The sequence below is a fragment of the Olea europaea genome, chromosome 15 (assembly GCF_002742605.1).
Source record: "Olea europaea var. sylvestris chromosome 15, O_europaea_v1, whole genome shotgun sequence".
Lineage (NCBI taxonomy): Eukaryota > Viridiplantae > Streptophyta > Magnoliopsida > Lamiales > Oleaceae > Olea > Olea europaea.
In genome coordinates, this window is record NC_036251.1 from 25,766,111 (window position 1) to 25,836,775 (window position 70,665).

At 35.9% G+C, this 70,665-nt stretch overlaps 6 protein-coding genes and 1 pseudogene across 6 annotated transcripts in view; 4 read left to right on the forward strand and 3 right to left on the reverse strand.

Moving 5' to 3' along the window:
• Positions 1-7,908: 7,908 nt before the first annotated feature.
• LOC111410649 (leucine-rich repeat protein 2-like) lies at positions 7,909-9,625 on the forward strand. Its single transcript, XM_023041099.1, has 7 exons — positions 7,909-8,039; positions 8,134-8,266; positions 8,362-8,433; positions 8,522-8,665; positions 8,744-8,815; positions 8,904-8,975; positions 9,368-9,625. The coding sequence occupies exons 1-7, from the start codon at positions 7,961-7,963 to the stop codon at positions 9,432-9,434; spliced, it is 639 nt and encodes a 212-aa protein (XP_022896867.1). The 5' UTR covers positions 7,909-7,960; the 3' UTR covers positions 9,435-9,625.
• Positions 9,626-10,578: 953 nt separating this feature from the next.
• Positions 10,579-11,761, reverse strand: LOC111411452 (transcription initiation factor TFIID subunit 4b-like). Its single transcript, XM_023041984.1, has 5 exons — positions 11,669-11,761; positions 11,123-11,182; positions 10,960-11,041; positions 10,772-10,880; positions 10,579-10,682 (listed from the first exon to the last, which is right to left on the reverse strand). The coding sequence occupies exons 2-5, from the start codon at positions 11,167-11,169 to the stop codon at positions 10,579-10,581; spliced, it is 342 nt and encodes a 113-aa protein (XP_022897752.1). The 5' UTR covers positions 11,170-11,182; positions 11,669-11,761.
• A 17,267-nt stretch (positions 11,762-29,028) lies between these two features.
• On the forward strand, positions 29,029-37,867 carry LOC111411453 (QWRF motif-containing protein 2-like). The gene is made up of 7 exons (XM_023041985.1): positions 29,029-30,815; positions 34,375-34,494; positions 36,301-36,668; positions 37,102-37,197; positions 37,329-37,425; positions 37,563-37,644; positions 37,794-37,867. The coding sequence occupies exons 1-7, from the start codon at positions 29,376-29,378 to the stop codon at positions 37,865-37,867; spliced, it is 2,277 nt and encodes a 758-aa protein (XP_022897753.1). The 5' UTR covers positions 29,029-29,375.
• Positions 37,868-38,048: 181 nt separating this feature from the next.
• LOC111411454 (NADH dehydrogenase [ubiquinone] iron-sulfur protein 2-like) lies at positions 38,049-38,432 on the forward strand. The gene has a single exon (XM_023041986.1). It carries the CDS (start codon positions 38,049-38,051, stop codon positions 38,430-38,432), a length of 384 nt encoding a protein of 127 aa, XP_022897754.1.
• Positions 38,433-41,146: 2,714 nt separating this feature from the next.
• LOC111411456 lies at positions 41,147-46,249 on the reverse strand (annotated as a pseudogene).
• A 16,088-nt stretch (positions 46,250-62,337) lies between these two features.
• LOC111411457 lies at positions 62,338-63,610 on the reverse strand. The gene is made up of 3 exons (XM_023041987.1): positions 63,172-63,610; positions 62,958-63,122; positions 62,338-62,891 (listed from the first exon to the last, which is right to left on the reverse strand). Exons 1-3 carry the CDS (start codon positions 63,608-63,610, stop codon positions 62,338-62,340), a joined length of 1,158 nt encoding a protein of 385 aa, XP_022897755.1.
• A 5,970-nt stretch (positions 63,611-69,580) lies between these two features.
• LOC111411458 (vegetative cell wall protein gp1-like) overlaps positions 69,581-70,665 on the forward strand; it is a 9,262-nt gene continuing 8,177 nt past the window's right edge. The window contains exons 1-3 of the mRNA XM_023041988.1: positions 69,581-69,619; positions 69,738-69,746; positions 69,845-69,971. Of these exons, the coding sequence (XP_022897756.1) occupies positions 69,581-69,619; positions 69,738-69,746; positions 69,845-69,971 (175 nt within the window). The remainder of the gene's footprint in view (positions 69,620-69,737; positions 69,747-69,844; positions 69,972-70,665) is intronic.

Sequence of the window (70,665 nt, forward strand, 5' to 3'; positions counted from 1 at the left end):
AACTGATTTTTTAAAAGAACAAAAGAAAGAAGTCGATGAGCTTGCCTATACCTCAAATCATTTTATACTTGTTTGATGCATTTTTGAAAAAAAATGGAAAATCTGTATTTGCTCAAATTTACTTTGAATAAACTTCACCTGCGTGAACATTTTTTTAGCTTTAAAATGGATCCTTCAAAGGTTCTCGATGATAATTTAGATGTGTTTAACAAATTAGTGCAAGATATTGTTAATTGTGATGAGGATGTGTTTGAAACTTATAAAGCTATAATCTTGCTCAATTCTATTCTTGACTCTTACAAGGAAGTTAAAAACGTTATTTAAGTATGGTAGGGATACCTTGACACTTGAAATTGTCATAGATTCTTTTAGGAGTAAAGAGATGAAAATTATGGCAGAAAAACATGATAAGAGAAGCGGCGAGGTACATATGATGTAGGGTATAACTCAGTTTAGGCAAAACAGTCATGATGGATACCAAAGTAGTAGCGAGTCGAGTAGTAATAGATGGAAGAAGAAGGATAAGAGTAGGTCTAGATCAAAGTCTAGGACTAAGGCTATGGGAACACAAAGCATTTTATAAAGGATTGTCATAAGAAAAAAGGTAAGCTAAAGGTTAAAGAGAGAGATAAGGTCAACGTGTTATCCTTTACTTCTGGTATAGATGACGGTGATGCCTATATGATTACAAGTCCCATTGCATATACTGTGAATTGAATCTAGCTGTTAATTCTTGCATGCATGAGTGGATACTTGATTTCAGTGCATCTTTTCATATGACATCTGAAAAGAATTGGTTTAAAAATTTGCATGAATCTAATGCTGGGCATGTTGTGCTGAGTGATAACTTTGCCTATACGATTGCTGGAATTGGTGACATAAATATAAAATTTGACACTGGCTTTGTGTACACTTTAAAGGACGTTAGATATATTCCTGAATTGTTTAGAAATTTGATTTCAGTAGGAAGACTTGAAAAAGATAACTTCATTGATAAAATTGAAAATAGAATGTTAAAAATGATTAAGAATGTATTAGTTTCTATTAATGGAACTAAGAAAAACGACATTTACATCACTACTGAGGAAGTGATTAGAGGTTTAAACTCCTCTATCTCTTCTACCAAGGTTGATCACACACATACATGGCATAATAGACTTACATACGTAGTCATTAAGGGACTTAAACGTCTTAATGAAAAAGGTGCATTTGGTAATGATTGTGTGTTTGATTAATCATTCTGTGATCACTGTGTAATTGGTAAGCATCATAAAACACCGTTCTCCACCAGTGTTCAAAAAGCTAAAGGCATGCTTGAATATATGCATTCTGATCTGTGGGGGTCCTGCTAGTTATCCCACATCAAGTGGGAATAGGTATTTCTTGTCAATTATTGACGATTACACTAGGAAAGTGTGGGTCTATTTTCTGAAAGATAAATCTGAAACTTTTCACAAGTTTAATAACTAGAAGAGACAAGTGGAAAATCAAACTGGCAAAAGGATTAAATTTTTAAGAACAGATAATGGCCCATAGTTTTGTAACACTGACTTTGACAGTATGTGTAAAAAAAATGGAATAACAAGACATAAGATGATTCCTTACACTCCCAGCAAAACGGGGTAGCGGAGAGAATGAATAGAACCATACTTGATAAAGTGTGTTGCATGATGTTAAGTTCTAATGTCCCAAAGTCGTTTTAGGGTGAAGTTGTCATAACTATTTGTTATTTGATTCATTTGACTCCATCTATCGCTTTAAATGCTGATACTCTGCATGAGAGGTGGTCTGATAAATTGAGTGATTACTCCATACTTAGAACCTTTGATTATGCTACTTTATCTCATCAGAGTGAAGGAAAGCTTGAACTTAGAGCTAAAAAGTGTGTCTTTCGAGGATACCCTGAGAGTTTTAAGGATTATAGGTTATGAGATAGAAGTCATAAGGGGGTTAAGATCATCGTGAGTAGGGATGTCACATTTAACGAGGGTGAGATGCCTTGTCTTAAAGGCGAAATCGAGCCTCCGAGTGAAATTGATCCAGGTGAAGAGAGAGATCGGTTTAAGGTGGAGTTAGGAAACTTAGCACATCTGCCCATATCACTCCAAATGAGGTGGAGGCTCGGGTTCAAGAACTTGAGGTGGATAATAGAAACGAAGTAGTGATAGAAGAGCACCCTGAGGAAGAAAATTCTTTAGCTAATTACAACTTAGCTAGGGATTGAGAGAAGACAAACGAGATAACTTAGGAGGTTTGGATATGAATCTGAGTTAGTTTTCGTCCATGCTAGTTACGAAAAACTAGTTGATAGAAAGCCAAAAACTTTTGAAGAGGCGATGAATGATGATCAATCTAAAAAGTAGCTTAAGATGATAAAAGAAGAGATGAATTCTCTAAAGAAGATAAGACTTGGGAGCTAGTACCTAGACCTAAGATTAAATCGATCGTTTATTGCAAATGGGTCTTTAAGGTTAAGGAATGTACCAGTAGTTCAGACCCTTAAGATTTAAGGCTAGATTAGTGGCTACGGGCTACAAACAGGGGAGAGCGTTGATTATAATAAGATTTTCTCACCAGTTGTTAAGTATACTATTATTAGTGTCATGTTTGCATTGGATGCGCATTTTGACTAGGAACTTGAACAACTTGATGTAAAAACTATCTATTTACACGGTGAGCTAAACGAATAAATCTTTATGAATCAACGAAAGGTTTTAAAGACAAACTAAAACCTGATCACGTGTGTTTTCTCAAAAGGTCTTTGTATGATTTGAAACAGTTACCTATACAGTGGTACAAAAGATTTAACTCTTTTGTACTCACTATAGGGTTCCAAAGAAGCTAATTTGATCAATGTTTGTAATTTCAACACAACAAGATTGATAATAATTATCTGTTTTTGTTGCTCTATATGGATGACATACTTTTGATTGGTTCATCACCCAAATGGATAAACAATATAAAAGCAAAGTTAAAGTGGTAAATTTGACATGAAAGACCTAGGTAAGGTTAAGAGAATTTTTGACATGAAAATTGAAAGAGATGTGTCAAATTCTGCCTTGTTTTTGCATCAGTCTATATATATATATATATATAGACACACACACACACAAAAGGTGTTGAAGAAATTCGATATGAATGATTACAAACCCGTCACATTGCGTCTAGTTAATCACTATGTTTGCATTGAACGTGAATTAGAATACATGAATAGAATTCTGTATTCTAATGTGATTGGTACCATAATGCATTTTATGGTTTGCACTAGATCGAATTTAGATTTTGCTATTAGTACCGTCAGTAGGTACATGTCTAATTCGGGTCCTGGACATTGAGAAGCCTTAAAGTGGCTATTAAAATACTTGAAGGATATTGGTGACATTGGTCTAAAATTTAGTACTAGTAAAGAAGGTGTGAAATTGAAAGGTTTTGTGAATGCTGACTATGCGGGCTAGTAGGAAATCAACTTCCTCTTATGAGTTTACCTTATCTAATTCTTGTGTTAGTTAGAAATCATATTTACAACACATTATTGCACTATCCACAACAGAGTTATAATAAAGTGCTACCATTGAAGCAATTAAAGAGGCTCTATGTCTTAGAGGTCTACTTTATGAACTATGTGTCTTGAATGATTATGTGGTAGTGCATTCTGATAGTCAGTCATCTATACAATTATGCAAGAACCATATTTTTCACGAACGCACTAAACACATTGATATTAGACTATATTTTATTAGAGATATAAGATCTCAAGAGGTGGTAAGATTTGAAAAGGTCCACTCACAATACAACCCTTCAAATATGGGCACGAAAGTGCTACCACTGGTAAAGTTTAAAAGCTACGAGGATCCTCCAAACATAGGTACAAGTAAGTGATTTCCAATTTTATTGGTTTTTTGTTAGAAGTGTCACTAACAGGAGACTTTTTTTCTTTTTGGAGGTCCTTTGACACCAATGTGGAGGTTGTTAAGCAATTTGTTGTCAAACGATCTTCCCGGGCTATGATGTTATTTGGTTTTAATCTTCAGTCGACTTAGCCAAATGGCTGAATGAAATTATAACACCATAATTGAGACGACAAGATCCAAAAGTTAATTGGGCCATTTGAAACAATCTAAATATTTTAGTGTTGCTCATGGCCCAACCCACTTTCTTAGATGGCCAAAAATGAGAGACTTTACTTGGCAGCCAATTTGTCTACTTATTGGGCCTCTACTTGACCCAATTGTTAGCCTAATCCTACTTACCATACTTGGGCCACTTGATTTAATATAGTGGGCCTTTATCTCCCTTTGCAAGAACAATTCGTCCTCTCCTCTCTCTCCGTGACTCTCGGTCATTGCGTTTTCTTCTACACTTCTGCCTCCTTTCAATTTCTACCTCTTGTGGTGGTTATATATGAGATATTGTATACCTTTATGGTCTTCTAAGTGAACTATCTTTTTGGTAACCGAAAGTGGAAGTTTGGTTATTGCCTTGGGTCATTGTGGGGTTATGGTGTTTTGGTTGGAAGAAACTGAGTTTGGGCCAACCTTGGTGATCAATATACACTCTACAAACCACACATTTTTAAATAATATAATATTACACGTAAATTCAAAATTTTTCCTCATTTTTTAATTACACATTCTTCATCAATCTACCATTACAAAATACATTCTTTCAAGATAATATGACTCAAACTCAAACAAATTTCAATTTAATTAAAAGTGAGACACCCTATGACCTTCAAATGTAGATCCAATAGCAACAGATAACAAAAAATAAGAAATTAGTAATAGTTTAAAATCTTAGCAAAACATGCTCTACAAAAAACAATAGCAAGACACAAAAAGAGAAGAAAAAGGTATTAGTTTAAAATCTTTGCCAAACATGCTCTACAAAACAAAGTCAAAGATGTTATGTTAAAAAAGTAAAAATATGCAAACAACATTTTAATTAAAAATGAAAGTATATCACCTTCAATGAACAACCTCAATTCACATCCTAAAAAAAGGGGGGGGGGGGTAAGAACTGATAAATAATTTAAATTGTTCTTAAAAGCATATTGTAAAATTATAAAAGATATTCATTTAAAAATGTCAAACTACATAGTGTGTCGTATTTTAATTAAAAAGTGACACATCATATGACTTTCTAATGGAGAAACAAATATCTAGTAAAATAACACCTATGGCCTCTCGGGACATAATTCAGTGGTGTAAATAATATGAGTGGGGCAATCTCAACCTTGTTGGTAGCCGCAGTGTGACCAGTGTACGGACAAGCTCTTGTTCCTTGGTCTGCTGGAGCATATCCCGCGATTTATTTCTCTCACGATACTCCAAGGACAGGGTGATGAGGCCTTTAAAGTTGGGTTCAACCTTTTTTTAAAAAACATGCTCTATGACTATGTGATATTTTAAAAAGTCAAAACACACCTAACACAATAAAAATGAAAAGGACTTGCTAAAAATAATCCTAAGATATCAATGGCTCCCAATATCTTTTTTTTTTTTTTTTTAAATCACAGGTAGAAATACAAAAAGATCAGTATTAATGTTCTTAAATTAGAAAGTGACTGCATCACCAGTTAACCAAGGATCTCTGAAAAACATTAACCACACTCATAATTGCATACAATTATGTTATGTTGGAGATGAAAATACTCTAAATTAGCTGTCAAAATAATTCTACCCAATATGAACATATTAAAAACAAACGCCCTATACTTGGTTCATGTGTTATATTTCAATGGCTATAGTATTATTCACTTATCCATTACTTATTACTATTTAGTTATAATTAAAACCATTTATAAACACTTCTTAAATATGCAAAGGACTAAAAATCAACAAATTCATTTTACACTAAAAAAAGCCTTAAAATATTTTTTAATTACAAATTCTAAAAAATAATAACAACAATGGAAATTTAAGAACCGAGCTTAACTTGGATTTGTACCATTGCACAGCAAGATTTTTCGTATTTTAAGTTTGAAATTTGACATTTTTCTCACGATTCCTCTCGATCGCTTTAGGTTTACTAATATTACATTGACCTTTTTCAACAATCGATGAAATTATATAGGTAAAAACCAACAAACATTGATAAAAATCAAAAAATTTTAAAAAAATCAGAGCTTGGATAAAGGAGATTAAAATCGCGAAAAGAAATTTATGGTTTCATTTTCTTTGACAAGGACGAAATTTGCCCCGCCAAAGACTTTAATACTAGAGAACGTATTTTTCAAAAAATTAAAAATGAGGACGTATTTTTAAAAATTTTCTGATTGGACGTATAGGTCTAATTTTCCCCAGAAGTCCAGCTAGAACTAGTCAATTCATGGACCTCGTAATAATTGACTCTACTTTTCTTGTAAATGGAGTTAACCATCACAATGGTCAGTCAAGGTCATCGACGTACAAATTCTTCCGGATTGTAGAAACCGCATGAATTATTTTAATAGCAGGGCCCACTTGTGTTAGTGGGCAGTCAAAATGAGTGTGCTGTACTCTCAGCATTATTCAAACTGCATTTGGTTCACTATGCCAATATCGTTAAGGTTTTGAGTAATTATTTGTTTGAGTTTGAGCTAGAGCCCCATTTTTTTTCAGAAATTGTATTTTGAAATAATATTTTTTTAGAGAATGTGTGATTAAAAAATATAATTTTTTTTTCAATTTACATATAAAATTATTTTCTGGAATAATGTTAATTGAAAATAATTTTTGAGGAAATGGGAGGCCAAACATTAGTTAAATATGTCCAGGATTAATAATCACACCAATTTTTAAGATTACACAAGTGATCAGTTGTTTAAAAAAATCTGAAATAATATTAAACGTAAATCTATTTTTTTAATCACGCGTTCTCCAAAAAAGTATTATTCCTCTAATTGTAATGTAGAATAATGGGAGCTAAATGGATGCTAAATCATTCGTGGTGTTATTAAGAGGGTGTATTCAATTGAAACTTTTGAAAATTTTGACGGACTTTCATGAATCTTTTATAAATTTGTATAGAATTAGTGGAAATCTTCAGTAGACTTTTATAGACTTTCATTTTAAAATTTTTATAAACTTTTGTAAAATTTGAAAGACTATTGAAAACTTTTATTTAAAATAGAATTCACCTTGATATGATATAATGGTGTGAAATTTTCACATACGATGTGTTGGTTCCCACAATTCTCCATTTCTTTCTCTTTCCCATATAATAAAGTAAAAGACTTTTTGATATCAATATCCAGTGGTTTTGGAGGTCGAAAGGTGGTTGAAAATGGCTGGCAAGCGGCGAGTGGTGGGGGTGAGTTACGGGAAAAAGGTGAAGTTATTTTGGTGGGTTATTTGCACTTTTTAAAAAGTTTGGACTTATAGTTGCAATTTATTTTTTATTTTTCTTTTCTTTCTTTTTTTTATTTAAATAGGAGGAAAATTGGCCATTTTATGTTAAAAATTTGTGAAAATGACGTTCAACGCAAAGAAATAGAAACGTTTTCCACAATAAACTTAAAACGGTGGTGCTAATGATCTATAAGGGTGTACTTAAGCATGTACACCCCTCTAACATGGGGTGTGGGATCCACCCGAATAAAAAACACTTACTCGGGTGGATCCCACACTTCATATAAGGTGGGTGTACACCCTTAAATACACCTCATTATGTACCACTAGATTAATTCAACTTAAAATACATTGACGTTTTGTATAAATTACCGTGTCATAATTAACCCAATTGCATATGGATGGAACCGTAGAAGAAAATGCGGGACGGTCCCCTAATTCTGCTACAGTTGTGACCAACAATCTTAGCAGAAAGTACAAGAGAATCATGCACTCTGAACATCTCATACCATTCAAAGCACGGAACAGTAACTGGCTTACCAATGTTGACTTGACTGTGTGTCTCTTCCTCTATATGTATGTATTTCCACCTTAGACTTTACCATCAGTCTCTCTCTCTCTCTCTCTCTAAAATGGCTTTTCCTTCCTGCCTCTTCTACACCCTCCTTCTCCTCCTCTCCTTTTCTTTTTCAGTATCGACCAATATCGAAGGTAATTTTTATATATGTATTTTTTTTTCAAAAGGGTTTTATGAATTTCTGAGTGCCCATCTGACAGATTTCTTGTTTTTGAATTTGAATCTCAGGAAATGCTTTGCATAGTTTAAGAACAAGACTTTCTGATCCCAGCAATATTCTTCAGAGTTGGGATCCTACTCTTGTCAATCCTTGTACTTGGTTCCATGTAACATGCGATTCCAACAACAATGTTGTTCGTTTGTAAGATCTTAATCCTATGTTGTTTTTATGAAATCATTTTGCATTTTCCTGTCCATTATTTAATAATAGGACTGTTAATTTCAATTTGTATATAGGGACTTGGGCAATTCTAACATTTCTGGAAGTTTGGGTTCAGAGATTGGTGAACTCAAGCAGCTGCAGTATCTGTATTCTTCTTAACTCCGTTTTATATTTAATGTTTTACCTTTCGGTAATTCTTATGATAATAAGGTAGAAATTTTCCATGGAGTGCAGGGAACTTTACAGTAACAACCTAGGAGGAAAAATCCCCAAGGAGTTAGGGAACTTGAAAAATGTTATTAGCATGGATCTATATGGCAACAAATTTGAAGGAAATATTCCAAAATCTTTTGCCAAATTGAAGTCTCTTAGATTTTTGTGAGTATAAATACTAAATAGATAAAGTCAGCACTCATTGATTCTTGAATTTGGTATTCATTAGCTGTTTACTTGCAGACGATTAAACGATAACAAGCTAACAGGATCGATTCCGAGGGAACTAACCACTCTATCAAACCTTAAAGTTTTGTAAGTTTGAAAAGTGCAGTAGTTGCATACCTCAAAAGTTTTAGTTTCGATTTCTATAGCTTATGTTTGGAGAATTCTATGTTTGCAGTGATGTTTCCAACAATGATCTTTGTGGAACAATACCTGTCGATGGCCCTTTTGGTAGTTTTTCTATGGAAAGGTACTTTCACAGCGAGTTCTGTTGTCATTTGATTATGCTCAAGTTTAACTATTATTTGAGTTGAACTATGTTGTTTCCACCTCATTTATGCATCCTTACATTGATGTGTTTTAAGATTCTGATTTGAGTGGGGATTGAAGTAAAATTTTCATCTTGTACGTCAAAATTTGTGTATAGCACATCGATTTTTATGTTTTTGCCTCCGATGTTAATTTTGATAGTCTATGTAGTGAAGTAAAACATTCTTTTCCCTGAAATGACTAGAAAAAACACGATACCCTTACTGTTATGTTCGACTACACCAGTCTCCACAGTATCACAGATGGACCTAGTTGTCCTTCAAATGTAGAGGCATATTCGGTATTTGATCTTCTTTCTGGCATTCATTTCAGTTTCAAGCACAACAGACTTAATGGACCTGAGCTGAAAGGACTGGTGCCTTATGACTTCGGATGCTAAGTTGGTAAAGAATGGTCTTCCCTCGCTCTTCGCTAGCTTGGCATATGAAACAGAGTAGTAGAATTTTGAATAGTGACTTGATATGTATCTCAGTACTATAAATTGTAACAGGACGAAACTGGATAGCAGCTTGAATTGCTAGACAGGGATGATAATAATGAATTGAAAAACTCAAATCGGTTCTCCTCTAACCTTGAATTTTCACCTCTTCAAACTGATGCAAATTGAAATTTTACCGATTGCATAAGCAATAGTTGAGTGTCGAATTTGACATAAGAGGTTCCCTTTCCAGTAATGCAATAATGTTCTTGATTGAGATCTTGTGCTCTAAACCATTTATTATCTCTGCAATGAATAAAAGTCGAACTATTCATAGACCATCAAAAGAATCAAAAAACGCCTCTACACAATCTGTCAGCATTGTACCTTTTCTTGGTGATTCTTGTTGAATATTACTACTACTGCTACTAGCTTCTTGCTTCTTCCATTCTGATTTGTCCATAAATTTCCATTTCAATGTGATGTCGTCCCAACCTGCAGCTGCCCTGGCTGCTCTATTTGCAGAGCGAAGTGTATCATCCGCAGTTCTTTTCATTTTATTTTCCTAAAAATGCAGAACAAGAAAAAAACAATATATCGACTTATATCTAGCAAAAAGTATGAAATTTCTTTCCTGAGTCATATTCGAAAATACCAGGGAAGGTTCTGCACATTTTATGTCTTTGTTCATGTGAATGTTCGAAGCCTTTTCTCCTCTAGACTGCATTTATAAATATACTTGAAGTGAATTGCTTCCCTATTCTCAGAAAGAACTCAACTCTTCATTGAAATGAATCAAAAAACTGAACAAAAGTTCTTTAGGTTCTTGATTGTTACCTCTTTATCCCGAGTAATCATCTTCTTCCAAAGTTCCTGGTTAGAGATGACGACGCAATGCTGAACTTCTGCTGTGGACAACATTAGGCTTCTTTTCTGTCGAAGATTCAATAAGATTTGATACGAATCAAAGACAAAGAAGCCGATATGATAAAACATAAACAGGAAATTTTAAACACCAACCTTCTTTGACAGCTTAATCAAATTGCTTATTAGTCCATGCAGTCTTACCTTTACACACTGAAGATTTAACATGATAAGAACTCCATTAACAAATCTCTCCTAAAAATAGACTTATACTGAGTAATTTTCTCACCAGTGATAAGCATTGTTCCACATCTTCAGTTCTGCTCTTAATTCCACATCTTGACACTGTCGGAACGACTAAAAAAACAATGAATATTTACGAGAAAAAACTGGTATTTGAAAAAAATTCTCAAGAAGTATGTTTCTAACAGAACTGATGTTCTCCAATTTTCTCTGCAAGGCATTTTTCTGCAGAATTGTCGTTTCTTCTTGTGACAGAGCTCTACTTTGCTCGCCCGACGAAAACATCACCTTCTCTTCTACCTGATAAAGAGAAATCATAAAATTAAAATGTTCAAGCTTTCAAACGTGAAAAATTACGAAGAATATGAACACGCTGTACCTCTACACGGATTCTGGCTATGGCAATTTCGTCATTACTGTCGGTATTTTGTTGAGGTTCATGGCGTGACTTCTGCTTTTTCCTGAAAGAGAGATTGCTGAGTATCTAATAAAAAATTATTTGGTTATGAAGATTTGAGCAAAAAATGGAAGTGTATGAAAACCTAGTAACACATTTTTGATCAAGTTGCCTCTTGGCAGACCTCTCCATAGAATCGAAGAGCCTGCAGCATACATCTAAATGATATTAAATAAAGTGGCACAAAAGAAATTGAAGTACATTTACTCAATTACATATACAGAGGAAAATGTGTTTCTCCCATACAATGGGGAAATAAACAAAATTATAAATTATAAGTTTAAACCCAAGAATCATCACAGAAAGAAAAAGAAGAACTATAATGAAAAATTCTTTCAACCTGCAGTCAAACTTCAAAATGCATATTAAAAATGAGAAAATCGTACAAATCTTAAATAGAATATTGTTACTCCAATTTCCCGGAAAAATCATTTCATTCTGTTCTTGAATACAAGAAAAGGAAACTGCGAAGAAGCATTCAAGATTCAGGTAGTGAGACCACGACGAATATTCTAAAAAGGTGGTGAAAATTTCCGGGTTTTCCGAAAGATCATCATAGCCAAGAAAAAAACAGTGTAATTCATTCTGAAGATTTCGTAAATGCATAATGATGAGAACTGACCGAACCAACCTGATTTTCTTGGAAGAGAATATGGCAGAAACCAATTGTCGCAGTTTCTTTGTTGGCTAAGCTGGCTGTATGGTAGGTTAATTACTCTAGAAATGTTGTGGTTAAGTCGGCTCGTCTCAGTATTTAGTCGAGCAGCGAATTTTTTTGTACGAGTCTCTTTTAATTTAGGCACGTGCGGACTTGTTAAAAATTAAAAATAAAAAGTTGGTTAGTCAAGAGCTCGAGCCTCACCAAGTATGAGTAGAACCACACTTTGATTGAGGGAGCTGACTTACATTGAGCTCACCCCATTTGGCATACCTCATTTAATCTAACCTTTTGAATTCAAGTAGTGCTTAATTAATTTAATGATTTGTTATTTTGACTGTATTTAATAATTAATTATAAATCTCAATCAAACTTCCTTACAAGAAAAAAATAAAAATTAAAACATTCGCAAGTTACTATTAAAGCTTGGAATTAACTCTTCTAAGCATCCATTTATTACTCAAAAATTTCATTGCATTCCATACCATTCGTCCTAAAAATTAATAATTATCTTACATGAATACTCAATAATCTCGACTAGATGTTTTTAAGGTGGTTTAGATCCCCTAATTGAGCTTATCTTTGCTCCATTACCCAAACACACCCTTCTGCGACTAAATTTTGTAAATCGATCCCTGAATTTTGGACATGACAAGTTGATCCCTAAGTTTTCTAGATTCTGCAAATTTGCCTGTGGTAGTTTATCTGTTTTAAGGAAGCCATGTACACACAGGCCTTGAGTTGCATATCTACAATATTTTCAGCGTATAATATATCTTTGCAGTTTTCATTCTCTGTTTGTTTACATTCTTGTTGTATTAAATAAAACTTATATTATTCTATAATTTTAATTTTATAACAGTTTTTGTTGTTGACGGAAATTCGACTAACGCAATCAAAAGAACAAATAAAATAAGCAGAAAATAGAAAACAGTAAATGAAGCGAGGTATGCCAATAAAATAAGCAAATCTCCTTAAGACAGATTTCGCCCCCCAATGAAGTGCAAACGGGATTATGGACGTCTGTCTCCCAAGATACAACGCTCCTTCCAAAGTCGATACTGCACAATACCAACCTTGTCGGCCGAACCAATGAAAGATCGTACTCGAACGAAATAAACACGGAAATATAAGAGAATTTTTAGAGAAGAATATGGAGAGAGAAGAATTTAGAAATCAATTAAATTCGTAATTGATTTTGTGTGTCAAAAACGAATCTGGGGTTCTCTATTTATAGAGATTGAAGTGTCTCATGGAATAGGTGTGTGACATTTCAGGAATTGGTGCACCACTTGGTCTGATTCGTCTTAGCCATTAGATCGCACTATTTTCATGATCTGACGGCCCAAATTGAACAATGAAGTGAAGTGTCCATTCATCATGCCTATTCACCAATTTCTGAACAGTCACAGCCATGCGGATGCCACGCGTAGATCTAACCGCCACACAGGACGAAGGGACGCGACCTACCACTCGTGCGCCACCTAGAATGCCAACTCATCGAGCCTTGTGCTGCCACGTTATCGAACCACGAGTCCATTTCCAAAAACTATAAGGCTCCCCAGCTCCTCGCGACGATGCATACGTGCGAAGTGCCAAGTGCGCCTCTAAAGGGCCCAATGCGTACTTTGCGACGTACGCGTGCCAGGACCGGGACCGGATCCGGGGACCGGTGCTAGTGGTGACTAGCCTTTGGCTAGTTTGCTAGCCTTTGGCTAGCTAAAGTTAGCCAAGTGGTAGGTAACTTATTAAATTATATATTATTCACACAACCCACTATATAAACAAAACTATTTTCTTGTAAACTGTCGATGTGGGATTCCTTTCCATATAAAAAAAAAAAACACTTAAAATGGGCTTATCAACATATGGGCCTATATTGAAGACTTTTCCAATTCACCCAAATTAATTGTAATGGCCCACATCATTAAATATTACATTTAATATTTTAAACCCAAAACAAATTCAATTAATTCCAACAATCCCCCACATGAATGGAAGAAGTCGACTCAAATCAAGGAAGACGGAAGAAGAGTACTATCTGAAAGATAACGTATCAAGATAGGTAGCTTTCGCTTTGAACCTTCTTTAGTAAGAATCTATCGAACTCACTTGGCTAATCAGTGAACGCAACGTTTTGAACTGTCAGCCTTTATTGCAAGCTCAGATAATAGACCAAACACATTATCTCTCATATCAAACTTGGTTCTCTATTGTGTTCATTATTTCGGCCCTGAACTACTTGGGTTCTGCGAGTGCTTTAGAGAATTCGCCTAAGTAAATTCTCATAGAACCGGCCAAGTTCGCACTAACATAGGTGATGCACTATAAAGAGTACCCTATTGTAATTACTTGTACCATTTATAGTCATCATTAAAAGCAAAGCTTATCCTTAATACACTTCATAGTCAGCACTTTTTGCATCATAGAAATGGGAAGGAGTTAAACTCCTAAGTGCTTCTTATCGAGTCATTCATAATTAATTTTCCTATTGAACCTAGTCCATGGGATCTCCAGTTGCCAGGTTAGGTTTCCACTAAGATGACTCATTGAGTTTTAGGCTTTAAACCCATTTCCCTCGATGCGCAGTCTATATGCTCTCTAGATAACCCTTTAATGAACGGATCCGCTAGGTTTTCTTTTGACTTAACAAAATCAATTGATATTATTCCATTTGAGAGCAACTGCCGAACGATGTTATGCCTGCGACGTATATGTCTCGACTTACCGTTATACACAAAATTTTCAGCCCTAGCTATTGTGGCCTGGTTATCACAATGAATACAAATAGCCGGTACAGGCTTTGGCCATATAAGAATATCTTCTATGAAATGTCTTAACCATTCTGTTTCTTCTCCTGCTTTGTCTAAAGCAATAAACTCAGATTTCATAGTAGATCGAGCTATACACGTTTGCTTAGAAGATTTCTATGATATAGCGCCACCACCGAGAGTAAATACATAGCCACTGGTAGACTTTGACTCGTCTGTATCTGATATCCAATTGGCATCACTATATCCTTCAATTACTGGAGGATATTTTCCATAATGTAATGAATACTCTCTTGTCCGTTTCAAGTATCCCAAAACTCTAAGTAATGCATCCCAATGTTGATTACTTGGGTTACTTGTGTAATGACTCAGCTTACTTACCGCATAAGCTATATCAGGTCTAGTACAATTCATCAGGTACATTAAACTACCAATAATTGGGAATATTCTAACTGTTGTTTCCCATTTCCACTATTCTTGTGAAGAACTATACGTGGAAGAAATGGGTTACTAGTCTCTTTAATATTATGACTCTTAAACCTCTCAATTATTTTATCAACATAATAAGTTTGAGATAAGACTATTCCATTTGATGTTCTAGATATCTTTATTCCTAGAATCACGTCTGCTTCACCCATATCTTTCATGTCAAAGTTATTGGTAAGTATATTCTTTGTTCTATTGATGATTTCTATATTAGTCCCTAATATAAACATGTCATCAACATACAAACATACGAGTATGTATGCCTTTTCGAATTTTTTCGAATATACGCATTTGTCACATCCATTTATGATGAATCCATTCCTAATCATGACGCTGTCAAACTTTTCGTGCCATTGATTAGGAGCTTGTTTCAAACCGTATAAGGACTTAACTAGTTTGCAAACTTTGTTTTCTTGTCCTTTCACTATGAAACCTTCTGGCTGTTCTATATATACTTCTTCGTTTAAATCACCATTCAGGAATGCAGTCTTAACATCCATTTGATGTATTTGTAAGTTGTACAAGGCTGCGATAGCAATTAAAACTCGAATGGAAGTAATTCTTGTTACTGGAGAATATGTGTCAAAGAAATCAATTCCTTCTTTTTGACGATATCCTTTTGCAACCAATCGAGCCTTGTATTTGTCTATTGAACCATCAAATCTTAACTTTCTTTTAAAGGTCCATTTGCATCCTATTGGTTTAGTTCCCTTAGGAAGATCAACTAATTGCCAAGTATTATTATTCATAATAAATTCAATTTCACTATTTATAGCTTCCTTCCAGAATACGGATTCTGGACTAGTCACAACTTCTTTAAATGTTTGGGGCTCTTTCTCAATTACGAAAGAAATAAAATCTGGACCAAAGGATTTAGCGACCTTTGCTCTTTTACTCCTTCTTGATTCAGGTTCTATATTGTTTTCAATAGCATTATCTTGTGTTCTCTTTTGAGTATTCTCACGAATATCTCTTTTATTAGGGAACACATTTTCAAAGAATTCAGCATCTCGAGATTCAAAAATTGTATTGACATGAATGTCACTTATATCAGATTTATGTACAAGAAATCTGTACGCACTACTATTTATTGCATATCCGATAAAAATGCAATCAATAGTTTTAGGACCTAACTTAATCCTTTTGGGAGGTGGAATAGCCACTTTAGCTAGGCACCCCTACACTTTTAAGTATTTATAGGAAGGCATTCTACCTTTTCATAACTGATAAGGTATCGAACCAGTTTTCTTATGGGGAACTCTATTTAGAATAAAGTTAGCAGTTAGCACTGCTTCCCCCCACAAGTTTTGTGGTAATCCAGAACTTATAAGCATAGCATTAACCATATCTTTTAGAGTTCTATTTTTCCTCTCAGCAATCCCATGTTGCTGCAGAGTATACGGGGCTGTTGTTTGGTGAATAATACCAAACTTAGCACATAATTCATCAAACATAGACGAATCATATTCACCACCTCTATCGGATCTTAATACCTTAATTGTTTTTCCAAGTTGATTTTCAACTTCGTTTTTGTAAGTAACAAATGCATTCAATGCTTCGTTTTTGCTACTCAATAAATAAACTTGGCAATATCTACCGCGATCATCTATAAATGTGATAAAATATTTTTTACCACCTCGAGTTTGAACAAATTTTAGATCACAAATATCGCCGTGTATTAAACACAACGGTTCACTACTCCTTTCAATTGTGTTAAAAGGTTTTTTTAGCAAATTTTGCTTCAACACAAATTTCACATTTATGTTTATCTTCAGAGTCAAGTTTAGGTATAAGACCTAAACCTACAAGTTTTCTTAAAGAAGCACGATTTACATGTCATAATCTGTTATGCCATAAATTCGAAGATTCAAGCAAGTAAACAGAAGCATTAGTTTTATTGATAACTTGTGGATACAAATATGTGGATTTTTGGTCCACTACAACAGTATTGGCCTTAAATAGACCATCAAGTAAATAACTCTTCCCAACATATATGCCCCCCCTTAGTAAGTACAAATCTATCAGATTCAAACACCATTTTAAATCCTTTCTTACTAAGAATAGCTCTTGAAATCAAATTCTTTCTGATATCTGGGACATGTACAACTTCATTAAGCGTCATTTCCTTCCCCGATGTGAATTTCAAAATAACCTTTCCAATCCCTTCAATATTGGATGTTGTAGAATTTCCATGTAAAGACACTCATGATTCAAGGTCTTATATTCAGTGAATAGACCCTTATCTGCACAGATGTGACGAGTGGCTCCTGTGTCCAACCACCAATCCTTGGCATTAGATACCAAATTAACTTCAGAAACAACAGCAGATAGGTTGATATCTCCAACATCTGTAGAAAAATTATCCACTTCGGTTATATTGGCTTGGGGCGGTTTCTTTTTCTGTGTATCTTTCTTTTTGCTTCTACAGTCTTTAGCCCGATGTCCTGGCTTCCCGCAAGTATAACAGTTGCCCTTGAACCGTTTTGCATTGTTGACTTTTTCTTTGTCCATAGATGAGCCAGAACACTTCCTTTACTTGTTCTTAGACCCCTAGTCTTCCACCATGTTAGCATTTGCTTCCATGTTGCGGACATTATTGTTTTCTGCAGCCCGGTTGTCTTCTTCAATGCGAAGTCGAACAATTAGATCCTCCATCGTCATCTCTTTGCGTTTATGCTTGAGATAGTTTTCGAAATCTTTCCATAGTGGAGGTAGTTTCTCGATCATAGCAGCAATTTGGAAAGATTCACTCAAAGTCATACCTTCAGCTTCAATATCGTGAAGTAGAACTTGTATCTCTTGAACTTGACTCATAACTGTCTTTGAATCAGTTATCTTGAAATCTAGAAATTTGCCGACAATGAATTTCTTCGTTCCGGCATCTTCGGTTTTGTATTTTTTGTCAAGAGACTCCCACCGTTCTTTAGCCGTCTTGTAATTACAATACACACTATATAAAGTGTTATCTAATCCATTGAGAATGTAATTACGGCATAAGAAATCCGCATATTTCCATGCTTCAATAGTTAACCGAGTATTTTTACCAGTAGCATTCTCCGATATTTGTGTAGGACATTCTTCACGCAGAAATTTTACTAAGTTCAATGTTGTCAAATAGAATAGCATCTTCTGTTGCCAACGTTTGAAATTCGTGCCATTGAACTTTTTCGATTTCTCATATTGTGAAGCCGGTGGCATGACAAATTGATTGGAACCAGAATTTGGCGCAATCACAGCATTGGTATTGCTCTCAACGGTACCAATCGCAGCGCTAGTATTATTATCTGATATACTAGCCATTTTCTGTAAAACCACAATTGCAGAAAATAATCAATAATAGAAGTAATGAGAAAAATAAAATTCTGTCTTAAGATTGTTGACGGAAGTTCGACTAACGCAATCAAAAGAACAAATAAAATAAGCAGAAAATAGAAAACAGTAAATGAAGCGAGGTATGCCAATAAAATAAGCAAATCTCCTTAAGACAGATTTCGCCCCCCAATGAAGTGCAAACGGGATTATGGACGTCTATCTCTCAAGATACAACGCTCCTTCCAAAGTCGATACTGCACAATACCAACCTTGTCGGTCGAACCAATGAAAAATCGTACTCGAACGGAATAAACACAGAAATATAAGAGAATTTTTAGAGCAGAATATGGAGAGAGAAGAATTTAGAAATCAATTGAATTCGTAATTGATTTTGTGTGTCAAAAACGAATCTGGGGTTCTCTATTTATAGAGATTGAAGTGTCTCATAGAATAGGTGTGTGACATTTCAGGAACTGGTGCACCACTTGGTCTTATTCGTCTTAGCCATTGGATCGCACTATTTTCATGATCTGACGGTCCAGATTGAACCATGAAGTGAAGTGTCCATTCATCATGCCTATTCACCAATTTCTGAACAGTCATAGCCATTTGGATGCCACGCGTAGATCTAATCGCCACGCAGGACGAAGGGACGCGACCTACCACTCGTGTGCCACCTAGAATGCCAACTCATCGAGCTTTGTGCTGCCACGTCATCGAACCATGAGTCCATTTTCGAAAACTATAAGGCTCCCCAGCTTCTCGCGACGATGCGTACGTGCGAAGTGCCAAGTGCGCCTCTAAAGCGCCCAATGCGTACTTTGCGACGTACGCATGCCAAGACCGGGACCGGGTCGTGGGACCGGTGCTAGTGGTGCGAAGCACCACTCTAGTGGTGACTAGCCTTTGGCTAGTTTGCTAGCCTTTGGCTAGCTAAAGTTAACCAAGTGGTAGGTAACTTATTAAATTATATATTATTTACACAACCCACTATATAAAAAAAACTATTTTCTTGTAAACTTTCGATGTGGGACTCCTTTCCATATAAAAAAAAAATACTTAAAATGGGCTTATCAACATATGGGCCTATATTGGAGACTTTTCCAATTCACCCAAATTAATTGTAATGGCTCACATCATTAAATATTACATTTAATATTTTAAACCCAAAACAAATTTGATTAATTCCAACATTTGTGTCAGTAAATCAACCCTGAGTTTCACGGGGTGCCTTTCTTCTTGGCACAGAAAAGGGCACCGTGCGGCAGTAGTTTGCTCCGCTAGACTACCTTCCGACTTTTTTCGGTCGCGTTGGGACGAAAGAAAATTTGATTGTAATTTTGTAAAAAACTTACAATAGAGAATTTGAATACATTGAAAGTAAATTGAACATTGATTGATGAAAACTGAACATTACAATTGATAAAAGTAGAAAATTACAAATGCTGGTGCAGGGGGCGGACACCAGTGAGTTTGAAAGATTTTTAAATGACTAATACCCCCTATAATAGCATTCTGAACAAAAACCCAAGTGACGGGAGTAGACGTTTAAAAGACGAGGAATCATACTAAACGTTTACCAATATCAGAGCTATTTTACAACTGAAATAACTATTACAATGAAAAAAAAATTACAACTCAAACTTGAAGTAATATTTACAATGTGCGGCCGAAGTTGGGCAAACTGCAGCTGCGATAGTGTCAAAGGGGCTAAGTAAAGATGCGGTCCTTGACATTCTCTCCCATTTGTTTTGACAACGTTCTCGGTGCTATTAATGCATGATATGCTTCAATTAATGATTTGAAGGCTCCGAGATCTTTTCCTCTTTCCCAAGTATTCTCCTCGCTGCTGTATCCCATCCATTTAACCAAATACTCCTGATGATCTTTTCTAGAAGCTCGAGTGATTCGATAGTCAAGAATAGTTTCAGCAACCTTCTTTCCAGCTTTCTTCAGTTCAAATACAGGTTGCTTTGGCTCATTTCTAGATGCGTCATCTTTATCCGCAAAGTATGGCTTCAACACACTAACATAAAGGACCTTCTGGATTTTACACCATGAAGAGAGTTCAACTCTGTATGCAACTCTTCCAATCCTTTTCAAGATGGGTAATGTTCCGATGTATTTTGGCGACAATCTTGAGTCTTTCCCTCTTGTTGGTTTGTAAACATTTCTGTCGGGAAGGTTAACCATTACCAGATTTCTAACATTGAATTCAATGAAACGGCGCTTTAGGTTTGCAGCTTTTTTATACCATTTTTGAGTTTTCTCAAGATAACTCCGAGTAATTTCAATATTTCGTTTCCACTCTTGAGAAAAGTTCTTTGCTTGAGGGGACTTGGTACTTCATTCAATATCCACTGTATGGGGAGTAGCGGTTGCTGGCCAGTAACAATCTCAAAAGGACTCTTATTGGTAGAAGAGCTATTTTGGGAATTGAAGCAAATTTGGGCCGCATCCAAAAGTTTTACCCAGTTTTTTTGCGAAGTAGAGATAAAGTGCCGAAGATATTCTTCTAGCATAGAATTGAAGCGCTCCGTCTGTCCGTCAGATTGTGGGTGAAAACTAGAACTCATGCTCAAAGTTGAACCAAAAAGTTTGAACAACTTAGTCCAAAATATGCCAGTGAAACGAGGATCTCGATCACTGACGATGTCCTTAGGCAGCCCCCAGTATTTGACAATATACTTGAAGAAGAATTGAGCTGTCTCTTCCGCAGATACATACTTAGGTGCTACAATGAAAGTTGCATATTTTGATAAACGGTCCACCACGACAATGATAGTGTCAAAATCCTCAACTTTTGGCAGCCCAATAATGTAGTCCATCGATACACTTTCGAATGGTCGGGTTGGGACGGAAAGGGGCTCTAGCAAGCCCGCCTTTTTCTGATGATCTGCCTTATCTTGCTGACAAATAAGACAAGTTTTTACATATGTTGCAATGTCGTCCCACATTTGAGGCCAGTAGTATGCACGTTGTAGTAGTGCACAAGTGCGTTCCTCTCCGAGATGCCCTGCCCAAATTGTGTCGTGGCATTCCGTAATTAGTGATTTCCTCAGATCTCCGCCCTTAGGAACATATAGGCGGTCTCCCTTTGTCTTCACTAGTTCCCCATCGAGCCAGAACTGTCGAGTATTACCCTGCTTGATAAGGTCGACCAAATATTGGGTAGTCGGGTCCTTCTCCATAAGTTCCCGAATTTGGTCTCTAATGTTCGTGGAGATTGCGCTCCCTGAAAGAGCAGCTACAGAGCAGATGGCAGCTAAATCGGCCCGTCAACTAAGAGCATCAGCAATATGATTACTAGATCCGGGACGAGACTCTAACATAAAATTGAACTCTGAAAGGAATTCCTGCCAACGAGCCTGTTTGCTCGATAGTTTTGGTTGGGACATGAAATGACTAACTGCAGTGTTATCTGTCTTCACAATAAATGGAGACCCAAGCAGATAGTGACGCCATCCTCTGAGACAATGGACAACTGCTAACAATTCCTTTTCATGTGCCGAGTAACGACGTTCTGTCTGGTTTAACTTCCGGCTCCCATATGCTACCGGATGTCCTTCTTGCATTAGGACTCCACCAAGGGCGAAATCTGAAGCATATGTATGAACTTCGAATGGTTTAGCCATATCCGGTAAGGCTAAAACCGGGTTCGTCCACATGGACTTCTTCAACCTTTCAAAAGCAGCTTGGCATTGGGATGACCAATCCCAATCCTTATCCTTCTTTGTCAATTCAGTAAGTGGCAGTGCAATTTCTGAGTAGCCTTTCACAAATCTTCGATAGTAATTGCATAACCCAAGAAATGAACGTACATCATGTACGGTTTTTGGTGGTTGCCAATCTTTAATGGCTGTAACCTTCTTCGAATCCATGTGGATTTTACCTTGTTCAATGATGTGACCCAAGAAACCGATAGATGTCTGAGCAAATGAGCATTTAGACGGCTTAGCATAAAGTTCATTCTCTCGTAGCCGATTAAAAACTTGCCTCACATGTTGGACATGTTCCTCCAATGTCTCGCTGTAGATTACTATGTCATCCAAGTACACCACGACAAAATCATCTAAGAACTCGTGAAGTACCTGATTCATCATAGTACAAAATATTGCTGGAGCGTTTGTCAAACCAAAAGGCATCACTTTAAATTCAAAGGTTCCATATCTGGTTACCACTGTAGTTTTTGCTTCGTCTCCCTCCTTGATCCGAACTTGCTAGTATCCGGACCTAAGATCAATTTTTGTGTAATACTTCGCCTGACTCAGTCGATCGAAGCAATCCACAACCAGTGGGATATGATAGCTATTCTTTACAGTGATCTTATTCAAGGCTCGATAGTCGCAGCACATTCTAAGAAAACCATCGGCTTTTTTCTGAAACAATACAGGAGCTTCGTATGGCGACTTCGCCGGCACAATGATTCCACTCTCCAGCATTTTCCCCAATTGCTTCCTAAGCTCTTTAAGCTCGGGCTGAAACATACGGTGTGGTGCCCTGGCGGGAGGTTTGGCGCCTGGAATGAGTTCAATCTCATGATCAATCGTCCTTCTTGGTGGTAATTTCTTTGGTAATTCTTCTGGCATGATATCCTCAAATTCCCGAATAAGCCTTTTAATGGGTTTTGGGATAGGACCATTTGCTTCTTCGATCTCCTCTAATCGAAGAGTGCACAAAAAAGAGGGTTCATTTCTCTTGAAACCTTTACTAAATTGCATTGCTGAGATACTCTTCTCGCCCATCCTCCCAACCGGTGTAGGGATGACACACGACTTTTTACCCATCATCATTAACGAATCGGAATATGGCAACACTGTTGTCTTAGTATCCCGAAGAAATTCTAATCCTAGAATAAGCTTGAAATCATCCATCTGAACTACAGATAAATTTGTCCTTCCCTCGAAAGGACCAACTTTGATCAACACCGATTTCGCCACTCTAGATATTGGTTGAGCAGCGGAGTTGATTGCTTTGACTTTTCCACTACCCTTTTCTAGAACAAGTCCGAGCCGCTCTACTTCGTTACATGGAAGGTAGTTGTTGGTAGCACCTGTATCCACCATAGCCCTGATTGGGTTCCCATTGATTTTTACATCAATGTACATTAAGCCTTTGGCCCTACAAATTCGAGCCTTCGCTTCTTCCATCTTTGCGTCTTTCAATGGGACATCATCATTTTCGGCAACCCGATGCGACAGTGTGTTGCACCGATGTGAAAATGCCCCAACTATTTCCTCATCCTCTTCAGAGTCAGTCTCATTATGACAATTAGCTTGTGGGGCCTCTTGTTTTGAACTTGGCCTGCCACTTGCTAACTAACAATATGCATTCACCATCCACTTTTGAGGACAATCCGACACCGGATGAAGTCCGTCACATAAAAAGCACTTCAATTTGGGAGTGGCATCAGTTCGGCCCTCTGTTGCTTTTCTTTTGTTCCAGTTGTTACTGTTGCTGCCGTTAAAATTTCCTTGACGGCTATTATGATAGTTTCCCTGAGAGCCACGGGTGCTTTAATAGGCTCCTTCTCTATTCTGAGAGTAACGCTCTTCCCCATTTGGGTTCGAGCTGGGCCTGTAAGATCTGTTACCACCTCCAATTGCTTGATTATTCTCCGAAGGTCGATCTTTTCTAAATTCTGTTTGGTAGTCGCTCAAGCATTCAGCGGCTCCCATGGCCGTGCTCAAATCAGTAACCTTCTGTCTTTGAAGTTCCGTGCGTGTCCACAGTTTCAACCCTTCCATAAGGTGAAGAGTTTATCCTTTTCCGACATATCTCGAATATTCAGCATATGCCCTGAGAAGGATTTTACATACTCCCTGAGAGAGCTCGTGTGTTTCAGGTCTCGAAGTGCCCGTCGAGCCTGATACTCGACATTTTCCGGGAAAAACTGCGATCTGATCGCTTCCTTGAGGAGATCCCAAGAATCAATTCGAATCTTGTGGGCCTGAATGTCAGCATATTTGGTTCGCCACAATAATTTTGCATCTCCACCCAGATACATGGTAGCTGTGGTTACCTTTCTAGCTTTGTCTTCGATCGAAGCTGCTAGAAAGTACTGTTCCATATCAAACAAGAAGCTTTCGACTTCTTTTGCATCACGTGCCCCTCCGTAGGTATATGGTTCAGGAATTCTAAACCTAGGAGCATACTCGGGTACGGGAGCTTGCCCATTGCCCACCGCACGTTGGAGTACCCGCAATTGAGCTCTCAATGCTTCCATTTCATCCTGCAGATCAGGAATGATTGCAGCAGCTTCAGCCATTGCTGCGGAAGCTCTTTGGCTTTCATCCAATTGGATATGTAATCCACGAATCTCAGATTCGGCCATCTCGACTTTTTCCTCAAAACCTTCCATAGCATAGCACAACCTAGTAGTTGTCTCATCAAGCGCATCCACATGCTGTTTCATAGTACCCTTCTTTTGAGGCTCTACCACTTCAGTGGTGTTGGATGTAATTGGATCCATAGCTTTCTTATCGAGGATCGTGAGCCACAGCTCTGATACCAACTTTCACGGGGTGCCTTTCTTCTTGGAACAGAAAGGGACACCGTGCGGCAGTAGTCTGCTCCGCTAGACTACTTTCCGCCTTTTCTCGGTCGCGTCGGGACGAAAGAAAATTTGATTGTAATTTTGTAGAAAGCTTACAATAAAGAATTTGAATACATTGAAAGTAAATTAAACATTGATTGATGAAAACTGAACATTACAATTGATGAAAGTAGAAAATTACAAATGCTAGTGTAGGGGGCGGACACTAGTGAGCTTGAAAGATTTTTAAATGACTAATACCCCCTATAATAGCATTCTGAACAAAAACCCAAGTGACGGGAGTAGACGTTTAAAAGACGAGGAATCATACTAGACTTTTACCAATATCAGAGCTATTTTACAACTGAAATAACTATTACAATGAAAAGAAAATTACAACTCAAACTTGAAGTAATATTTACAATGTGCGGTCGAAGTTGGGCAAACTGCGACTGCGATAGTGTTAAGGGGCTAAGTAAAGTTGCGGTCCTTGACACTGAGTTTTGTTGTTATTTTGAATCAGTCCCTCGATTTCCTGTCCATTACGAATCAGCAATGGGAGTTTCTAGTTGCTGCAAATCGGTCCCTGGGATCTATGTTTGGTTTGATTTAGTCCCTGAATTTTCTGTTTGATAAAAACTAGCCTCTGAATTTTCTTTTTGCTGCAAATCAACCCCTGGGACGTGTACCTTCTGCTGCCCAATAATTAAACTCCTAAGCTCGTGGGAACAGGGTGAGTAACAAGGCTGGAACCATTCCATAAAATCATGGCCCAACGTGGCACTCCCTTCGTAGCTCCATTTTAACTGTGAAATTTGCCCATTTAGTCATAGTGAAGAATGCCCCCATCAATCAAACCCAAGTTATTGGCAGTTGGTGGAGCCAGGACGACGTCGCTACAGCAATCGACTATGCCAACACAGTCGGTGACTAAAATAGTGCTAGACGGATAGGGCCGACGTCTTCACCCCATCAATCAGACCCAAGTTACTGGTAGTTGGTGGAAGCCAGGGCAACGTCGCTACAGCAATCAGCTATGCCACTACAGTCGGTGACTAAAATAGTGCTAGACGGATAGGGTCACGTTGGCCCTGTCCGTCCAAGGGGCTAATGTTGTGCCCAGGCACCCTGACTATAGGGGGCGCTACATCGCCCTATTCGAACAGTTTTATTCCAGCAAATGTTTTCCTTTTTAACGTTGAATCAATCTTCAAAGTTGACATTTAGCACGAGTCATGTTACTTTTCTTTACCTATGCATTTCTCGGTCAAAACTATTTCAAAATTTGGAATTTTTACCTCACACGACTTCTAAGTGATAAAAGAAAGAAAAACCTTCAAAGTTGGAAACCTCAAACCTAAGTGGTCGGTCCATCCGTTGGACACAATGATTAAATTGAAACAGTTTATCACTTTGAGATTGGACTAACTAATTACTTAATTAACAAACCATCACTCATTGATGGATGTGTTACTTTTGAACTAATTACATATTAGAGTGTGCTTTAAGTCACATACATGCTTTCAAATATTCTAACTACCATTAATATTCATTAAATCATCAAAACAAGGTTCCACATTCTACTTGTTCGTTTTTCAACCTTTGAAATGTGACGATTAAGGAGTGATTAATAAATAAATTCAAGTCAATGGAATTGATTTTTATACTAAACCTTTAATTAAGTTATAAATGTTTATAATTAGAGGTGATACTGAGTGATTTCGATGGGTAAGATCTATTTTATGTAGATACAAGGTCATAAATCTTATGTTGACTAATATAGTGTTCAATTTGACCTTTTATCATTGTTGTGTAGCTAATTATTTAAATCTTCCAGCAAAACTAGTAATGAATTGAAAAAAAGGAAAAATAACACCTAGCAGACACAAATTTATTGGAAAGTGACGCTTTTGTAAATTTTATTGTTTAATCGAGTTGTATAATAGATTGGTCGAATTGGAGATGATTGTAGAACACGAAAAAGGAAATTCTTCATTTGCTACGGTGGAGGTGAGGTGAATTCGTCATACATATAATGGGTACAGGGATAGGATTGGCTTGGATAGAGTCCAAGCTCTCAAGCCAGTGTTGTGAAATATTTAAGGGTGTTTGTGGTTTGTATTTCAATTTTGAGTTTTGAATTCATTTTCAATTTTTTATTTTGAGGGTCTTTTTAATATGTTTAAAAATGCATTTATTTTGTTATTTTGAAATTTTATTTCTCAAAACAAAAAATTAGAAAATACGTTTGGTCTGAAAATTCTGAAAACTTATTTTATGATATTTTATTATATGAAATTTGATTATTCACCTTATATTTTTTAGATCTTTTATTTTTTTTTGAGAATTTTTATTTTAATGTTCTAAATTGTATTTGCTAGAAATTTATATCTTTATTTTTTTAAAATTTTTAACTTTTAAAATTTTATCTAAAAAAAAATTTATTTTGACATTACCTAAACTTTAGATAAGATCACACATGTTTTTCGTATAAATTTTATGATCAAAATGTCACATAAAATACACAAGTGATCTAACTTTTTCATTAAAACCTTACATGTGCTCAATTTTTTAATAAATAATCAGTGACGATGGTTGAATTCAATATCTTTTTTGCTATGTTATCATGTTGATTTACTTAGGGTGTGTTTGTCACTCATTATTTGAGAAGAATGTATTATGGAATAGTAATTGATGTAGAAATGCGTGGTTAAAAAAAAGGAATTTTTTTGATTTATGTGTAATGTTATTTTAATGAAGAATGTGTGGTTGAAAATGAGTACTGTAGAAAAAATAATGGGAAAGAATGAAAGAAAATGGATGACAAACAGGGGCTTAATATAAAAATTTGAACCATTAGATAAAACTATTTATATATCATGTAAAAATTAAAATTTTGTCTTCAATATGTCATTATTTTTAACCGTTTATCATAAACTCGAAAAATAAAGAATTGTTTTTCAAATACCAAAAATTGACGATGGCACTTAGGAGTAAAGATAGGAATATTCATACATAAATGCGTTAAAAGCAAGGGTGATTGAGATAGAATGCGACGGTGCATCCTATAATCCGACTAAAAAAACAAAGAAAAAGGGCTAGCTGGGTCATTCCTTGCAAATGTTACAAGGCAAATTGCCCTCTTTTTCAAGCCACAACACTTTCCTCTAAATTCTCCTACACAAATTTGGTACATGCTCTTAATCTGAGGGAATATAGATCACTCCTCCTTTCCTCATATTCTAAAATTGCATTTGAGGTAACCATTGTCATATTCCCACGCGTGTTTATATCAGTACACATTACATGTCGTTTATTCTTTTTATTCACAATCTAACATTTTATTTACGTTTCTATATTTTCATGTTCGTAGATTAAATACAGACGGAGTAAAAGAAATTTGACACTCGCCTTGAAAGGTTGGTTGGTGTAGGGTTATACTTTATCCTCTATGTTGATATTTTTGGTTGAGAAAGAAAGATGTTGTTACTTAAATTAGCAAGTGTGCATACAATGAATAATAGAGGGGAAAGAATTTTAACCCCACTCTGTTACGAGTTCATGGAATCAAAGTTGCTATTTATGTTATTATTCTAGACTCAAATTTGTAACTCACATAGTCAAAAGTTTTTACACAATTTACTATAGATCTCGTTAAAGTTACTTATAATCAATTGTATAGAACTTCATAAATGTGTGAATTGCTTATATAATTAAGAATTAAGGATTTTATAAACATAAATTGGAGTGACAACTGAAATATTCATCAATCGAATCATGTTTGACGTCCAAGATTGGGCAAACAAAAATGAAAAATTTAAGAGGATTTCTTTACATGTGGGGACTCAAAAATGGAGTTTAGGGAGTTGAGATAGTCCCATCAATCCCCACAAAATACCTATTAAAATACTTCATCACCACCAAAAAAAGAAAAAAAAAATACAAAAATACAACCTATTTATAATTGTTCTTTAGTTCTTGTTTGAATCTCATTCTTTTCCAAAAAATACATTCTTAAAAAGTATTTTGACATAATTTCAATCACAAATTTTTCAATAAAATAATATTACACGTAAATTCAAAATTTTTACTTATTTTTTAATCACACATTTTTCATTAATACACTATTTAAAAATTCATTTTCTTCCCAAAAATAAGACTCAACCGCCTTAATCTACTTAAATAAGCGAAAACATATTATCAATTAATTAAATTTAAATTTTCTTGATTATGGTTAGCGTAACGTCTCTTCAATGTCCAACTAAACCCCCAAATTCACCCCCGTCCCTAAACGAATGCACCTAAAACTCTGTGACCCCTTCTCCCTAATTCTCAATCTCTCTCGCATTCGCAAATTTTCCTGGGCTTTTTCTCTTTGAGTTAGCAGCATTGTCATTTTTTAAGAAATCTTGGAAGAATGTGGAATCTTTCAATGACCCATTATGGTTTCTTGAGCTACAGCGGGATTTCTTGATGTTTTTTGCTGATTAATGGTGATATCAAAAGGACTTCTGGGGGAATTTGTGAGCGGTGAATTCTCACTGTAACTCTGTGTGTATATGTGTTCTTGGCCTTGATGATGGTGGTTGCTGCTTCTGGAGCAGCTTCGACGACTGACCCACAGAACCGCAAAACCAGCGCCTCTCAAGATGAGCATTCAAGAAGGCCCCCATTATTGGCTTCTGAAAAAGATAATAGTAATGGGGTTTCAGGCAATACATCCAAAAGGCCCAAATCGAGAATTGTCTCTTCAAGATACATGTCCCCTACAACCTCAAATGCTTCTTCAGTTTCCTCATCTTCCGTCTCTTCTAGAAGGTACCCGTCTCCTTTGGTTTCGAGAAACTCGACCCCGGTTTTGAATACGCCTTCGTCGGGCCCAAAGAGGTCTGTCTCTGTGGACCGCCCGCGGTCCGTGTCTGCAAGGCCTTTAGCACTTGATCTTGATTCCAAGCATAGCAATTGCAGTAATGAGGTTTCAGCTGCCACAAAGCTTTTGGTCACTTCTACTCGAAGATTATCTGTTTCCTTTCAAGGTGAAGCGTTTTCGCTTCCCGTTAGTAAGACTAAGGTGGCCCCACCTTCGTCTAATTCGAGTAGTTTGAGGAAGGGCACTCCTGAGAGGAGGAGGAGCAGTACACCATCGAGAGGGAAGGGCGATGGAGGAGGAGATCAAGAAGAGAATACTAAGCCGGCCGATCAGCATCGATGGCCAGCGCGGAACCGGCGAGTTAATCCATTGTCAAGGAGTTTGGATTGTAGTGGTAGTGGTGATGAGAAGAGTAAGCTCGCCGGATCTGGAAATGTGATTCGAGCATTGCAACAGTCAAAGATTGATGAAAGTAGGGAATCCTTGGATGGTAGGTTAAGTCTTGATTTGGGCTGTTCCCAGCTTCTTAAGGCCGCGCCGGATGGAAATTTGGTAAATAACGAGTCTTCTGTGCAATCTGATCTCACCGCATCTGATACGGATAGTGTCTCTTCTGGTAGTACTTCAGGAGCTCAAGAATGTGGTGGGACCTCCCATGGCCGTAATGGGCCTCGGGGAATTGTTGTTTCGGCTAGATTTTGGCAAGAAACAAATAGCCGATTGAGGAGGTTGCAGGATCCAGGTTCACTCTTATCGACAAGTCCTGGGTCCAAGCTGATTGTGCCGTCAAAATTGAAAAAGTTCCAGAATGATGGTCCGCTGACTTCCCCGCGAATGATGTCTTCTCCTATTCGTGGAGGTAACAGAGCTGCATCTCCCAGCAAACTTTATACACCTGTCGGATCATCTCCATCTCGGGGAATCAGTCCATCTCGGGTCAGAAATGCTGTTAGTACAATTAGCAATAATTTTAGTGAGGCACCCTCAGTTCTTAGTTTTTCCGTTGATGTTAGGAGGGGGAAGGTTGGAGAGAACCGCATTTTTGATGCACACTTGTTGAGGCTTCTGTATAATCGACAACTGCAGTGGCGCTTTGTAAATGCTAGAACTGAAGCTGTCCTGCTGGTGCAGAAACACAATGCAGAGGTGAGATGCTTTATAGTACCTGTGGTTTTGAGTATACTTTCAATTTAGCTAGTAACAGTCTATGCATGCTTCTTTCTTGACAATGATAGTACCAACATTTTTGTGTAACAAATGCTATGCTCTTAACACTTGATAAGTATGGTGAAACCAAGTGGGATAAATGAATTGTTACGATTACATAAGAATATAGCTACCATTCTCTTTATTATGTACTGTGAGATGACAATACAAATGTGCAAACCTGTAACTAAGTTTTGTGCCAGTTTGTTACATTTGTTATTGTGGTGAAACATTTGGATTCTGATTGCGACAGCCATGTGAATTATTGCCTTGTTTTTGTTGAAATCTTTAACTGTGCTACACTTGCTTTTGATAGATGCAACTGGTCATAATATAATTTCACTACTTTTCTCTTGCATCATGTGATCTTCGAATATATGGAACCAGTTGGACACCGCTAATATTTAAGTTATGGTTTTATTGGACATATAAGATGCTTGGTGGAGGAAATACTGGAAGATGAATGTATTGGGAGTACAGCTTAGTTGTTGAGAGGATATAATTGTCTCAAACTAATAATAATAATGGAGGATTACAAGCATGTTTGGTATGTGTATTCTTTTTTACTTTTTCCTGGTAAATGGTTCATTCAAAAATTTTGCACTAGTGCAAGAATCTGGACATGTTTATTCTTTTATTTCTGATGCTAACTTCATGATTTGATTTGTGGTGAGAAACACTTCCAGGTTACATGTTCAAACCATTATATTGGAAAATTAGGAATTAACTATTTCCACTGAGCATGCGAAGATCTATGTGTGATATCTAAGATTCTAACTGACAATTCCTGTACTGAGATAAAGATGAATGATACAAATATAGATGCTGTTGGCAAAATCACAAGTTAACTCAGTTCGCAACAGGAAAACAAACATAGAGAATTGTGATGCAGGCTATAGGGCAACGTGTTTCATATTCGTTGGTATGGTTTGCTAAAATACTAGGCTCTTCATATGTCGAAGTAAGCTAGCTATAGTGAGTTAATGTTTCACGTCTTAGCCCTAATATAGCTGAGACAGTTCTCTTGTCTGTGGAAATGTCAAAGGGTTCTTTCCTTTGATCTCTATGGTCACTGGTTCAATGCATATATTATTGTAATGTAAATAACAAAGGAAGCACATAAATCCAAAACAGAAGAAAGAGGAATTATGCTGTTTCATGCGTAGTTCTTGATAAATGACAGGTGCAGTTCAGTTTAGTTCACTTGTTTAATTTTATCATAGGAAATTTGATGGCATATTTCTTGTTTGCTTTTCATTTGCATTTTTGTGCTTTAGACTTTGTATTGTCTTCATTTCTCACTGTTGTGAGATTGAGCTGACTCATCTGCAATGAAAAAGTTAGGATGTAGTTTATCTGTTTCCTGTCATTTTGATGAGATTTATAATAATGAATATCACTTTTCTTACTCATGAATTTTAAGTTCGTTCTCACTTGGTTAATATCTGCTCCAGTAGCAACTGATATTTGTAAAGAAGCTAAATTATAGAGAATTGCTGACAAACTTGATCATCAAAACACATTGATGAAGTAGTTGTGTAAATCATAGTTCACAATCTGTCTAAAACAATCTGTAAAAATGTGTTGGAATCACCAAAAATAACCTGAGTTACCTTGACTTGTGCAACTATGCCTCTTAGCAGTAGACTTGGTTACTTTTCAAATGTAGAAATGTGGCAACACAAACGTATATCCAATATTTGTCATGAGCCAATTTGATGCTCCTAACACTGCACGGATATTATTCTAAAAGTGCACAAGGATTGTTAACATAGTACAATTTCTATAATTCAAAAAATCTTAAAATTATCTATCTCTAATAATTCTTTTGGCGAATGCAGTAAAGTATCTACAGGAGCATACAGTAAAACCTCTATAAAATAATAATGTTGGGACCGAGAAAAACTATTATTTTAGAGAGTTTATTAATTTGTTGATAAATGAATAGTTTATTAATTTATCGATAAATTATATTTTTAGTGTATTTTATATTTTTACAACTTGTATTTTATATAACCATAATACATGTAGGATTTTTATTTTTATTTATTTTTTTACATATTGAATGTGATGAAATTCAAAATTTAATCTGTAAGCGCGCACGCGCACACACACACAAAAAAAAAGACACACACATACATTAAAGAGGAAATATTAATGTATATCCTAAGAAAAGCAAAAGACTTTAGATGCAAATTAAAAATTTGTTAATTTGTATTAGCATGAAATTTTATGAATTTAAACAGTTATTATTTAATATATCCATTGGGCCTTAAAGGATTTCAAAAAAAATTAATATCTTATGCATTTAGCGGGTTATTAATTTGGTACACTAGCCTAAGTTGGGACCGAAGAATTTTATTACTTAAGCAAGATTATTAATTTATCCAACATTCATTTATCGAGATTTTACCGTATATTGCAGGATGATGCGTGTTTGTGATGAACCCTTGTAAGTAAGAACTAAAGTTAATTGAGATAATTACTCATATGGACCAATTTTGATATCATTGGAGGACATTGAGAATTAATGTACTAACTTCAGGTTAAATCAGACATATATAGAATTACCATGTGGGCTTATGACAACAGTTTAGTTATAGAGAGGGAAATAATGTGTATCCTTCCTCTACGTTGAAAGTCTTTGAACATTAATAGAATAATGGACAAATGAACTGATGAAATCTAGCCTTGAAAAATGCAACAATCGGAATTATAATTCATGATGTTTTAAAAGGAATATACATGAATAGATATCGAGGCCAATTCTATTTTTATTTTAACTTCCTTTTTGTTGATTTGTGTGTATTTTGTTGGAACTTGGAAGTTTCCTTTTCAAGAAGCTTCATTTCCATCTGTAAAAATTTACAAAAGTATTATCTAAGAGCACTTTTAATATGAGCTCTAAGACAGTTGATGTAAATTAAGGCTAAAATCATTAAAACAAATATGTTAATGAAAGGTTTAAAGGCTACCTTATGTTATTTTTATTCTTTTTTCTGGATTATGTAATTTCTGCCATCCTTCTTGCCATTTTTTCACTTTCCCTGCTTTTTTATGGCTTCTATCTTCAATATGACAATGTGCATATAGCTCTTGTGATTTTTCTGAATACAAGTTCTTGGGTATATTCCATTTTGTTCGTTTCAGGACATGAAGTGAGTTGTAGTGCAAGTTGCTCAGTATGTTCGAACTTGATACATCTTTCAATCTGGACCTCCTGAACAACTTTTGAGTTTCTCTTTTCGATTCTTCTACATTGAATAAATACACGTCTCTTGTTCTTAATTTTATTTTATGTATTAAATTCTCACCAATTTGATAATTTTGTTATAATTTCTTTGGAATGTTCATACCTAATATTTTTCATGGCAACCTACTTTTACCATCATGTTGTGTGTGTTTGCGTTCTATATAAAAGGTTATCTGTTTATGGGTTTGTTTATTAAAGCATTTTTCTGCACATAAAAGTATTTGAACTCGTTCCTTTCTTTATCAGAAAAACCTATGGAATGCATGGTTAACAATCTCTGATCTGCGTGATACTGTCACCAAAAAAAGACACAGATTGCAATTGCTGAGGCAAAAGTTAAAACTAGCCTCCATTCTCAAGGGTCAAGTAAGCTCTATTCCTGGTTTCTACTTTATATTGCAGGATTCTGTTGGAGCATTTAGCCGGAAAATTGTTGTATAACACGGGAATCCTGTGACCCATAGATATGACTATAGAAATCTCATTTTTAAGATGTGAATAGTTTAACGTCAGTATAAAGTTGGACTGCAATTGCAGTTAGAAATTTTGGCTTCCATTACTGAAAACAAAAAGTTTAAAAACGGAAATTTTTTTACCAGCTGGCTTTACTGGCTTGTCGTAACTGATAGTTACAGCTATTATTTTATACGATAAGGAAAACGTCATCAGATCTATATTTTCATTAAGTTCTTATATTGCTTAAATTATGTATATTATAGTAAAAAATGCTTATAGTGATCTTTCCGGTTAAGGTTGTAAAATTTATCTGGTAGTCATGTTGATTGGTGTTATTGACTTGCTACTTGTTATATGAAGAGGACAATGGCACAAAGTGGCAAAAAAAGCTTTTTTTTTTTATGTATAAAATTTGTTCCTCTCATACCCCAAAAGAAGTGATCGAGGCCTACGATCCATTTACTGGAAATTTCATAATGGAAATTAACTACATAAGTGTCTTAACAGAAGCTATAGAAATTAGTATTGCATGCACATAAAACTTAATTTGCCCAAGGCGCTTGCTTCCCAAACTGTTCAAATTTCAGCTTGGGTGTCGAAGTAACTATTCTTCAGTTCCTTTGCAATGTCCAAGCCATTTTGAACCTTGAAATTTTATCATCTCGGGGTCAGCTGAAATTTAAGGACTTTTTCCATTTTTCATTAAGTAAGGACAGTTTAGGTATTACGCATTTTGTTTTTTGAAAAATGCCTAAAAATGTAAAAGGAAGAATTGTGTGAAGAACAAACCTCAAGGGTGTCTTTTATTTTTTAAAAGAGAGGGATTGTTTATGTTAGTTATCTCATGGGCTCTCTATAATCGTCTCTTCCAGTTCTTCCCACAAACACAAAGTTTATGGCTGACCGATATTGCTCATCATCTAGCTATTGCGTTTATTTTTCTTGTTGCTGGTCATGTATCGAACGAATTACGGGATTGGACACAGTATCAAAGATCCTTTAGAGCACATATTCCTTCGAGAGGATGATTGGAACGAGGGCGTAAGGGTCTTTGTGATACAATCAATAATTCGCTTCATTTTCAATTAGCCCTTGCTCTAGCTTCTTTAGGGGTCGAATTGTATTCAGTAGAATATGGAGGTACTTATGGCAGAACGGGCCAATCTATGGATGTGGGAGCATCATCTCCGTTCCCGTGGGCTTTTGAGGAGCGGGAGAAATTGTTGGAATTCTATGAAAGAGTCTCGGGAGCCAGGATGCATGCCAGTTTTATCTACTTTGAGAGCGCTAGGAAAAAGAACTGATCTTGAAATATTGATATTTTTTAGCTTTTTACTTTTATTTGAATCTATACCTTTAGATCAATAATTTTGGCAACTTGTTGATAATGGGATTCAATTTGAGATCATTTTAGAGTTTTTATAGATGGAGATACTTATATTTTTGCATACGGTTGAGTGCCAGTGAGTTGTAGCCACCATTCTTTAAGCCTGTATAGTTCGTATATGGAATCCTTGCATTAGTTGTGGGTTAATAGTATTGTAACTTAATTTCTTTTATTGTAACGTTTATGTTTTATTTATCTGATTTCCAACTAATTTCTCTTCTGTGGAACCTACATTATCTCAGAATTTGTTTGAATTATCTCTTCCCTCTCTTTGTTGGTGGAATTGTGCCTGTAGACCGATCTCAAGTCTGTTCATATTTCTGATGTAGATGTCCTTGGAAGATTGGGCTTCTTTGGATAAAGACCACTCAATATCTTTGCTTGGAGCTATTGAAGCTTTGAAGGCTAGCACTCTTCGTCTTCCGGTTGTTGGAGGAGCAATTGTATGTGGCCTTTGGTGTTCCGTCTCGGAACCTTGTGGGGTTAGGAGTAAAGCATCCCGAGGTTGGCGCATCTCGTTGAGCGTGGAGAAGCATTGGGAACCCCAATTTCTTTCTTCGGAGCCGTTTCTTTTCCCGTCCCCCCGCCCCGGCATAGCGCTTCGCTTCCGGTTCTTCGGAAGAATCAACTTACGTCTCCCTTCTTCATTGATCTGGGGGAAAAGGAAAGGTCTACCAGTTGGGAAGCTAGACATCAAGTAAGTGGCTTGATGAGGATAACTAAGCTGACACGCCGGAGTTGGCTGCTGGCACAAGAGGGTGGTGCCTTACCGCACCGCAGGCGGACGCGCGGTAGCGTTCGTGGTGGTGCTTCAGGATTCCAATGTACTGCGTCCAAGATCAGAACGAGCTTGCCGGCGGACCACTGCCGTCCCATTCTTGAGTGAGCTGGAGCGCAGCCATCTTATCCACTGAACTAGCTAGAAGCTATCGCTTCGGGTCGAAGCATTAAAAGAAAAGGACCGGGAAACGCGGCGGCATAGGAACCACGGGACCCCCTATTAGTAAAGGGAAAACGGAAGTGCGCTCCTGCGCACCAGCTGAAAAAGCCCTTTCCCTTTTTAATAATAATAAATAAGGTAAGCTTCATAGCTCCAACCTAGTAAAGGGGCTTTGATGCCCTTTGTATAGGTTGGGTTGCTGGATACGGGATCCTCGTAGTAGGCTGGACCAACATCCACCCGAGAGAGGGCAGTCTTTAGAAACAACAGGGTGTACGTATCCCAGGTGAGCCAAGAGGTTCAGAGTGGGAGTAGATCAGAGAACGCTTCGCCTTTTCTTATCTTCTTCCCGCCCTAGGAGTAGGAGTAGCACAAAAAGAGGGATTAGCATTATTGACCCAATGATAAACCACTAAGACCTTCCTCGTTGGGGCTCCGCGCACTGAGAAAACGCTCTAGCGACGAGAAAGCGGCCACTAGTTACAAAGCTCCAATAAAGGAGAGGGCTAGTCAGGTGCAAAGCAATTACCCCTATTTAGGGAGTTGAGGCGAAAAATGGCTTGATGAACCGTTCCGTTCGCCACGCACCGGCCCCATTCACTTGCTTATCGTAGAGGCTATAAGTATACAGTGCCCCACAACTATGAATAGTATAGTGGGTTGAAAGACAAGAGTGCCCTTCAACTTCAAGTAGGCTACTTTTTCCGGAACGCAGTCCGAGATAACCGTAACCGTATATATATATAAGTATATCTTCGATGCTGTCATTTCGAAATGTCCGCTTCAACCGCCCTTTCACATCCCAAAAAGAAAAGTTGGCTTGATGAGCGCAGATGAGGAGCAAGAAAACCAATAATATCTTTATTGTCCTTCTACTTAAAGGGAAAAGAGAAGCGCTTTTGCTACTGAGAAAGCGAACGGTCAACGCGAAGGTTCAAGACTTAGCCGAGCGTTAGCGAAGCTAGATTCTCATAGGCGAGGCGCTTCGAGTTAGCGAAGCGCTGTAGTAGCGCCGAAGCCCTATGTGCTATAATGCTGAACCAAGGACGCTCCGCCTTATCTATAGAAGGAGTCAACTGAGTTCTGAACGAATTAGCTCCTTGGTAATGGCTCAATCTATAGATAGAAAGCCCTATGATGGGAAACTACCACGTTAGGTTTGGAGAGAGATGGGACCGGTTATATAATAGAGGGAGCAGATGCAAGCTTTTTCTTTCAATAGCCGGCCAAATGACTACAGGATCATCGGTCTACTCTACCTCAATTCACCATTTCGAACCTTATACAGAAGGTTTTTCCGTACCAGCTTCTTCTACCTATACCGCAGTTGAAGCACCTAAAGGAGAATTTGGTGTCTTTCTGGTCAGTAATGGAAGCAATCGTCCCTACCGTCGTAAAATAAGAGCACCTGGCTTTGCCCATTCACAAGGACTCGATTCTATGTCCAAACATCACATGCCAGCAGATGTGGTCACCATCATTGGTACTCAAGATATTGTGTTTGGAGAGGTGGATAGATAGGACTACTAGTTGCTCGATCAGGACCCTAGCTTTATTGCGAGCCAAAAACAAAGATGGATTCCCCTCCCCCTTCTATCTTCAGTACTAGAGATGAACGAATTGCATACGCCCGAAATTTAGATCGAAGAATTGTTGGGGTCTTGGAATTTCATGAACGCGGAGCCAACGAGTTCAGTCGAACAGCGTATATAGTAAATAGAAGCGGAAGAGCCTTTCCTTTCGTTTTAAACAACTCTAAATGAAAGGAGCCACCACAGATGTATGCACAATGATTGGATTTTGGTGCATACACATACAGCAGCGAATCGAAGTGCGTAAGCCCCTTTAGAGTAGAGATAGAGGCGGTCCATTGAAGAAAATCAAAGCAAAATGCAGCTGAAAGCAAGGGCGGTCGTAGATCAGCTGAAGGTGCCAGGTTCCTGCAGGAGAGGACTCTAACTCATGCCAATGGAAGCAGAAAAAAGGGATGAACATGCCCATCTGCCTTTCTGACCTGCAGACTTGGTAAGATTGGATGTTAAAATGGACTAAGGCTTCATCCACTTATTATTATTATTTCTCTCCATCCGTCTTATTTCACTCACTGATTTCTGACGGTTGCTTATCATATTCAGGTACTTATGATCTTGTAGGTTAGGATTTTAGGAAAAGAGTGGAATCGCTTTTCTTTGATACTATTTTATTGTTGCGGCTTCTGCTTGTTCATGCTAAACTTTTATAACACTCTTACTAGCCCAATGGGCAAAGCCTATTTTTATGAGTTCTTGTCTTTCTCTCACCAACCCTTGGTCGCCAATCTTGTCATTTCCTATGACAAAGCAGTATGGTACATGGAATGTCCCCTATCTCACCTTTTAGGTGCTAAAAAACTATAAGCTTTGCAAAGAAACAAATATCCACAGGAAGTAAGAACGATAAAGTTATCAACTTTTAAAAAAAGTTCTGTCAAAAGCCACGCGAATCAACACTTTTCTTCGCGTTACCGCGGCCTCTTTGAATCACACCTAAAGGCGAATGGGCGAGCGAATCCGCTTTGTGATCGACTCTTTGGATCGCGTTAATGCGAATCGGTGAGAAGTCGACTCGGCGATTTGACGACCCCAAAAGAGATGTTCTTTACAAATGGACCCCACGTACTTCGACTTTGCTTAGGCGGGCGAACCCCGGCGAACGAATCAGCTAATGGGCGGATCGAAGACTGAGGCAGCAACCATGCTGATCCGACCTGAAGACGTCGCGGCTGTGTCGACTTCGTCACTGGTGATTGCTCTCCTTTATCTGGTGACTCCTGAATCCTGAATCACCTATTGGCTAGTCGACAACAACGACTATACAAGACCCAGAAGTCAGATCCGCCGAACTTAAGTTGCAACTCCACTTCACTTAAGGCAGGATCCCGCTTTGAGAAATCCTCTGCCTCTATCGGTCAAGCAAGATTTAGCAAAAATATATTGTTCTGAAGACTTAGCCACCATACTCTGGTGTTTCAACCAACCGTCGGTGATTTATGAAAAAAAAAATGGCAAACCGGCGCATACAGAATCAAATTCTTTTTTTTTAGACGGGGATTTCAGAATCAGTTAAGGGAGGGCGACTCGAATCAAGTGGCACCACTATCTGTCCAACCAGGATCAAACCGCTGCGGAAATCTGCACTCCCTGGATCAAGCACATCAGGTACTGAACAGCTACCCTGCTGTCCCTGTGAAGAAACGGAAGACCCAACCTCAGCGAAGAATGCGTAATCGTGTGTACCGAAGTCAAACACCGCATCGCGGGCTCTCTTCACTTCCGCAAACTGAATATGCTCGTGTCGCGCCTCCCCTGTCTACCTCTCCTCATTATCTTCCTTAACAAAAAGCATTTTTGCTGTGCACTCTATCACGTAGTGCCCCATCTGCCCGCACCTAAGACACCCCATTATTGTTCTTGGAAGAGCTCCCTGATGCTGCTTTTGCCTTCCCCTTAAATGAAATTTGGACGTAGAAGTGAACAAAAGTATATCCCTAGGATGTACACTTTGTCCAGAGAGGCTCAGCCTCTTCCTCCTCCTATACGTAAACGTCTTATCATGCACCTTTGCATTAAGAAAATTAAGGAAGGGTTATGTTGATGCAGTAGCAAAGACTCCTTATCCCATCATATTTCGAAAATTATACCCTTCATGATCTGACTAAGATTATCGGCATCATAGTTTTTCATACCAAAAGCCTCCAGCTGATCACAAAGGTTCTTCACCTTAATATAGTAACAAGAATTAAACTACCCCGCTTCAGGCTATGTTGTTCAGTCTCCAGGCACTGACGCTTACTTGCGGTCGCATGTTCATTAACTTCCCTCAAAGTAAGCCATGCCTTTCTTGGGTCTGTAATGCCCCCATATATGGAGGCGCATCTTATCAGCTACAGACACTGTGATCGCATGCATAGCCCCACCAGACCAAAACAAGATGAAAATGGCTTCTTACTCGCCACATCCTCCGGTTTACCTTCAGCAATTATCCAACATTCCTGGCCCATCAAGAAGAACTTTACCTCTTCACTCCAATTTACATAATTTTCGCCATGTTGGAGTGAATGGCACACAATCGACAAGCCAGACATTATTTCCCAATGCAAAAAAAAGGAAGACTTTTTAAGTATAACCTGATCCCAATATGTATGATAGAATCAAAGTGATTCTTACTTCAATTCAAGCATTGGATCTCCTGTCTCATCTCAATTAAGAGGGGTCATGGAAAGAACAGGTTCAAAATCACGATCAATTCCTTTTGAAAATCCTGCTGCAGCTGCACGAGCCCTTCCCGCGTGCCACAAATGACCTACGAAGAAAAAGAATCCTAGAACAAAATGAGAGGTAGCTAACCAACTTCTAGGAGAGACATAATTGACTGCATTAATCTCGGTAGCTACGCCACCCACAGAATTTAAAGAACCTAAAGGAGCATGAGTCATATATTCTGCGGAACGCCGTTCTTGCCAAGGTTGTATGTCTTTTTTCAACCTACTCAAGTCCAATCCATTTGGACCTCTTAGAGGTGGGAGCACGCAGATCCCAAAAACGCATAGTTTCTCCTCCAAAAATGACTTCTCCGGTCGGGGAACGCATTAGATCCTAAACCAGTAGGTCCGTAAAACTCGCTAGGATAAGCGGTATTATTGAACCAGACAAAACAACAAGCAATGAAACCAAAGATGGATAAAGCCCCTAAACTATAAGTAAGCCTCCCCAGACCATACAAGAGCGCGTCGAGCCCATGCGAAGGGTTTGGTTAAGATATGCCAGATTCCACCAAGTATACAAATGGAACCTAACCATACATGTCCTCCGATTATATCTTATAAATCGTCCACACTAAGAATCCATCCTCTGTGGTTGGTTGGGTTGGGAGTTGGTTCCCAAGTATTACACAAGAGCAGCTCTGTGGCTCCCTTTTTCCGCCAATTCTTTTCGAATATATGCTCACAATCATTATTTCTTGCTCTTATTTTTTTATTAGGGAATAAAATTATTTCTTCTCAAATTTTAACAAAGAACGACCCAAGAGAGTAGAGACCACAATAAAGACATCAATATTTTATAGAAGAAAAAGAATGGAATGGACGAATAATAAAGCACATGTAAGTCATGCACCATGCCAATAATGATGCTGCAATAGAAGTCGCCCTGTTTGGCTCCCATTTTTTTTTAAATTTTAATGGTTGGAATAATATTTTTTTGAAAAATGTATGATTGACAAGGAATGAAAAGTTTTTGTTTTGTGTGTAATATTATTTTATGAAAGATTATGTGATTGAAAATAAGAAAGAGAAAAAAATGAGAATGAGAATGGAAGTCAAACGAGACGAAGAAAATGAAAAACGAAATTTCATAATAATTTCATTAAGATAAAGTTGCTTGTTACTCAGACGACCCCAAATATAGTATGAGTAAAAATAGCATTTGTTGCATTTTTCAATTTGCTATCTGTGCCTATTAATGATATTTTATCAATTTCACCTTTCAACGTGTAAAGGTCTTCCAGGTAAGATTCCATCTCCCAGTGGTTTGTGATAGATACATAAGAGTCATCTTTCACTACATGATTAAAAGTAAGGATTTTATAAATTATATGCTTAAAATTAATTATTAAATTTGTCTTAGATTTTTATCAAAATTCCAAGCTACATCAAACATGGTCTTATTATTCCTATGTAGGGTCGGTCCTGTGATCATTGGAGCCCGAGGCGAAGTCCATAAATTGGGCTCTCGACGAAATTAATGTAAATGCAAAATTCAACGGTATATCTTGTATCATATTGCTAACTTAAAATTTAATATTAAAACAACGAGCAAATATATTATTTCAACGGTATATTATGCAACCTAATGCCCAATGATTAACCTAAAAGACAATTACAAAATATCTCAATTATCTCACAATTATAGTTTTAAATATAGTTACTACGTACGCCTATGCAATTGTTGATCATATAATAACCAATCATATAAGCCGACTAGGCCACCATTATACAAGCCGACCAGACTTCAAACATTTCCAACATATTCAATAACAAGTTAGGATAAGCCATTGTCGAATTGAGAAGTAAAATTTCGATGAAAATTATGGAATCACACACTTGAGAATTCCACCGTCACAATCTATAAGCTTGAAGTAAAAATTTCATCATTACGCAATGCCCTATTGTTGCCTTATGCCAATCAGGAACGATAAATAGTAAATAGATACCAAACGTGATGCAGGTTCAAGTAGGACACACATTCTTGGATCAAGACATGTTGAACAAATTCCCATTTTCCATTTTGCACATCCAATAACATTTTCGATTATTTACGCAAAAATTTGAGCAATACAAATTTACAGAAACAATTCAAAATTAAAATGACATACAGACTTTAGAGTTGTCCCAAAAAATTTGTGACCTTGTCTTAATGAAATTAAAATGGATCCTCGGTTGCACTGTCACGAGCATGAGGAAAAACAAATGAAAAAACCAATTTTGTCTTTAACTCCCTAAACATTATAAATTTTTTAGATGGAGGCTACATTATTATATCGTATGCTCATTACATGGAATGTTAGATTTATATATACATTTTCGTTAAATCACTAGTTTTATGAACATTTTTGCACATGAAGATTCAACAGTATTTGATAAGAATTAGTTATAAAACTCGACATATATTATGTCCTATATTATAAATCCCGTGCTTGTAATTTTGTCATCATCCCATGATATAGAGAGCTTGTTACATTGTTCATGTACTCATTATTTTACTCATCCATGTCTATCCGAATAATAAAGACTCCTATTCGTTATTTTCAAAATTCTACAATAACAGCCTGTTTGGGAGTATTTTTTGGCCAAAAAAATTGATTTTTGACTTTTATTTGACTATTTCAGTCGTCATATTTGACTTTTTCTCTCACAGGTAGACCCTACTTTTCTCATAACGGTCAAAAAAATAATTCTCAAAATTACTCCCAAACAGACTCTAAATTTTATCTCAATGTAGTTGAATACGAGGCCAGAACAAAGGACGAAGAAGATCCATTGAAGATAAAGTTGTAACTGAGGGGTACGTGGCATCTTAATCCAATTCATGGTGTCTTTATCTGAAATGGACAACAATTTATGTATTTTTAATGTAAATTCCAATACACAAATGATGTTTGTAGAGAATGGAAATCCAGCCCATATAGGAATTTAGGTTAGTTTATTATATTATATGATTTGACCGCATTTTTATGATGGTAAATGGATTCTGATCTCCAAATGTTTGGAAAGGACCACTGAGCAAAGTTTTGAGGCGATAATCCAATTGCTTAGCTAAGATTTGGAAAGGGACACTTTTGGCCTCATTCTTTCAACTTTGGCCTTCCGTGGAATAAAGAGACAAATGATGTTTTACTCACTTCATAGAGCCACAATTGGCTAACTGTTTATTATTATTATTTTTTTTGTAACTTTTACTTATTTTCAATTAAATTAATTCTCTGCTTGTCATAACTCTGGTTGGCTTTCATACAGCAAGGTCTTTGGATATGGGAAAACAATGTGGTGATTATTTCAAAGTAAATCTTTTGTGGTTAAATCTTTCAATTTTTTTTTCATATATTCCCTCTTTCTAATCATCTTATGATAAGTTTATCAAGAAATTCTCCAAGATACACATAGGATACATTTAGTACACAATGTTGTACAGCATAGCTCGATTGACCGTAACATAAAGGAATAAAAACGAAAATCCCAAAAACAAAAGATCAGCAAAATTCTGTCCTCCAGAGTCTTTATGCTAAGAAATGGACTACCAGCCCATATTAAATGCTCCCCAACCCATATTATTTTCTAAGCAAAGAATTTAGAATTGTGGCCCAAATGTTAGCATTAGTCCAGTTTTAATTTAAATCTCAACCCAAGTCCAATGTTTAATTATTCAAATTGTATTAATGACACTACAATTATTAATTACTCTTTTCAAGACATTCATGAAATGCGAATATTTTATTGTCAAATTAAGTATTCTATTTAATGCATGTTTGACTAACATTTACTTATAATTATTAAGTAAACTTTTATTACAGATAATTTGTATTGATTAGATCTAAAAGTAAATTACTTATTTTAATAGTTAGAGACATTACATATTTTTCTAAATTACATATGTTTTCATTCATTACTAATTCATATTTATATAAAAAAAAAAAAACTTATTTTGACCATAAAGTAGATATTAGGATAAAAAAAAATAACTTGCTATAAATTTAATATTGACAATAAAAAGAATATATGTTAAAACTTATTTATTTATAAAGTAATCTATATCGACAATAAAAAGAATATTTGTTAGATCTTTCAGTTGTTTAAAAAGACATGTTGTTAAAGTTACAAGAAGAGTACTCATTAAGGGCCCGTTTGGGATAGTTTCTGCTTATGCTTTTGACCAGTAGAAGAAGAGAAGCAGAAGTCCGAGCTTTTGAGTTAGAGTTCGGCAACTAATTTTAAAAGAGCTTTTTCTTCCGGAAGAGCTTTTACTTGTGTTTGGTATGATCATGCCAAAAGCTATTATGGTATTAAAAATATCATTTTTACCCTTAATGATGAGAATGTATTAGTTTAATTATCATATTAAAATTTTATTAGTAAAGCATAGATATAAATTATGTAGTCAAATTAAATAAAAACAACAATTTAAATTGAAGTTAGTGACTTAACAATTAATTTTAATCACATATTTTATGTAATCCATAATTGTTATCAATTTTTTAATTACATATTTATCATTTTCTATCAAAATCTACTAAAAATTTAATTTTGATTACACTAAAGAGGTTGTTTAATAGTTTTTATACAAATTCACCAAAATGAATAGGACTTGTTTCAGATCTAAAGAAAATTTTGGAATAAAATATGTAAATTCTCTTCTACGACAATAGAAAAAGAGTAGACTATGAAAGGAAGCTAGAAATGCATTTGTCAACTACTAATGAATTTGTATGAAGAGATTATTATTTTGATAGTTCAATAATGCACCAATTGATCAAGAAAAAAAATTTAAAATATAACAAAAATAATTAATTACATAAAATATAAATTTAAATGCAACAATTTTAGATTGGAAACAATAAGAAAACAATGTTCATCTAAGCATAAGCTCTCTAGCAATTCTATCACGAATAAATCTCATTTCACCCTCATCAACAGTTGAATTTATATTTGAGTCTTCATCATTAGGCAAATAATCTTCTTTCTCATTGTATTTTTGAAATTTCAAATCAACTATAGCCTCCCTTATTATAAAGTTATGCAATGCCATTGAAGCCGTAACAATAGCTACTTACTTATCAAAATCATAATTTGGCATATGTTGTAATATTCTCCATGTGATTTCCATACCCCAAAGAAACGTTCAATAACACTTCGTAGTGAGGAATGTGCACGATTAAAAACTTCTCAAGAGCCTCTAGGTTGACTACCATGCCTAAAATCATGAAGATGGTATCTTTCTCCCTTATATGGAGCTAAATAACCTTTCATATTTAGATAGCCTGCATCAACTAAGTAGTGTTTATCTGCAAAATTATCAATTCAAATATCAATAGGAGTAAAGACCTTATGATGTTACAAAAATATATAAAAATTATTTATAAATAAAAAATCACAAACCATCCAATGATTTAGGAAATTTTAGATCAATGCTTTGTAGAGCCTCCAAAAATATACTTGTCTCATGTGCTGTTCCTTCCCACCCAGGCCACACAAAGGTGAATAGCATGTCAAAACTACACACGGCCATAATGTTTTGGGTAGGATTTCCCTTTCTACCAATGTAGGAGATTTGCTCATTCGTTCGAAGTGATGCGCAAACATGTGTTCCATCAATTGCTCCAATATAATCCTATCAAAAGAAAATAAAATAGAAGAAATAAAGCAAAAATAATTAGAATAATGTTTTCAAATGAAATATGATATTCCAACATTTATTATCTAGATATCTTAAAATAAGGCCAATACTTGGGATTTGATCTAATATAAAGTGGAACTTCATCATAATTATCAAGTGGTATAATTTTTGAAAAGCAAGATTAATCAATTTTTCTAGTACAATCCCAATTGTCTACTCATCGTTTCACCTGAACGTTGAAACCTTTCTTGAATCATCCTATTACCAGCAACATGTCCCAATGTCATAAAAAACATACATATTGCCTCTTCTAATTGCACTCTTTTACATGAACACAACCCATAACTTCTTAATCTATCACATAATTTGCAAAATACATGTTTCTCCATTCGAAACATCTTTTGACATCGCCTATCATTTCCATTAAGAATCTCCATAACAAACTCCATTCCTGTATGAGAGGAATCCTTACATGGTTCTTTTACCAAAAAGTGTCATGATGTTGCACAATTGTAGCTGCAGTAGTAAGGACAAGCTCATTAAAATCTGTTTCATCTCTCATAACTTGATTTATGTATTCTTCATGTAGCTCTTCATCTGATTCGTCGTCCATTCTGTAATCATATTACCATGAATAAAATAATATAATTTCACAAAATAACATAAACTTCATATTACCTTCAAATAACACAAGTCTCACATAGATTAAAAATAAGAAAAGTAGTTGATTTAGCCAAAATAAACGTGTCAACATATATTACTTTAACCCTAAGATAATTATTTCAAAGTTGGTATTGTTGATCCTTCAACCATTCAATTTGATATTCGGGTTCCTTTAAAGATACAAAAATCTCTCTATTTGCTTTCTTTGTGAATAGGCTCAATCCAGGCTTGAAAAGAGGAGTCATTGGTTCGCAACCTGGAAGTGTAGCCAACTTATTTATAACCTCTTGAACATTACATCCAGGTGGATCGGCGCGTATATAGGAGCTCCTATTTTTAACATCTTCACAAAGTTCTTCAGGTTGTCTGCATAGTTTTGTTGTTGTTGATTGCTTATTTTTTCCCTTCCTTAGACGTTTCCTAAGCCCTTCACACGATATTTTGCAGCTTCTGGAATTATTTATATTTTCTTTTTTTTTTTAATTTGTTTTGTTCATATTATAAATAATTTTTTTAACTCTTTTCTTTTTATGATAAAACTTACTTTTTTTCAATTTTAATTAAATATTATTTATATATTCTTTATTTAATTTTCGTGACTTTCTTTTGTTTGATTTATTATATATTTTTGTTAAAATTGATTTAAAATTTTTTTTCTTCATATTATAAATATATCTTTTTCATAAAAGAGGTACTTGTTGTGACACTGTTTTTATGGAGTCATGCCCAGTTACTACATCTAGATGACATTTCATCCTACAAAAATTCAAACGTGAGAATATTGAATAAGAGACAATGGAATAAGGCATAATATTAAAAAATTAAGCAATCGAATTGTAACTATTATTTTACACCAATATATTAATAAAAAAACTAAATAATTTAACAAATTAAAAATAAAAAAAGAATTGCAGGCAAAAATAAAAAACAAAAAAAGTTATTATAAAGTTTTTTAATTAAATTGAAATGATTGAAATTAAAAATAAATATTATTTAATTAAAATTGAAGAAATTACGTTTTATCGTAAAACAAAAAGAATTAAAAAAAATTTAAATCGAACAAAAAATATTTATAGTATGAAGAAAAAGAAATTTTAAAACAATTTTAAAAAAATATATAATAAAAACAAAACAAATTAAACAAAAGAAAGTAACGAAAATTAAATAAAGAATACATAAATATTATTTAATTAAAATTGAAAAAATTAAGTTTTAACGTAAAAAGAAAAGAATCAAAAAGAATTTTAAATCAAAAAAATATTTATATGATGAACAAAATAAATTTAAAAAAAAAACAAAAAGAAAAGGGAGAAAACTCTCCATCACACTCTTATGGATATATATCTATTATGGAGAGCTCTTGCAATTTTTTTTTTTTGGTTCTTTAACTTTTTAAATCATTTAGGGTCCGTTTAATTACAAAGATGGAATTGAATTTGGTGGAAAATGAATTTCAGGGAATTGAATTGCCTAGAATTGTTTTCCTGGGAATTGTAAATTATTGTGTTTGATTGGTATAATTTTTCACGTGAAAAATATTGAAATAAAAGTATTTTTTATGTTCGTTTGACTTTATTTTGCATGAAAATTGTCAATTAAAATGATAGAATTTACTGGTATTGGGGATGACATTGGTTTCCATCGTCAAAAAGCAAATAAATAAATATATAAATAAATAATAAATTCAAGAAAATCATCTATTTTTTAGTGTTCGTTTGATTTTGTTTTACGTGAAAATTATCAATGAAAGAGATTTTTTTTTTTTTACAATAATCCTTAGAATTGGTTTCCATTGCCAAAAAAATAATAAATAAATAAATAAAATCGCTACAGTAGTCGGGAATTCCAATTCTTACCATAATTCCACCAAATCAAGGAATATCACAACTTCCAATAAAAGCTAGAAACCAATTCTATGAAAAATTTTGTGAATCAAATACTACATTTTGGGTGGAAAATTCCCAGTGGAACATTTTCATGAAATTGGGTGAATCAAACACTACCTTAGTTTTTTTATTAGTATAGTGGTGTAAAATGATATTTACAATTCGGTTCGCTTAATTTTTTGAAATTATGCTTTATTCCATTATTTCTTATTTAATGTTCTAACATTTGAATTTTTGCATGATGAAATACCATCTAGATACAGTAACTAGATAAGACTCCATAAAAACAGTGCCACAACAAGTACCTCTTTTATTTTAGTTAGGATTAGGAAGTAGACAGTCAAAACAAAGGAAATGATAATAGGATAAATGTGATGAATAGTACAAAATCAGTTTGGGAATAGAGTGTGAAAATGAGTGTGATAAAAATGAATAGTACTTCCCCAAATCCCTCTTTTAGAGAAAGTAGAAGTAGATAAAAAAAATAGATAATAAAAAAAGGGGACCAAACCAGTTTCAAACTGGTTAAGTGTGAAAACTAATGTGCTAAAAATGAATAGTGATCCTAAACCATAAAGAGAAGGTAGATATTTAACTGCCTTTATCTATCAGCTAATCTATAAAAGAAATGTTACGGGATTGTGCACTGGCAACACCGGTGTTAATGCATCAAAAGAACAACAATCAAGAAGCACATCAGTTATCCGAGATGTCGTGACTCAGTAGAGCCAGCAAGACATGGCTGCCTAAAAAAAATTCTAGCAGACGCCAGTGACTCTGTTCATAAGTTATTGATTACTGTACCTTGTGGAGATAAAACTTCACATTCCCTACATGAATCACAATGTCTGTTGCCAGTTCAGTAGCCACATATCTGCAGATGATGATTTTATTCCAAAATGTTAAACATTTTTAAGCAATAGATAGAGAGCTTCTAAAAATACGAATATGAATCGCATAAAACACGCGTAGAAAGAAAAGGACATAAAGTAGTATACGGGCACTTGCAAATACGCTAACATTGTGCTGAAAATTCTTTAAGTTGATACATTATAGAGTAACTTCCTTTAAATTGAACTGAAGAAAAAGACAGTGAATACTTTCATGGAATTGACTATTTGGTATACCATTTTGGCAAATCCAGGGTTGTCCCAGTCTTCCAAGACATCTTAAGAATATACGAGTATTGGCTAGTTAACGGTTTCCAAGAAATTTTTAATGCCATGTTACACATTTGACCTATATCACTAAACAATGATCATCTGACAAATTTTAATCTTTCTACAAAATGGTAGACGATTCTCAAAACTGGCCATATTTTAACAGAATAGTTAGAGTTTTTGCCCTGAACAAGCTCAGAAGCACTATAGATATTGTAAAAACCAATCACGATGCTGAAAAGTTCAACATTATTGTAAAGGGCTGAGGTAATATCACAAAATATAAATCAAACTTAGTGATGGTTGCAATGTTTCACAATAATAGATCTTCTTAAAAGGAAGATATATATCTTACCTAACTTTGTTCCCATCAGTCTGAAAGGAATCAGGCTTGGATCCAAGTTTCATAAACTTCATCGCGGCAACTCAACAGTGTATTTGTCTTCTGGTACGTCAGAACTTATACTTCAAACTTCCCAATTAATCACACAAATATGTACTGCCCCAGATTGAACTGTGGACATCCCAAATTACCAAACAAAACTAAAATCGAGGAAATGGTCTGGAGACCAAAAATTTCTGAATATAACCAATTTTCACAACTTCAAAGGGAAGGAAATGGGATCTCAAATAGGAAAGTATATATTCTTCGAACGATGGAATCTTGACAGCAACCAAACCAAGCAATTTTAGGAGAGAGGAAAAAAGCAGAAATGATTTTTGTACAAATCTTCAGTTTAAACGAATGATGGCTTCTAATAAATGGGAAGAGAACAACAGAGAGGTTGTTTTCTTGGTCGGTGGCAAAGCCCGCGGATTCAGGGCGAGCCTAGTCAGCCCAGTAGACACACCCAACAGACTCTCATTAGCACCATTGTGACTCCACTCCACCACCCCCTCTATTTCTTTATCTTTCTTTCTCACTCTCACTCTGTTTCTTTACTCAGCTTTCTCTGCTTCTTTAATTATTTCTTCTGCACCAAATATCGATACATATGCTATAGATTCAGAACACCAGAAACAACCTCAGGTCTCCTAAAAGTTTCAAGTTCCAAACCGCATAAAGAAATAGGAAATACATCAAGCATGTGGTGTGCAAAAAATTTAGCAGCCTTAGTTTGAAAAACCTGCTCGATATCAGTTGAATCAACCAGACAACTACCAAATATATTGCTTAATTAGTAACATCAAACTGTATGTTTAGCTTAATTAATTAGTGAAGAAGGACAGTCTAATCATAATAACAATTGGTGTTTACTGCTGACACGTTTTTATGGTCCTATTGTCGAGACCGATTAACCAATAATGCAAGAATTGAGATCTAATGAATTCCACTTGTTGTAATTGAAGTATTGAACAAGATTACAAATAACCCCAGAACAAGATTAAAGTAAAGAAATAAAAGAACTGACAGAAGGAATGATGTTTTATTAATTCACTATGAAAGGAGAGTACAATACAGCAAAATGCTCCAATAAAACTGACAAAGGAGCCTTGTATTTACAGTATAAAATCTAGCCCTAAAAGAGTCTCAAAAAAAGTAAGAAATTTAATGCAATTTAGACTCCTATTTGAGTCACACTTCTAACAATCTCCACCTTGACTCAAATTCCGGTGCAACGAACGAAACTCCAAAATATCTCCGCCTTGAGAAATGATCCGTCTGCATTAGAATAACCAAGCTCATCAACACAGTAACCAAACTCTCCACGAAAAATGTTCCTCCGCCCGGCGTCCACACGCGACACCCGAACCCGAAACCCGAACCCGAACCCAAACCCAAACCCGAGTTCCCAAAATTTCTCCTGGAATTAACAATCACTGGATAGGGTCGAAGCACACCCTGTAGCACAAACCACACCAAATGCACAATCAGAAGGTCATTTGCCAATATTATCACCTTTAATGATTTCTAAAGCATTACAGACATCTCCAAAACTGTACCTACGCTCCATGAGTCCATTGGCATTATAAGAACACAGTGTACCCGCTAAAATTGGTGGCAAAGCGGAATCACCAACACTCCATTAAGCAAAGTTCTTAACTGACCCAGAGCCAAACCCGAGAGGTACTGTACCAAATTGAATGTCCACCACGGTACCGAACTTGTCCAAATGTCTCTGAACTGGTTCTGTGCTCCCCTGCAAGATGTACAACTGGGATTTCCTCCGTCCCTCCAGTACAACCCGGACACCCCTTCGAACCTTCAAGACTCCACCTCCACCAGAAAATTTGTACCCTTTTTCATCCTAGGTACTCAGTGATATGAGATCTTTTGTCAAGTCTGGAACATGGCGAACCTGATCAAGTGTCCTCACTGTTCCATCTTGTAGCCTCAATCTGACCCGATCGATTCCTGCAACCCGACAAGATTGGTTGTTTCCCATGACAACTCCACCTTGCTTCACCGTCTCATATGTTTGAAACAAAGCTTTATTGGGACACATATGATACGAACAAGCAGAATCCAGAATCCACTCCTCAGGTTTGGATTCCTCGTCAGATACAGCCAACATCACATCTCCATCATCACAAAATTTTTTAGCAATATTAGTTTCGTTCGAATTACCTGATTGCCCCGCATGATTTGCATGTAAATCACATTTACCTTGCAACTAGTCGCAATCTTTCTTGATGTGTCCTTTCCTCTTGCAGTAATAACAATACACATTGCTGTATTTCACCTTCAATCTACCCCTCCGTCGATCATCATGAGTAACAAGAGCATCTCCACTCCTAGATGCAGGATCTCCAACCAACAACTCCATCTTCTCTTTTGAGAACAGGGCGTCGTATACCTCCTCAATGGATAACGTGTCATGACTATACAGAATATTATCACGAAAATAACGAAAAGAATTGGGTAGCGAACACAACAGGACCAAGGTTAGATCTTCTTCATCATATTTTACCTCCAACGTCTCCAAATCTGCAATGATCTCCTTGAACACAGCAAGGTGGTCCTACAGTGACCCTCCTTCCGCCATGCGATGAGAATACAACCTCTGCTTTAGAGTCAGTTTGCTCGTCAAACTCTGTATCATGCACAACTGCTTCAGCTTGAGCCACAAAGCAGCCACTGTCTTCTCTTTCAAAACATCTTCCAGCAAATTGTTGGATAAATGAAGTTGGATTTGCGCTAAAGCCTTTCGATCCTTCCGTTGTTTCTCCTCCATAGACAAGTTTGCTGGCATCCTATCAAAACCCAGCAAAACATCATCAAGATTCATTTGCGCCAACACAGCTCTCACCTTTACTTGCCACAGTGAAAATCTTGTGTTGCGATCCAATAGCGAAATTTCATACTTCAACGAATTCATCTCTGAAAAATCTCAGTCAAATCACGAAGAACTTGCAACCTGCAACACCCAAAACTGAAAAACTACCGAACGTGCAAGGGGCAAAATAGTCCAGAACCACAATTTTGCCCAAAACTGAAATTGGACACCACCACAAGGTCCGTCTCGTCGTCCAGAGAAAACTGCCTGAAGACACCATCACCGGAAATCGTCGCACGTGCCGCCACTCTCCTCGCCGGAGTTCTACCGTCGGCGACTGGCCGGAAAATGCGCCGACGACCTGTGACCCTTTCTGGACCGTTTCTGTCTGCTGAGTCCACTAGTCGTGTTCGTTTCTCCAAAATCTTTTTGGTTTGACCAGAAAACGCAAAAACAGATCAGGCAGAAAATCGAAAAATTGGACAGATTCGTTTTCTAATTTTCTAGTAATTTTCAGACGATTTTCCGATCAGTTTCAGACCAAAAATCCACCAACAACCCCGCTCTGATACCACTTGTCGAGACCGATTGACCAATAATGTAGGAATTGAGATTTAATGAATTCCACTTGTTGTAATTGAAGTATTGAACAAGATCAAAAATAACCTAAGAACAAGATTAAGGTAAAGAAATAAAAGAACCGACAGAGGAGCCTTGTATTTATAGTATAAAATCTAGCCCTAAAAGAGTTACAAAAAAGGTAAGAAATCTAATGCAATTTAGACTCCTATTTGAGTCACACTTCTAACACTAATCACATGAATGAAATTGCAATTGCATGGCAATGCCGATATTCGTCATGCTCGAAGATCCTCGGCCCGTACAATCGAGACAGGACCACTAATTTCTTTTCTTCTTGCATTGCAAGTGGAATACTACAAAATAGAACGGGTAATTCTACGTATATATAAGGGTGCCCATAATGTACACGTGAAATTCCATGATTGGAGGATTAAAAAAATTATTTTCCAATCTTCCAATGATGTTATGCAATTGTGCATTATGGACACCATAATATACATGTAACATAATCCAAATAGAATTATTTGACACTAAATTGGTTGGAAAGTTAAATGGATATTGATAATTGCAAAAATAATCTAATGATCACGGTGGACATGAATTATAATGCCCACCGTGGGATTGAAAAAATTCGATGATGCACGTAGAAACACTGGAGGTTGCCACGCCTCATGGTGGGCATGGGTTGGGCATTAGATCAAATCTTGATAATTGATGCTAAGGGCATGCTTGGGAGGTCATTTTTTTTCTTTTTTTTAAAATTGATTTTGGATGGCACTGTGGCACCGCTATGTTAGAAATATCAGTGTTGGTTAGTTTTTTTCAGCATCGATTTTGGATGGTTTAAAAATCATCCAATTCAAAGTTGGTGTAGTATAATTTTGATCGGTTCTCTCAACCCACCAAATTGATGGGTTTTGACAATTTTACCCTCTATAAGATATTTATTTTCAACTAACATATTTTCTTCCTAAGTTGTAAATAAAAATAAATTAATTAAAAAATATTTATAAACTAAAAAATTACATTATAATTAAAAAAATACTTAAAGTAAAAATTACTTATAAGATAAGCAAAACTACATCATAGTTAAAAAATCACTTATACGTGAAAAATAACTTTACGTAAAAAAATTGTTTATATAAAATAAAAATACTACTAATGAGCCGAAAATTCACTTAAAATTATTTAAAATTTTAAATAAATATTTAATTTTATTTAATTTTTAAAGTGAAATATTAATTTATATGGAAAAAAATTACCTAAAAGTAAAATATCACTTATGAGTAAAAAAAATTCATATAAGATACAATAAACTGAAAATTTTACCAAGGATCATATGCATCCTCGTTTGTTTCCCATTATTTGTCCATTAAAATGAAAAATATGATCGTTATCCATCATATTAAGCCACCATATTTGACTTTATATCTCTTGTGTGAGGGCCCATAACGATTATATTTTTCATTCTCATTTTTACACTAATGTGTACCAAACGGGACCGTAATGTAATTCTTAACTTTCGGAATCGATGAATAATAAACTCACAAATATATGTTGGACAGTTTAAAGAACGAGTAATGTTATTTAACACCACCGATGTTATAATCCCAACTTATGTGGCATTATATGATAGTTTAAACGTCACTTAGATTGGGGTTGTAATCCCAACGAGTCTAAATAACATTACTCTAAATGAAATAAATCATTTAATTCCAAATTTCATTTATCCTGTTATTTAATGTCACATTAGTATTATATAGATTGGAGTTATAACTCCAATGGAGTTAGATAACATTATTTTTAAAAAATTGCTACTAAAATCAACAATATTTGAGGGAAATATTTCAGGAAATCCATAACTTTTCAACCACATTTCATCAACTTTTATCAAAATCTACTAAAAATATAATTTTAATTATCATCAAATAGAGACTTAGACTCAATCTTAAATAGTGATAATATCAAGTTAACAGGTATAGTTCGAGCTTTATATGAGAGGAAATCCCCATGGACGACTTTGCCTTGGGCATATGTAGGGTTGTTTGGCAGTGATTATTAGAATTGATTTTTTGATCGTTAGAAAAAAAATGAGTCACATTTGTGAGTGAAAAAATAAAAAATGACGATTAGAATAGTGAAATAACAATAAAAAAATTGATTTTTTGAAGTGAAAAATTGCTATCAAATGGGGCAGTAAGATTTTATATATAGAGATAAATTCATGAAGTATATATTGACTATAGAAATTCTCATATAGAGTATGCATAACGTCCCGAAATTGTAAACGCCGCCCGACTCGACCCCGGAATTCTGTTATGTTGCGACTTTATGCCCATTTGAATACGTGGTGCTCTTTCGTAATAAGGTGATAATCATTAAGAAGTTATATGCTAACTAATTTAAAAATAACATCATCGCTTGAAAGATCTATTACTAAGTACCCAAATATTTTAAATTTCTCAAACAAAAACCAAAAAATGGACTCAACTATTGACTCTACACTCTACGTGTCCGTATAAATAGCAAAATAAGAGACTCTTCGATCCATATATATAAAAGTATAAGTTAAATTATCACCATATCTTCCTCTATTTTTATTCCCACTCGCTACTTGAGTGTCAAACTTGAAAGATAGAAATCGACAAGTACCCCACCTCCTTGGCAAGCACTGATCGAGCAGTATAAGTACTAACCACAAATTCGATATCTATGTTGTACTCTTTTCGACATCACAGCTTGAACTTCTTTCTATATTATAAGATTAAGCCGTTCTTAGTCTCGTATTCCACAATATTCATACCAAATCCTAGAATCAGAAATGGAGTCGAAATGCCATGTAAAATTGCTTGTTCGATGCACCAATTATTATTATTATTTTGCTCATTTTTAATCATCTATATATAAGCTTGCATTTCTAAGACCATGACATAAGCTTCGCTGGCGTTTCCAATTAGTCCAATGAAAATGTTTGCTTATAAAAGAAAGATTCACCATCGCCGCTAACACATCTACCTGCACAACCAACAAAAACCACCTAAACTACCACTACCACCATCACAATGAGCGTCAACACCACCACAACACCTTGATGCCACCACTGTTGAAAACAACAGTAGTCCCAAACCATCACTACCACCACCACAAGTAGCATCAACACCATCACTCATAACACACAAATCAAACCGAATGGCCCTCTTAAAGAAATCATCATTTCCAATACCAATTCATGCCTCCAATTTTCTATTAAAATTTTGAAGAAATCCCATTTTCCTGAAATGATACTTTCTAGAAATATGTAAAAATGGATGAATTCAGAAAATCTGGTCACAATTCCATCAGTGGTTTTTGCAGTCAGAATGAAATGAACTTTCTTAACACCTAGAATCTATTTTTGGACTTTTCTCACCAAGGTTTACATGAAATAAATGCTATCTGAGGTATGCATCCTTATGAAAGCCGCATATTCAAACTCTTTGCTGTTTCAGGATACTATACCAAAACACATCTAGAACCTGTGGTTAAAGTTGGAGAGGAGAAGATGGAGAGAGAGGTTACGATGGAGATGAAGATTTGAGTCCTGTGAGATTTCTTGGAAGAAAATTGCCTTGGTAGAGGAGTGGGAGGTTGCCTATCGAACTTAGATTTGAGGCTTTAGTTAGTAGTTTAGGACGTATTAATTACTTGTTTAAAAGATTTAATTAGATTAAAAGGGTATTAATCAAATTAGTTACTTTTATAGGTTACAAGGCCTAATTTTCCCTTTCAAAATTAAGAACACAGGTTTGAAATTTCAAAAATAAATATTTATTAAAATTTATTTATGATTTAATTAATTATTTATATATTTTATTAATTAAATCTACACAAATTGTTCACAAATTAACGATTTAATTAGTCACATATTATTTTTCGATCACAAATCAAATTTTTTATACGTTACAAATTATTTTATGGTCACAATTTAAAAATTTTATAAGTCATATTTTGTTCATCGGCCACAAATTAAAAATTTATAAGTTACAATTTATTTATCGATCACAAATCACAAATATTATAAGTCACAATTTATTATACAGTTACAAATTATCAATGATAAATTAACAATTTTAGGTCACATATTATTTTTTGATCACAATTTATTATTTTCATTGATCACATTTTGTTTATTGGTAACAAATTAACCAATTTAATGATCATAGTCAAGATCCAGCACCGTCAATAGATGCAACACCGTCACCTAAACACTAGATTGTAGGCACACCAATCATCGCCCGAATACAACAAAATCGCCGCGCAAAACATCAACAAAGTCGTCACCCAACCACCAACAAAATCACTGTCTGCACAATCACCACACCACCACCACTGCCCAACAATGTAACATAGACGATCTACCACTAACACAGATACAACCTAACAAACCAAAACTGAATTACCGCTACCACGATCAAAGCTAATGCCACCAACTCGCCAAATTTGACTTCAAAACTATCTTCAAACCCAAATCCGCCATCAATCCTACAAACACTACCGGTCTACTCACCTTCGCCACCAAACCCAAATCCAAAGCTGTTGCAGCAAAACCACTAATCTACAAATCCAAATCCAAACCCAACGATGATCTACAAAACCAATGATAAAGTGAAGAGAGATTGGGTGGCGAAGTGCGAAGAAGAGAGATGGAGTGACGGAGAGAGATACGAAGGAAGAGACGGGCCATGGCGGAGAAAAAGATGGGAGGCGATAGTGGCACACGAAGGTGGTCCATACTGTGCAGCGGGGTTTGGAGGTGGTCGTTGCTGCGACGGCTATGACGACGATCCATGTGTGGAGGGTAGGTAGATTTTTAGGGTTTAGGATGAAATTTGTATATATAATATTTATTATTTAAATATGAAATATCTGATTTTTGAATAATGAAACATTTATCCTGATTTTAGAATATTGATCTTTAAAAGTAGGATGGGATATAATTTGCACTTAGACATGACTATTCATCAATTGAATTTCAGGCCCACTAATGAAAACTTAGATCACAATTAATAATTTATTTTAAAAACGATAACAGCGAGTTTATATAAGGGATGTGATCGAAATTGATGGAAATGTAAGAACCAAAATTATATACTTTCTATCTCAATGTATTCCATCCTTAAGTTCAATAAAGTAGTTATTGTCTCTCTATAGCTGATCTTGCATCTTTTATTGTGACAAGGAAATTGAACACGATTTGACATATGTTGTGACCTTTAATACGATTGTTCATGTGATTGTCATTGTGTTATCTTCTATTTGTGACCTCTAACATATTTGTTCGTGTCTTTATTTTTCTAAGACACCAGTTATGTATACCTCTATGTGACATAATATTACTGTCTTTTTGACTTTGTTTCCTTCGTAAGCTGTAATGCATATGTATGAAATTGGTCAAATTTGGTATATATGGCACCTTCAAAATAGTGTCAAATTTATAGCGTGTAACTCAGCAAGTGAAAGTTAGAAACCGTGACGCATGGTGTGCAGTGGGACATATGTATTCCTCACAAAGATGTGAAGTATTCAATTGATTGGTTTAATTGTGGTTTCAAGGTCGACATGATTCTTGTGAAAATACAAAATACATAAATAAATTGCTCGATAATTCGGAATGAAGAAGGGAATATGGTTGCAAAAGTGAAACTAACGAGAATAGGGAAGAAAGTTCTAACACGAAAGATAAATTTTCTCTCTTCAAATCACAGCAAAGACGACAAGTTAATTGAATTTTTAAAATTCAACCTCAAGTAATATTAACCTAATTAGGACTCGTGAAAATATAAAATGAATACTTAAAACAGATTTAAATATTTTGTTAATAAATACCTGATTTGTGAAAATGGAAATTTAAAAACATGATTTGGTCTAATTTTCTCATGATTAATTTTCCAATTACCTTGACTAGACCATCAAATAATTTTTCTCATAGATATTCCTTAGAAAGTCAGTACTTGTTTCAAATCTATTTAATTTATAGACATGATCAGTCAAATATACTTTTTCTTATACATATTTAGTGGGACTCAACCCACTTATTTACCACATATTTCTTTCTATTTTTCCTATCATGCATGTTCTTGTCAAAAATTATTTTTAATTTTAGATTCGTAGAGAGTCAATACTTGTTTCATATCTATTTAATTTATAGACATAATCAGTCAAATTTACTTTTTGTTAAACATATTTAGCGGGACTCAACCCACCTATTCACCCCATATTTCTTTCTATTTTTCCTGTCATGCATGTTCTTGTCAATTTTTATTTATTTATTTATTTATTTTTAAATTCATAGAAAGTCAGTACTTGTTTCATATCTATTTCATATATAGACATAATCAATCAAATTTACTTTTTGTTAAACATATTTAGTGGGACTCAACCCACATATTCACCACATATTTCTTTCTACTTTTCCAATCATGCATCTTCTTGTCAAAAAAAATTATTTTTAATTTTCAGATCAATTGTCTAAACATGTAATTTTTCTTGAACAAGGAATGGTTTTATACCGCAAGAAGAAAGCAAACTTTCTCATTCTAATGCCCGTTGATAATATAGCAAGAAATATACATATATTGCATATTTTTCTCTTAATTTTGTCCAAGTTCGTTAATTAAAATGAATTAGATACGTAATCATACAAAAATATTTCACATGTTTCTATTTTCAAAATTCTATTTAATTATGTTGGATTGAATTGAAGTACACGAGATCCTCAAATTTGTTTATCATGGATTTTTATTTCTTAATTTTATGCAGTTAACGTAAGTGTAATTACTTAAGTAACAACATTGTGACTTTCTTGTAGTTTTACAGAATAAAGCCCCTTGTACTATACTCCCCTAACATGAGTGGAGAGGCTCACGTCCAATTAATGTGCGGGCCCGTCCCCATGTGAAGGAGCCGTAAACAAATGCATCCTCACAGGTTGTCAAATAAGAATATTAATACAAATGAATAACGAAATTTCTTAAAAGTTGAAACTGAATAAAATTATTGCCAAATTAAGTGTATGTTTGGTCCCCATTTTTATCTAAAAATGCATTTTTTCCATCAAATCAATGTGGGACCTACACCAATATTTTATCATTTGATTTGAATTTAAAAATCCTAAGTTTCCAACTTTACCCTTTGTCACAAATGCAGGAATTTGGCAGCTTCCACACATTGAAAAGTTAAATGAATTGATTTGCTACACATTTCCCAATACTTCATATCCCCACCAAACATGTTTCAATTATTGTACATGCACGGGGCCCTCCGTCGTCGCCCCCTGTATTGGTTTAAAAGGTTGTCACAGAAATTCGGCAACGATTGTAACATTACGCGAACGGACCGTGATTTTCACTTCATGCTAATTATCGAATTTTTCCAAATAAATTTCGAAAATGAAAAATGATAAAGACCATCTTGAAATTCAATTGTACACTAATTCCAGCGTATATGTTCGTTGTAAATAATAAAATGTTTTTGTACGAAACGGGTTATGTTTTCAAAAAAAGTAACTTCGGAAAATAAAAAAAACTAAAATTTTGAAACATTTCACTGTATCAACTACTCTCGAGAGTGTCTACGAATAGAAGCATTTTAATTTTATTACGAAGCGCTACGTACCAAAAAAATTGAAATCGCACGGTGAACATTTGTTACGCGACGAGTAAAGTGAAGGGTGTGTTCGAAATGAAGGAAAAATACGACGTCAAAGTGAATAATTATTCGTACGAAACACTGTACAACTGCGTAGGTCCGGAGAAAAATTTTATAGTTCATTGTACCGAGGAAAAACATACCGTAAGCACGTTAAAAAAGGGAAATACTTTGACCTATGATACTTTCCTGAATGATAGTCAATAATTGGCCCCTACTGCATTTCACCTTTTACACCCAAGAAAGCAAACATTTTCATAAGACGTACATGCAAGCCTTTTGAATATTTTAAAAACGTATTGGCATCATGGCTGCTGCGCCATATAATCTCGAAGTCTGTCCCACTCACTTCGTTGTATTTTCGGTGAATGTATTTCGGCCTGTGTTTCATCTTCTACGTTGGGAAGCTCCACCTCAGCTACATCTTCATCCACCTCCGCTCTCGTGAACACAGCGTCAACCACTCCTGAACGCCTCATGAAATTATGTATTCCCATCGTCGCAACTACAATGGCTACTTGCGTTCGGAACGGGTAGCTAGGCATGCGATCCAAGATCTTCCACCTTTCTTTCCACACACTGAATGCACGTTCAATGACATTTCTGCAGGACGAGTGCCTGAAATTAAACTTCTCTCGTGCATTTCGAAACCTACGACGACGTCCTGTTCTCTCGTCTCGAAACTGCTGGAAATCGTAAAGTATGTCAGACCCTTTGTAGGGGGCCATATACCTAGGTCGATGAGCAAACCCGGAGTCAACTAAATAGTACTTTCCCGGGGCCGGTAATGGGAAATGTATTTTCGGATCATGGATAGCACGTGCTAGCATGCACGCATCATGTGTATTGCCAGAGTACCCTGCAAGCGCGAACGTAAAGCATAAATTAAAGTCACAAGCAGCTAACACGTTCTGTGTCAGCATACCTTTCCGCCCTATGAAGTTTACATGATCATGTAGCGGTAACACAGCTTCTACATGCGTTCCGTCAATAGCTCCGATGCAATCTTCAAACAATGGATGCTTGCTCAGATATGGCCTTTCTGGCTCGACACCGTCGTTGTAGTTCTCACTGGGACGAATCATGCGCGCTGAAAGCGCAACGACCGCACGTAGAACCTCTTTAATGTAGTGACATACAGTTTCCAATGAATAGTTGGAAAATTGTTGTCACCTGTCGATATCCCTTCCCGTGCGCTAATATACATAAGAACATGCCAACTTGCTCGTAGGTGTCAACATGCTGGTTTGTACGTAGCCCATGCTCATCGCGCAACACATGAGCCAAATGTCGAAGCATTGCAGGATACATACGGAATTCTTGAAAGCACATCTTACTATTCTCGCCCATGGCCTCCATCATGAACATGTGACCGTTCCTTGAGAAAGGAAAACGTCGTATATGTCGCTGTTGCCTGTAGTGATATTTTCTTGCGTCATCGCCGGCGATTCTGCAGTGTGAAAGCCAAGCGGTGGCATCGATCGCCAAGTTGTAGAGAACCCGGTCGTCATCGCATTCGTCATCTGAGTCGGACCCCAGAACGCAGTTGAAGTTGACGTCAGTTGTGACGCAACACATGATCAATTGGTAAAATTACACAACAGTAGCGAGATATGGACTTCTGTGGAACGCAAGTTCGTCTCACATCCTCAAGCTACACATTTTTTTCCTTTCTACTGCGTGCATGGCTTTTTATAGAAAGTGGGAATGACTGGGAGTACATTCTGTGCAACGGTGTACTATAGCTGTCAATTTGGACGCACTGTATCAATAATTGTGCACTTCCAAAAAATATTCAAGAGATTCTGTGCAACAGTGTCATATAGCTGTCATCTTGTAGGAAATGCACCAATAATGGTGCACTTGCAAATAATATTTTCTCGTGAAATGTGATTTTCTTTAGAAAATCTTTTTGTTCTGATCCAATCTCTCCTAACTAACTTTTCGTGACAGTTTTTCAAATTTCACAGGTTTTAAGTGTAAACAATTTTTTTTAACGTCCAAACTTTTCGCGTGCGTATATGGTAACTTCTCAAGGCAAGATCGTGGAAAATATCATTTTACAAGCAGTTTGACCTGAAATGTTGCACATGTAAAATATTAACACGATGAAATGATCATGGTGAACAGTCTAAAACGGTTTGCACATCACAGGCACGCAGCGCATTTACATACAGTACTTTTAAAAGGATACAGACAGTTGAGTACGAAAGGGAAACAGTTTTTCGTGATAACACACAAGTAAATGTAACGCGTACAGTGAAATGTGAAATTACTTGCCCTTCTCATTGAAGAGCCACTCAATCCATTCAAATTTCTTATCCAAATCTTTCATAACGGCGAGCATGCTTCGGTAATGTTTTTTCGCCAAAATAGCACAGGCGAAAAAGTATAGAGTTGTATGTCGTTCTAGCCGTCCAGCCGCCAGTAGCTCCTCTATATAGGCAGTGCCGGTGTTGTAATTTGAGCCCATCATGGTATTAAGCTTCACCACCACTTCCTCCGCGGCACTTGTGGCTCGGTCGACGGAGAACGATCTCGCGTGCAGATGTTTTTTTCTTCTTACCCTGTCGCGTCGCACCGGACGACTTTCTTTTACCACAGCTTGTGGTGTCGGATACGTTTAAGCGGGATCCATCGACCATTTGCTTAGCCTCGTCACTTGAACCACTACTTTCCTCGTCGATGGGGATTGCATCCCAAGTGTCTTCGAGCGCACTTTCCTCAAACAACCCGAACCCCGTTCGGCACAACTTAGTCCGCGTGACCGCGTACTTCTCCCCATCGTAACTGTCGCCAAAAAGTGTACGATAGCGAATGTATATCTCGCTCACATCCTTGTTTTTGAACTCCCTGTAGTCTTTATTCTCCTGCGAAAAGAGGGACAAAAAAGAGGGAAGATACGAAAAAAGGCATTCCAAATGTACTGAAAAATACTGAACGGGATTGTTTGGTTACATATTGTGAAAAATGTGTGCTGCGAATTGAAATAGTTACCCTTATTTTTATATTCCACCATTCCTCTGATGCGACGACTCGACTAGTGGATTCGTTGTACTCGACCCCGCTACCCTTTAATAGATCGAAGAGACGTTTGTAGGTTCGACGCATGGCGTCCCAATGGTTGCGCAGTTGTTACTTTGTCCAATTGCACCCAGTGGCTGAGTTGAACAGCGTGGAGATTCGGGCCCAACCTTGTTTCGTAAAACACCGACCGCTGCGATGGCCTTCGGCAATAGCGGTCTCGCAGGCTGCAATTAATGTTTGGGTCTCCAAGGCATTCCACCGAGCATAAGATTTTGCACCTGAGGCTTGACCGAACTCCTGTGCAACGAACGAGCTGGGTGGCGAGCCATGTCCACACTGCAAAGACAAGCCAGCCATCACGCAAAAAAAAACATTTTACGTTAATATTCATTAAACGCATTTGAAGTCTGTAAAATAGCTACAGATTAAAAATTTGAACTTGACAAGAACGTACACGTAAAAGATGTTGTGCAGAAGTTCAATTTGGAAACAGACGAATGAACGATGCTATCATTTTAAGGGGGAATGCAGAGAGCACAAGCGCAGGGGTTTAACAAAGACTATGTTCCAGAAATTGCATAAAACATTCTAGTCTCAGTTTATGGTATTATAGGTCAAGGGACAGATTTCTTAGAAGAGAATACGGCCAAACAAATACTTTGGAAAAATGGGTAGCACAATGCATATGGCAGTTGAGATGCGAAACCAGAGGCAGGTGCATTTCGAATTGCCACAATATCAATTTTGCCCAAAATCATACGCCAAAACATCCAATGAATTTGATAACTACATATAATTACAGGTTAACAAATACACTACAAACAATTGACTCCTACTTCGAAATAAATGGTGGCGCAATGCATAAGGCAGTTGAGATGCGGACCCAGAGGCAGGAAAATTTCGAACAGCCACAATATCAATTTTGCCCAAAATCATACTCCAAAACATCCAACGAAGTTGATAACTACGTATAATTACAGATTAACAAATGCAGTAGAAACAATTTAATCCTACTTCGAAAAAAATGGTAGCGCATTGCATATGGCAGTTGAGATACGAACCCAGAGGCAGGTGCATCTCGAACTGCCACAATATCAATTTTGCCCAAAAGCATAGTCCAAAACATCAAACGAAGTTGATTACTACATATAATTACAGTTTAACAAATTAACTAGAAACTATTTGAACTCCCTGTAATGTCCGTAAGTTGTTGTTTTACGAACAAGTAGACGAAATCAGAGAAGTTCGTGTTCGACAACCTACCGGTGTGCGGGCGGGATCCATGTGGTCGGCGGCCTTTCGGGTGCGGAGGACGTCGCTAACCGGACGGACGACTGGGATTATTCGACGGCTTTCTCGGTGGTGCGTGCGTCCTTGAAAACTGTCTGGGTCTTCGGAGACTGGAAGTATTGTCATCTGGCTGCTGCAATTGAAGGAAACCCACCGTCAATTTCAGTTCGTGGTCGGCCGCTTGGGTCTGTTGTCAGTCGTCGGCGGTTTTAGAAGACAGGTAGCCTTTTCGTTTGGGGAGTAACGGCAACAAATGGAAAGTGTGAAAAAAAAAGGTTCCCAGGGGTTGCACATGGGTTGTCAGATGAATTAGTGGCAACGGTCAAATAATTCATTAAATGGCAAAATTAATGGCCAACAAACAGGCCCTAATTGAACTTTTTAATAGAATATTCATAAGCTATGTGTTGATAAGAGGATAAGAATGCTATCCTATTCATTGCATGTTCTGTCAACCAATAAATCAATATTTGACCGATAGGTCCCATTAGACCAATGATTTATTGATTATGAGTTATTGAATTTAGGGTTTTGCTTGGTGTATACAATTTTTTGTACATTAAAATATCTTACATTCATATGAGATGGGACCTGCTTGAAAAGCATATAAGAATGCTATCCTATTCATTGCATGCTTTTATTCTGTCAACCAATAAATTAATATTCGATCGATAGGTACCATTAGACCAATTCCTAGGGTGGTTGATTGATTGATTACGAGTTATTGAATTTAGGGTTTTACCTGGTTTATACAATTTTTTGTACATCAAGATGTCCCACAGTCACATGGGATGGGGCCTACAAAAAATTATGTACAAATAGTGTTATCCTTGAATTTATAAACAATTTTTTTGGCTGTGATCGGCTATGAAATTTAAAATAAAGTAGAAAATATTTAAAGTTTCATCCTCAAATTTCTCGATGTAATTGGAACCAGCCTGATCCAGTTGGTTCGATCGGTGAAATCGAGGAACTAGACCGAAAGTCGGGCAAGTTGAGAAAAAAATCTTCCAAAAAGCTATTGACCAGCTGTTGACCAGTTTTCGATTTCACCAATTTAAATTTAAGAAAATCGCCCAAAAACCAATCTTTTATTTATTTTTTTATTTTTTTGTAAATTTATGTTTTCATTTTTTTTTAAAAAAAAATTATTGGGTAGATCCCGATTTGACCTAGTTTGACTGTTCGATCTCTGATCCTTTATATTTTCAGGTCGATCTGTTTTAAAACATTGTTTATTCTGTAACTTATTCCTTGTTTGAGCCTCATTTTGGGGGGGGGGGGGGGGGGAGAAAATAGTAAATTCATGGAGAATTTGTGATTAAAATTCATTTTGGGGGGAAAAGAATACATTTTGAATAGTAAATTCATGGAGAATTTGTGATTAAAATTAAGGAAAAGTCTTGAATTTGATTGTAATATTATTTTATTGAAAAATGTGTAGTTAAAATAAATTTTATTTTTAGAAGAATGAGGCTCAAACAAGAGTTTAGTGATGTTAATGCATTCTTCAAAGAAGAAATGTTAATCATGTACATTAGTTAATTAATGCGCGTTTAGAATAAGCATAATGTTTAACACACTAGCACTTTATTTATTTTACCGTATTAAAATATTTCCACAACTCAACGTGCTGGGAAAATATATACTGTTCCAGCCTATCCTAATGGACCAACCCTATTTTTCTTCTGTACTTTTTTTGTTAATTTATTATTATTGTAATTTAAAAATATTAATCAACATGTAAGATCTCGTGACTAATCCTAAAAAATTCACTTCTTTTTACAAATAGAATCTTAATACTCAAGAGTCATGAATATGCATGTTTTGGAAGTTTAGAAAATTTATACTAACAATTCGTTTAAAACTCAAATAAGAAACCGAATTTCAATTTTAGAATCCTGAAATGGGTTAAATTCTGCAAACCTTGAATATGGAAAATAACAACTAACGTGTTCAGATGGTTTTGTTTATTTTCTTAACAATGTTGATATTTTAAGATATAATTAAAAGATTTAGCACAGTTTGGTGGGGATTAATATCAGATTTTTAGTAGATTTTGATTTGATAAAAATCGATGAAATGCGTGGTTAAAAAATTGTGAATCTTATAAAATGTGTGGTTAAAATTAATTATTTTCTTAAAAATCACTATTTAAAACTTTACTTTCCCCAAATAATAATTGTCAAATAAGGGCTTAGTCTTGCAATTAGAATACTCTTCTTTACATAATTTTTTCTTCATCTAGATAGGTATAAGATCTATGGGACAACTACTACATTTTGTGCTATAGTCATTCCTATCTGATGCAAAAGGGTTGACATTATTGATTTTAGATATAAAGAGTAACATACAAAGATAGAAGCAAGCAGTGCGAAAGGGAAAAAAAAAAGAAAAAAGAAAAAAGGAAAAATCCCTACCTAACCCAATCTATTCCTTCACCTAGCAACGGAGTTTATAACTATGAAATTTGGTGGTTGGTGGAGTTTTGAGAAAACCACTAAACGGAGGGTTGTTCTTACTATTGTGACCTGATTTATTTATTTGTAACAAAAATCGAAATTTCTTATAAATCGATTTATTTTTGTCTTGAAAAAAAAATAATATCTTATTATATTTTTAGAGAATATTTTTTTACTAATATCCATATTGTAAACACCTTTGTTCAATTTTGTATCATCTAGGAATTTTACTTTGGTCCATAAAAATACTTGTAAGAGGTAAAACTTTTAGGATTTTAAACTTCAAGAGATTTTTAGCTAATCCATTTTTTTCTTTATCTTCTCGATCACACATTTTTCAATAAAATAATACTATACATAAATTTAAAATTTTTTCTTTTTTTATTAATCACAATTCTTTCAAAAAAATATTATTGCAAAAGTTATAATGTCAAATAATGGATCATATGGGATGATAGTTACGATAACTTAGCGCTCTAATGGACCAACCAAATAATTGTTTCTACCTTTCGGCTTTTATATTGGATGAGGGCCGTCAAAAATGAAACTCCAGGCAAATCATTTGATGGAAGGTATCATATTTAATTAAAAATAAAACTCTAGGCATAGTCCACGTTTGAGATCCATTATTTCTCATTAAATTAAATTTTTCTCTCTTTTATTTATAACCACACAATTTTTAATAAAATAATATTACACGTAAATTAAAAACTTTTCAATCACTTATTTTTCAAAAAAATATTATTCATCTCATTATAATTTATAAATAATGAGGCTCAAACGGGACTATATTGGGAACACAAACCATGTAATCAATAATAGTGTAAAATAAAAAAATTAATAATGTAAAATGTATCCCACTTCGTACAAAAAGGTATTGAAGTTACATAACTACTACTAATTTTTAATTTCATTCAACTTTACAGATGAATTGTGTATATATAGTTAATGTCTCTGCAAGTGCAGAATCCAAAGGGTCTGGGCTCTCAAAACTAGTTATCGATGCCTTCTCTCAAAAGCGTAGCTAAGGTAGCTTACCCTTACTATTCTCCTCCACCACCATCACCATCACCATCACCATCACCCCCCTCTGCCATGTAATCCTACTCCACCGCCTCCATGCAATCCTCCTCCGCTGCCACCTCCACCTCCGCCATCTGGTCCACCACCTTCTCCTGTTGCTCCATTTACATTCCCTTGTGATTGCCAACGTTGTGGTTGTGGACATCATCATCATCCACCCAGTGCTTCACCACCATATCCCTCGCCAACTCCTGGCGGCCCAATTCCACCAAAAACTCCTCCAGGTCCAGGATCACCCACACCAACAACTGGTAAACCACAAACCCCAGCTTACCCACCATATTATTCAAACCCGCCAACTCCTACCAAGCCTGGCGGTCCAGTGTCCCCACCAGGAGGTCCAGGAGTACCCAATACGCCGCGAAATGTGGGGCCTATGGCACCTTCACTGAACGCCCCTTTTTCGCCGCCGTCAAACCCTCTCGTTCCACCGCCCTCAATTCCACCGTCTCCAGGTGTTGGCAACGACCACACAACCATAATTGCGGCGTGCGTTTCTCTTGGTGGTTTATGTTGGGAATTTACTTAAACATGCACAACGGAATTTAACAGATTTCAATTCCCATTCAGGATTCAGCTTTGTATTTAGATAAAAACTGTGATGAGAAATATACCTTTTGTGTGATTTGCAAACTCTTTCGCTTTATCCCTTTCCAGCAGCTTGAATCTGCCTCCCACAGCTGTCCAATCGTGCAGCCTCCAATGAAATCCACACAGAGAGAAAACAGCAACTGCTAGGGTTTCTTTCTTGTGCTAGCAAGAATAATGAAT

Excerpts from the sequence above, each read along its gene's own strand:
- LOC111411452 (XM_023041984.1), bottom strand. The coding sequence starts at position 11,169 with ATGGAGAGGTCTGCCAAGAGGCAACTTGATCAAAAATGTGTTACTAG. Across the intron at positions 11,042-11,122 it reads GATCAAAAATGTGTTACTAG|GAAAAAGCAGAAGTCACGCC; the intron begins GTTTTCATACAC and ends TCTCTCTTTCAG. Across the intron at positions 10,881-10,959 it reads TAGCCAGAATCCGTGTAGAG|GTAGAAGAGAAGGTGATGTT; the intron begins GTACAGCGTGTT and ends TCTCTTTATCAG.
- LOC111411453 (XM_023041985.1), top strand. The coding sequence starts at position 29,376 with ATGATGGTGGTTGCTGCTTCTGGAGCAGCTTCGACGACTGACCCACAG. Across the intron at positions 34,495-36,300 it reads CCTCCATTCTCAAGGGTCAA|ATGTCCTTGGAAGATTGGGC; the intron begins GTAAGCTCTATT and ends TTTCTGATGTAG. Across the intron at positions 37,426-37,562 it reads TAAAGGAGAGGGCTAGTCAG|TATAGTGGGTTGAAAGACAA; the intron begins GTGCAAAGCAAT and ends AACTATGAATAG.
- LOC111410649 (XM_023041099.1), top strand. The coding sequence starts at position 7,961 with ATGGCTTTTCCTTCCTGCCTCTTCTACACCCTCCTTCTCCTCCTCTCC. Across the intron at positions 8,267-8,361 it reads AACAACAATGTTGTTCGTTT|GGACTTGGGCAATTCTAACA; the intron begins GTAAGATCTTAA and ends ATTTGTATATAG. Across the intron at positions 8,666-8,743 it reads TTGAAGTCTCTTAGATTTTT|ACGATTAAACGATAACAAGC; the intron begins GTGAGTATAAAT and ends GTTTACTTGCAG.
- LOC111411457 (XM_023041987.1), bottom strand. The coding sequence starts at position 63,610 with ATGTGTTGCGTCACAACTGACGTCAACTTCAACTGCGTTCTGGGGTCC. Across the intron at positions 63,123-63,171 it reads CCAACTATTCATTGGAAACT|CGCGCATGATTCGTCCCAGT; the intron begins GTATGTCACTAC and ends TTGCGCTTTCAG. Across the intron at positions 62,892-62,957 it reads AAACTTCATAGGGCGGAAAG|GGTACTCTGGCAATACACAT; the intron begins GTATGCTGACAC and ends TCGCGCTTGCAG.
- LOC111411454 (XM_023041986.1), top strand. The coding sequence starts at position 38,049 with ATGGGAAACTACCACGTTAGGTTTGGAGAGAGATGGGACCGGTTATAT.